The sequence below is a fragment of the Garra rufa genome, chromosome 2 (genome assembly GCF_049309525.1).
Source record: "Garra rufa chromosome 2, GarRuf1.0, whole genome shotgun sequence".
Classification (NCBI taxonomy): Eukaryota; Metazoa; Chordata; class Actinopteri; order Cypriniformes; family Cyprinidae; genus Garra; species Garra rufa.
This window is the reverse complement of record NC_133362.1, coordinates 57151875-57223963: the sequence shown is the minus strand read 5'-3', so window position 1 is coordinate 57223963 and position 72089 is coordinate 57151875. Positions and strand designations below refer to the sequence as shown.

Here is a 72089-nt window from a genome sequence, read left to right as displayed (position 1 = left end):
AGAATAAAACAGGAGGGACCAGAACCTTTGAGAATAAAACAGGAGGGACCAGAACCTTTGAGAATAAAACAAGAGGAACCAGAACCTTTGAGAATAAAACAAGAGGAACCAGAACCTTTGAGAATAAAACAGGAGGAACAAGGAGGTTGGTGTTTAATCTTCATTCATCTTTAATGACTGTTTGTGGTACATTATTTCAAAGTTTTATTAATACTGAGTTTCAAGCTGCTTTAAATTTAGTTAATTGTAATAGAAACAATCTTTAAAGCTGAACAGTCTGTTAAAAGTATAGATGGGGCACCAAAAGCACTTCCAAATCTAGGAAGAACCATTTAAATTCTGCACAGAATTATTGGTAACATTTTCTATGAAGCCCCTATTTATAATACATTATAAAGTATTTCTAAGGCATTGTAATGAATGCATTATTTTAAAAAAGAACATATATGTTGTATCATCTCATGAATAATCATAACAATTACAATATACTATAGTACTTGAGTATTTGGGGTTCTAACATTTAAGATTATGATTATTTATTAGACACTATGGGCGGCATATTTTAATGGACTATATCTGTCACAGGGAGGAGTCAGACTGAGACGTGCGGATCCAATTGCAGCATTTATTGAGAAAGGTCGACAGGCAGGAGTAATCACCAGAAAACAGGAACAACGTAGGTAATCCGGGAAACAGTTCAATAGACAGGCAATGGTCGCAATGGCAGGAAGCAGGAATCGTCAACGGGGTACACAGTCCAGAGTCATACACAGAGAATCCAACACAGAGATAAACGCTTAGAATTACAACCATAGGGAATGATAAGACTTCGCAAGGTGGCTGTGTGTGTGAGTGGCTTAAAGTCCAACTTTCAAGTTGAAGATCACTGTGAATGAACGTGTAGATAAATAGTGTAGGAACCAGTTTTTCTTGAAAATATAATTCAAAATACGCTATTTAGGCTTCTGGAGTCGTTTTTGAGAGAGAATTTTACTTCCGCATCTAAAAAACTGGCGAAAGCGGTAGTGACGTCACGGCCGGTAGAGCGGTCAATGTAAACCATAGGAAAACAATGGGTCGCAATGACTGTTCGGACGCAGAGAACATTTAAAATGTTTATTTACACTCGTTTGACGAACCACAGACACAAATATGAGCCGGTTATGTGGCCAAGAGAGCAGGGACATGGCAGGATTAAAAAGAACAACGGTCAGAGACAAATTAAGTTGTAATGTGAGGAGAACAGGGCAGGTGTCTGAGAGAGATCAGTGTTAGCTGACGATATCTAATCGGGCAAAATTATAGCATTGGTCACCTAGAAGTATTGATTCTACTTACCAGTAACACAAACGAATAATCATGGATGAAGCGTGTCATGCTCGTTAATATCCAACGTTACGTGATATAGCGGGTTCTTATTACCGCGCACGCGAGAGATAAACACCTTTTTGTTTTATTAAATGCTTCTATGGGAAATGCCCCCAAACTTAATGTGCTGTCTCTGACTCTGCACTTTGAGGCTTGCTGTCTGAAATCAAAATAGATAGCTTATATGCATTCCAGGCAAAGGCATGAGTAAGTTTATGGTAGAGATAATTTATTACTTTGATCAAAATACTTGTACGTACAAATAAACAGTAAAATGTAATCTCAATTACAGGTTGACTATATTTAGGTCACAAATACCTATAAAGTAAAACTTTTTAATGCCATTGGTATAAGACAATTAATATTGACAGCATACAGTCAAGTTGTCTGCTGGTATTCATCAGGAAGCCCTTACCTGCATGTGTTGTGTCAGCTATTAGACAGTTTACAGAGGAAGGATTACTTTATAAAGGTTTTGAATGGCCCCATTTTGGTGACAATCAATTAAAAAAAATAATCACAATCACAAATTGTCTTAATGTATAAATGTTTTTATGAGGTCAACAACACATATCAAGCAGATCTGCATTTATGGCTCATTCAATTCAGTTTAATTTATGCAGCAATAAATCGTAAATATTATTTCATAGTACTGTTAATACCCAACTTAAAACACACAACATTGCAACTGTTAATATATATACATGTAGATGTACCAAACATATACAACTGAAAGAAAAATATTTTCAGTGTGGTTATCAGTATCACACTAATGTGTTATTTTAGAGGTGGTTAATAACAGCTGGCTCCACTGCTTTAGATCTTCACACAGCCTCATGTCTTGCAATGTCTCCCAAAACCCTAAAAACACACATGACAAAAAAAAAAAAATCACAAATTAGCTGTGCAAACAATGTGACTAAGCTGTAGACTTGATGATTATAATATTAACAAACGGAGGATAACTGACCAGTAATGCCTTCTCATATGGTACCATTTTTACATGGTTCTTAAACTTACATTGCTAATGCCTAACGTTACAAGCTAGCTACAGTGCTTTACCTCGACTTATACACATCTCGTTGTGTCTCATTATTTAAATAAATATATTCACGGATTTGGTCGTTTTGCGAAGTTATGAGAAGAAAAAACAAGACTTACGGTGCACATTTCACGTATTCGTCTGCATCTCTGACGGCTTCGGACGAACCAGGCTGACCGCGGAGCCGATGAAGCTGCTGTGTGCACTGAAGAAACTGCACCAGTTTTGACCCTCACTTGGTTCTTGCTTCGGCATCCCATATTGAACTGTATCATATCGCCGGGATGATAATCCTCCGGTGTAAAGTGAACGCGTTTTTCGAAGCAGATGCATTAGTATAGGCTCGTCTCTTCAAACGCACCCAGATCCGGAAGACAGCGCCGTTCTTTTTATTGTAAGTAAACCCGTGGACATGATGTCCTGACAGGCTGGAGTTTGCACAGCCTCCATAAACACAATAATTTACCATGACAATGATCAATTGAAATTCAAAATAACGACTGAAAACACACTAACTCACGACTGCTCCTACTGAATAGCAACAGAGCTAGGCGAACGACTACCTGTCGTGACGTCATATGACGCGGTCTGGAAAAAAAGCTGTTTTTGAGAGCGGTCCAGGAAATCGTCACTTTGTCTTCTAAATTTGTGCCCTTATGTCTTGTAAAATATTTTCAAATCCTGCATTAACGATTTGTATTGTATTTTCATACACGAATATATGTTTATCTCGAAATTTTTTTTAACTTGCAACATGGACTTTAAATGCATGTGGGTAAATGATAAACAGGTGTATGCAGCAATCAGATCAGTGGGAAACGAGGAGCAGCTGTGTGCAGTGATTGGTGCAGTGGCTTATGGGGATTGCAGTCCAGAATGTGTGTGCAAGAGTTCATGATGACAGGATAGACCAGATACGTGACAGAGCCCCTCCCCAAGGAGCGGCTTCCAGACGCTCTAACCACCTAATACAACCTGGAGGGTGGTGGAGCGGAGGCGGAACAGGGGGAGGGATGGAGGACCAGGTCCATGTAGGGGTACTGGAACCACGAACTGAGGCGGAGCCGACGGAGGGAGAAGCCATGGTGGGGGAAGGGTTGGCTCCTGCATGGGGCCGACCGACGGAGGTGGAGCCGGTGGAGCCCGAGGCGGAATCGGAGAGTCGATGGTCCTAGGTGACACCGAGGATCCGGAGGGCCAAGGCGGAACCCAAGGCTCTGGCGACCCCGGCGGAGATGGAGGTCCGAAGGTACGCAGCGGAGCCGGAGTGACAGAGGATCGAGGCTGTGCCCACGGGAGGGAGGAGGTCCACAGAGCCGGCAGGACGGAGTGACGAGGCGCAGCCGGAGGAGTAGAGTCCAGAGGCGAAGGTGGGGCGATGACTGACCGGGGCGGAGCCGGAGAGACGATGGAGCCCGGAGGAGCTGGTGGGCCGATGGCCGACAACGGAGACGAGGGAGCACAGAGCCAGGGTGGAGCCGCAGGGTCGGAGGACCGAGGTGGAGTCCAGGACTCTGAGACTGGAGGTGATGGTGAGGGATCCCTCAGTCTGGACACCGATGGAGACTGGCAGTCCCACGGCAAGTCCTCTGCACCGAAGGTGGGATGTGGGTGAGCAGAGGGACTGTCAGGAGACAGAGGTGGCGGGACTGGAGCAGCAGGGAGGGTGGGTGGGAACAGTCCATGCATGAGCTCCGTGACCAGAACCGGGCAGACAGGAATCTCAGGACGACTGGATGGAACCAGCGGAGTCTCTGGAAGGCTGGGCGGAACCAGCGGAGTCTCTGGAAGGCAGGGCTGAACCAGTCAGGGATTAAATTGGGCCGGGGCCGTCCGGGGCTGAGCCCCGGCACATAGATTGCAGGACTCGACACTTCATTAACGCTGCACAAGTACCCTAACCAAATTACAATATCAATAACATAAAATACCCAAAATAATCACCAAAACGCAAACCAAAATCACGACACTCTACCACATAAACAGCTAATTCAATTGCACGTGAATAAATGCAAATATTCCCTATAAACACAGAGTGAAGACACTATATGTTTCCATCCAAAAAATGCGAATTTAACTTATGCGCAAAACTGGAATATCACATAAAACATGTGCGCATAAAGCAACACAGGCAATACCGGTATCACCGAGGGGAAAGGATGGAGGTAAGTTAGTTCGTAAGAGTTTCCCCACATTCCCACGCTTTTCTTCGTTTTTGAATAGCTTGTAAATGCATGAGCATTTTACTTTTACTTTCGAATTCGGCGTCAGTTGATTGAATGGACGACAACAAAACAGTACGAGTAACTCACTTAGTCTATATTAAACACAGAATTATTAATTTATTAACAAAAATAAAATAACTGTTAAATAACTTACACAAAGTGTATTTATATATATTTAAAAAACAGGCCTAAATCAGCAAACACATTGGAATAAATAAGAATCGAATGTTCTTCCAATGAGCTTCCAAAATCACCTTTTAGATAAACGGCAACAGTCAACAGGCCTTTTTAAAATCCAAAATATAGCCTACTCGACTCCAGCCGCAGATCTGTGATGCGACTGTTGAGCAGCCGTGTTCAGTTCAGTGTTTCTCTAACTGAACTACATTATGTTTATTACTATAAAATTATCAAAACGCCGTGGTGGGCAAGTGACGAAACTGGTGAAGGAAACATTTCAGAATGACCAATACAACATTTCTGATGCTGTGCTACAAGATGGGTTTGCTGGTTAGTCGAGTTATCCTGTTCTATCAGTGCAGAGTCACATGATTTTTTTTTAATACGACAGGAGGGATTTATTCGGTAAAAGTGTTTCCATCCTAGTTTATGCGCATTTATTATTTATTATGATAAAAAGTTTATCATACTCAGTTGTGCGCATAAGTTTTTTTATGCGCATTTTTAGAATTTATGCGCATTTTCGCGTTTCCATCCAGAGATTTTGTATGCAATGTTCCAAAATGCGCATAAAAATATATGGATGGAAATGTGATGCGGTCGTGGCGTCGGCTTCCTTTTAAATATGTTTAATGATTGCGCCAGATGCGCCCACGCCCATTCAAACAGTAAGTTCAAAACGGCTCTACAGAAAAAAGAGAAAAAAAAAACGTCCGATTCCATGAGAGGTTGCGGAGAATCATTCAGCGTTCATTTCTATTTCAGCAGCAAAAATAATTTCAAAGACCGCTAACCCAAAGCGCATTTCAAAGCAACTAGACGATTCATTGCTGAATAATTTGTTCTGTAATTTGTCTTGAACAAATCAGTTGAGTCAAAGTTTCATTATCCAATGCACAAACATCTGATAAATCAGTCGAACTGAATCGAACAATAATGAATCGTTGAACAACTTACTCATTAGACACTTGCCGTCACCTACTGGTGTTTTAATTTGGTTTAAAAGTATAATCCCCCATAATTTCTTGTGTAGGCTATATAAAAAAAAAAACGTAACAATCTTAGCAACACTCTCAAAACAATCCTAACATTATTTAATTCAGTTGTTCATATTATGTAATAGAATTTACAGATCAAATGTAAGAATTTTAAATGAAACATGAAGTATTAATGAAGTTAGGGGGGGAATATAAATGTTAAAAAAAATCCCTTGAATGAAATATAAAAAATATGCAGATTTATGTCACAGCTGATAGTAAACTGATGAGAATATTGCTTCAGAATAAATTATATATATATCCTATAGCCTGCCACCATAGAGCCCCCCCACATAACAAATCCCAATTTAACCCCTGGAACCAGTGGAGTGTCTGGAAGGCTGGGCGGAACCAGCGGAGTCTCTGGAAGGCAGGGCTGAACCAGCGGAGTGTCTGGAAGGCTGGGCGGAACCAGCGGAGTGTCTGGAAGGCTGGGCGGAACCAGCGGAGTCTCTGGAAGGCTGGGCGGAACCAGCGGAGTCTCTGGAAGGCTGGGCGGAACCAGCGGAGTCTCTGGAAGGCAGGGCTGAACCAGCGGAGTGTCTGGAAGGCTGGGCGGAACCAGCGGAGTCTCTGGAAGGCAGGGCTGAACCAGCGGAGTGTCTGAAAGGCAGGGCTGAACCAGCGGAGTGTCTGGAAGGCTGGGCGGAACCAGCGGAGTCTCTGGAAGGCAGGGCTGAACCAGCGGAGTGTCTGGAAGGCTGGGCGGAACCAGCGGAGTGTCTGGAAGGCTGGGCGGAACCAGCGGAGTGTCTGGAAGGCTGGGCGGAACCAGCGGAGTCTCTGGAAGGCTGGGCGGAACCAGCGGAGTGTCTGGAAGGCTGTCTTGAGGAGCGGGCTCTGGACGACGCTCTTGTGAAGCGGGCTCTGGACGACGCTCTTGTGAAGCGGGCTCTGGAGAACTGGACGACCCCAGCGGAGATTCAGGAGGGCTGGGCGTCTCCAGCGAAGACTCTGGAAGAGCAGGCTCTGAGCGAGCGGTCACTGGAGGGCGCTCTGGCGGCGCAGTCACTGGAGGGCGCTCTGGCAGCGGAGACTCTGATTTGACGGTAGCCATCTTAGGTGCAGACTCAGGTTTGGTGGCCATCTTGTGCTGTGGCTCTACCTCACCCACCGTAAACGGAGAGCCACACAACAAAAGAGCCAGATCCATGTAGTGATGCAGAGTCCAGCCAAGTTCAAAATTTGGCATGTTGGAAGCCAATGGCTCTGAGAGTCCTCCACGAAAAAAAATCATGAGGCACGTCTCATCCATCGAAGACAGATTTGCCAAATCAATGAAAGCCATGACATAATCCTCAATTGTCTGCTCACCCTGCTTGAGAAGCATGATCTGTACCGTGGGATTCATGCTGGAACCGAATGACACCATAAAGCCACTGGATCCTTACTTGGCGAAGTCTTCTGTCACAGGGAGGAGTCAGACTGAGACGTGCGGATCCAATTGCAGAATTTATTGAGAAAGGTCGACAGGCAGGAGTAATCACCAGAAAACAGGAACAACGTAGGTAATCCGGGAAACAGTTCAATAGACAGGCAATGGTCGCAATGGCAGGAAGCAGGAATCGTCAACGGGGTACACAGTCCAGAGTCATACACAGAGAATCCAACACAGAGATAAACGCTTAGAATTACAACCATAGGGAATGATAAGACTTCGCAAGGTGGCTGTGTGTGTGAGTGGCTTAAATGCATGTGGGTAAATGATAAACAGGTGTATTCAGCAATCAGATCAGTGGGAAACGAGGAGCAGCTGTGTGCAGTGATTGGTGCAGTGGCTTATGGGGATTGCAGTCCAGAATGTGTGTGCAAGAGTTCATGATGACAGGATAGACCAGATACGTGACAATATCCTATTACAATTTTTTTTTTTTTCCATTATATTATGTTTTATTATGATGGTCCCCCTGGTCTATTGACTAGAAGCAACTTTCCAACTACATGTCAACTAACACTCCTTTATTAGTATTATTAGTCTATTATTAGTAGACTTAGGTTAAGGTTAGGCTAGGTAGAAGATTCACATACTTGCAAAGTTACATATCAGTTTGTCTTTTGGGGAACCATCAAAATACAGTGTTAGAATATATTTAGTATATATATATATATATATATATATATAATTACTGCTAGCTGTCATGCAGTTGCAGAGTTACTTATCAAAAGGTGTCTAAAGGGTACCATCAAAATAATCAAACTGATAATACAAATGTGTCATGTTACACATTCATCTGATACATCAACTTTTGGCTCTTTCAGAAATATTATTATTGTTATTATTATTATTACTTGTAACTGGTCTTTGTATGCTTTCAGTAAAGTGACATGCGTTACATGGTAAGATATGAGACTTATGTTATAACTATGAGGAGATAATCACACGCTTAAAAGCTATAACCGCAAATAAAAAAATATAATACATTAACACTGTTTTTATGAACTCATGAGATGATACAACATACTAACAGTTTTTTTTATAATGCATTATGAATTATTATAGTGCCTTAAGAATATCCTAATAAATGCATTATAAATTTTCACGCAATCGTGCTGCTCGTATGAGGAGGTTATCAATTACCAACTGAAGTGCAGCAGTGATTTGCAGCTTTGATTACGGACTACAAAAACGTTGATTACCTCGTAAAAGCGTGACATCACGGGTCCTGTTCCGTGCTCCAGCACAGTTAGCGCTCACACTGCATGCGAACTGCGCCCGAGTCCAACTGAACCGTGCTCTGGCCCACCTCTTCCAAGCGGGCCAGGGCCGGCTAATCAAGCCGCGCCCAGACACGGTTCGGAGCACTCACATTAGTCAAACGAACCGCGTTTTGGTGGTCAATCGCACTCGGGCACGGTTCAAACTGCCTAGTGTGAGTACACTCTTAGTTTCAGGGTTTGTACATTTTGGGAGAGAAATTCAAGAACTTTTTAACGAAAGTCAAATTTTGCATGCCTCCCAACTCAGGTTTAGTGCTTTGCTGTCAAATGTGTCTTACCAAGAAATAAACATAATATTTTTTAGTAACTGCGCTTATACATTTAAAAAGTAGTAATCTTATGATTGACTTTTTATTCACTTTTTAGCATCATATGATGATGTGTTTGCAGTTTGAGGTTTAAAAATTATGTGTAATTAACATGTTATTTTCCACATACTGTACATTATTGTTGCTCCTCTCTGCCCTTCCTTTCTGAAACGCATTGATTTTTACAAAACTTATCATTGATGGAAACCGAGGTGTTCTCTGATTTGCCAGCTATCCGTGCTTTGGTATTGGCTGAATACCTCAAGCGTGTGTTGGAAATGTTACACCCCTAACCAAGTTGTTAGAGATGTTCCGATACCCTTTTTTCCTTTCCTTCCTTTCCTGGGCTCGGGGTATCGGCCGATACCGAGTACTAATCCGATACCTGGGTGTGTAATTGTATATACAGCTGTAGATAATACTAATAAATTATTTTATGGTGTGCTTCAGACAAACAAACATACAGTGATATATACAGTGAACTAGAGTATTTTTATTATATGACATACATTTGACAATAATTTTTTTTATATGGTTAGCATTACTAATCTGGTTTTCTGACGTACATCAGCCCTGTTTAAGCTGATAAACGGTCAGCGCTGAGCAGCTCAAACGTATCGCGTTAAGTTTCACTTTCGTTTCGCGTGCAGTTTTATGTTTCTTATCTGAAACAGAAATGGCAGTGCTTATGAGTTGAACAACGTGATGGTCACGCCAGTGTGACCGCTCACGAAAATTAGTAACACTGGCAGAAAAAATGGTCACAGTCTGGAGCCCTTTAATATTACCGCAAGTGTCCCGCGTGCTTCAGTACAAGGAGTAAACAAATCCATGCGGCTGTAGCATTTATTAACACAGAGCCAGGCATAATTCATATTTAAACAGTCGGTTTTCGGCTTAATATTAGTCTATATCATGATTTGATTTAAGTGTAATGAACTACCTTTGATTAATGCATCCAACTTCGACAAATTCCGTGACGTTCCGCGTTAAACTGTAAATTCAATTTTGACTGGATTCCGCGATTCCGTCCGTGTTTTCCGCATCGCGGAAATCATAAAGCCCTACATATGAGACATGCCGCTGTTTTGCTGGCTGGTTGGTCCAGTCTGAGATACTGCCAAACAGCGGACAAACTGCTAGCACGTTTGTATTTCTTCTTCGCTGCTCTAAACAGTGGTTGCTTGTGGCAACACAGCACTATTCCCTGTGTTTGCATTCTGAGCCGCGAAGAAGAACTGGCTTCCGATTTGCTAGCGGGAATAACTTATATCTTAAGAAAATGGTATCGGATCGGTACGTGGGTTCAAGTTCTCGCCGATTCCGATGCTAGATTTTTTTGTGGTATCAGCAGCAATTCCGATACTAGTATCGGAATTGGAACAACCCTACAAGTTCTGATGCCATTTCTTGGCGCGTCGAGACAGTTTAGGGAGGTGTGGCTGTGTCTTAACTTTTATAATAAATATCTCTTTGGTTTTGAGACTTTAAGCTTTACAGCTTCACAAATCTTATCTAGGCACAAACAGCTTTTAACACTCCAAAGGAAACCGCATCATATGACCCCTTTAAATGATCTTTATTTTTGATATCCCACACACCAGCTCTACCAAATCTGCTTCTGGCGCCACCATCTGTAGGACTTATTGGCACTGCTCTCAAATGTTAGTTTGTTCATGTTTTTCAGCTTATAACAAGTTACTGAAAATTAACTCTTTTTTATTTTATTTCAGAGTTGATTCAAGAAAAAGAGGAGAATGAAAAATCAAGTCAAGTTGAGGAGAAAAATCATTTCAAAACTGGAGACAAACCTTTGAGTTGTTCTCAAGCCAAACAGAAAGATTTAAAGAAAAGAAGAGCAGAGAAATGTTCCACCTGCACTCAGTGTGGAAAGAGTTTCACAAGAAAAAAAGATCTCGAGCGTCACATGAGAATTCATACTGGAGAAAAACCATTCACTTGTGATCAGTGTGGGAAGAGCTTTTCACGCTCATCAAGCTTTAAGGAGCACATGAACATCCACACTAAAGAGAAGCAGCACACATGTGATCAGTGTGGTAAAGTGTATTTAGCAGCTTCAGGTCTGAGGAAACACTTGAAAATTCATACAAAGGTGAAGCCACATTCATGCCATTTGTGTGGTAAGAGATTTTGCCGTCTACAACGTTTGCAAGTATATGAGAATGCATGTGTTCCAAGTGTGAAAAGATTTCTACTTCTGTAACTTATTTAAAACTGCATAAGAGGATTCACACTTATGAGTGTTCACAGTGTAACAAGATATTCAGTACATCAGTAGACCTGAAAATACATGAGAGGATCCACACTGGAGAGAAATCGTATAAATGTTCACACTGCAACAAGAGTTTTAGTCAGTCAGCACATTTGAAAACACATGAGATGATCCACACTGGATAGAAACTTTATAAAGGTTCACACTGCAACGAGATTTCGTCAGTCAGTACATTTGAAAATGCATGGGATGATCCACACTGGAGAGAAACCTTATGTGTTCACACTGCAACAAGAGATTTAGTCAGTCATCAGATCTGAAAATACATGAGAGGATCCACACTGAAAAAAAACATTATCATTGCACTGCATGTGGGAAGCATTTTAGTCGATCATCTGCTATACACAGTCATGCAAAAACAATCAGTTGGTTTTTTTGTGTAATAAATGTGTGTAATGTGTAATAAATTATTGCTCTGTTGAATGAGGAAAGACAACGTAAAAGACACCCAATATTGGATACATCCAATAGTTACGAAAAGAAAAGAACACGGGGAGTTCTACGGACTCATACAAGAGTTGAAAATGTACCATGAGCGTTTTCTGAGGTATTTTAGAATGTCCATCAGTGAGTTCGAAAATTTACTTCAACAATTGGCCCCCTTGCTAACAAAATGCCAAATTGACATACCTATATATGCCTTTTTGCCAATTTTGTGCTGGGAAAGGAACTCAGAGATGGATCGCTGAATGTTCCACCACCAAGAGTACTTCGAGGTGCTCCTGAGCTGGGAAAAGTTAACCATGTTGTTGTGCCAGATGAAGCTTTTCCGCTGAAGTCATTCCTCCTCCTGCCATACCCTGGATGCCACCTCCCCACAGACAATTATCGTTTGTCTCTGGCACGGCGCATCTCTGAAAATGCATTTGGCATCCTCAGCCAACGCTTCTGGGTTTTCCAAAGAACTTTAAAGGTTCAACCAACTGTTGTTGACAAAGTCGTAAAAGCTGCTTGTGCATTGTGCAATTATTTACGCCTGTGTAGCCTGTGTAGTGAATTTTACAGGAGACTCATCTCATTTTAACTTGGCCCACCCAGGGATGCCAATTATGTAGTGAGTTCTGCTTTCGCCCACTAGGAAGGCGAAATAGTGTAGTGATGGGTACTCGCGTCACAGATGACGTTATGATTCTTGGATCACGTGTCACTTAATGTGCGGTTATGAGTACATCACATAAGAAAGACTGGTGGGATATCTAACTTGTAGAACCTCTCACTGTATTATCAACACAAGGAAGACACAAGTGTAATAAAATATAATTTATTAACAAAAGGTAGACAAGAGTAATCAACAACTACTAAATGAATACAATAAATGCAAAGGGAATAAAGTGCATAAGATGCATAAAATGTGATTTAGTTGGGTGTTGCTGTGTCAGAGCTATGTTATCTTATGGAAAGATAAACTGTTGCTACTCTGAGACAAATAAGGTGAAGAACCTTACTATGCATTAAACAAATAAATGAGCTATTATTTATTATCAACTGCAGTCAGCTATATAATATCTAATGTAAATTAGAAAGATCATATACTGATAATACACAATAATGCCAAGGTCTCTGGAAGAGGTTTGGAAGTGATATTTACGTTCTCTGTGGTTGAGTGAGCAGTCCGGTAGCGGTGAATTCTTCCACTGGTTGTGCTGGGAGCAGTCAGTGGGAAAAGGAGCAGGAATCCGTTTCGACAGCCTTGAATGTGAAGCGCTGTAGGATGCTGATCTCCTGGAGCACCAAAGGGTCCTAAGATCTGGAACACGCAGATGTGGCCCTGGTGTAGGTGCTGAAGGCCCTTAGCTTGGAACACGCAAGCAAAGTTACCTGATGTGAAGGTCTGCTCGCTGGAGCTTAACCTTGTTGGGAATGTCTGTTTGTCTTCTACCTCTCTGGGCTAGAGACTCAGAACTTGGTCACCTGCTTTGTCTCCCTCGGATGGAGACTCAGGACATGCTGGATCTGTTGTTGTCTCCCTGAACGAAGACTCTGAACGTGGAAAATATCTCTTTCCTCACAGGCAGAACGTGGTCGTATCTGCTGCTGCCTCAAAGCTGGAGACTCGAAGCGTGGAGCGTCTGTTTCTGTCCCTCTAGACAGTAGGCTCAGAAAGTTGTAGTATCTGCTATTTTCTCACCTTTGCAGGCCTCAGACTCAGAACGGAGGTATCTGTTAGCGTCTCAACGGATGGGAGAAGATGTGTTTCTCTGCCGAAGACTCAGAACTTTGTGTAGCTGTCTAGTCTTTCCCCTATGGGACTCAGACTCAGTACTTTGTTAGTGCTCTGTTAGTGTCTCACCCTGACGGGGCTCAGACTCAGAACTTTGTTGCTCTGTTAGTGTCTCTTCTTTCGCAGGCTGCAGACTCAGAACTTGGTGTAGCCGTTATTGTCTCACGCTTGCAGGTCAGACTCAGTACTTAGTGTAACTGTTATGTCTTTCCCCGATGGGACTCAGACTCAGTACGGAGGTGTAGCCGTTATTGTCTCACCCTTGCAGGTCAGACTCAGCACGAGGTGTGTCTTTTGGAGGGGTACCTTTATACCTTTCCGATGAGGAGGAGATTAGAATTTGGCATTTCCATGCTGTGATTGGCTGGTTCCATCAAAGCTGGGGAACATGGGATAGCCCACCCTTCTTTCCTCTTGTGGAATTTATTTGCATAGTCCAAACACAGAGTTAGAAAAGTGTCAATAATGTTTTACTGGTGCATTTCTCACTTTCCAAAACACAATCAGAAAACATTTGGTCATGTAATGAACACATTAAGTCCAAATATGACGGGAAAAGATTGAACTGGCATGCATGCATTCATTTGTCCTTTAACAGCCGAGTTTGTGTAGGATGTTGCACTACACATCGCTGTCCGTGAGAATACTTATTTCTATGAACAAGTATAAGATGTGCGTGTTATGGTTCGCATCATTTCAAGGTTTGAAAACATAGTTCTGAATAGATTTGGATGGATCTTTGTGAGGATGCCCATGATTGTGAGCAAACATTGTAGGGGGCAGCGGGCATCTGTGGAGGCACAAAATATCCGAGAACTGTACAAAGAGTACTTCAACTCACCAGCAGGAGTTGAAGTTGCTTGGCTGTTCGACCATGTGAACCATGGTCTGGACAACAGATAACATCAAAATGTAAATTTGTGCGATATTCATTATTCCCATTTATTTATTATTATTCACGAGTTCCCACTTACATATAATTAGCTGGAGTATGTAAGCATGTTTGGCGTGCTGTCCGGGAAAGGGCTCCGAGCTCGGGAATGGCCCGAACCCGGAGTGAGGAGATGGGGTGGTGGAGGGATGCTGATAATCCGTCAAATGGGTAGAGGTGAGTCGGCTGTATTTATGCATGATGTAGATTGGCTTGAGTGAGTTCCAGCTGTGTTAATTAGGCTAAGTATCTGACGTGCTCCTCCCGAACTTTGCTTTAAGAAACATCATTTCACGAGTTCCCACTTACATATAATTAGCTGGAGTATGTAAGCATGTTTGGCGTGCTGTCCGGGGAAGGGCTCCGAGCTCGGGAATGGCCCGAACCTAGAGTACCCCCCAATAAGCAATGGAGTGTAGGACAGCCGCCAGAAAGAGGACCCCCCCAAGCGCTGAGATCTGGCGGGGGCCGTTGTTTGGGAGAAGATGTTTGGTTAGCTGGCCGGGGGAGCCTTTCGAACTCTGATGGGAGAGGTTTTTGTATCAGGTCGAAAGGCTCTACCGGCTGCTTGTATGGATTACGGGATTTAGGGCGTCCGGTCGGGAGAGCTCAACCGATACTCAACGGGAGCACACGGTGTTGGAACGGGTGAGCCCTACCGGCCGAAGGAGGAGCAGCGTGGTTGGGGCCCGATTAGGAGAACCCGGGTTGCCTTGGCCGGAGCAGCTTACGATGTTGGCATGAGGGCTCTGCTGGTCGATCGGCCCCTATTGGTGCTGACCGAGAGGACCCATGAAGCCTCCAACGGGAGATCAAGACTCAGAACGTCAGACGAGTGGGTCTTCTCGGTTTGGCAAGTAAAAAGGTTTTGGGACGCCTGGTGCGGGCGACTCTCGCGACATACGATGGGAGACCAAGGCAAACGGCATCGCATGGATAAGTCTCGCTTGCAGGCGCCAAGTAAGTAACCCGACCGGGAGAACTCTCGCCGGCGTCCGATGGGAGACCAAGGCTCGTGGCATCGAACGGGTAAGCCTCGCCGGCCGGGGAGGCAGAAAGGAAAACCTGACTGGGAGGGCTCTCGCCGGCATACGAGGGGAGATCAGGACTCAGAACCTCGAATGGGTAAGCCTCGCCAGGTGGGGGGAAAAGATGTGAAGTTGGCCTGAAGGGGCTCAGATAGTGTCCGGCGGGAGGCGGAGACTTGTGGAGTCGGACAGTTGAGTCTCGCCGACCGTCGGACGGAACGGAAAAAATTGCATGGTCGGTTTGGCTCTCGCAGCGTCCGATAGGAGACCAAGGCTCTTGATCGGACGGGTAGGCCTTGCCGACTGTAGGGAAGAAAAGTGCAGTTGACCGGGCGGGGGCCCCTGCGGCGTCCGACGGGAGACCAATGCTCTTGATCGGACGGGTAGGCCTTGCCGACTGTAGGGTGGAAAAGTAAGGATGACTGGCCGGGGGGCCCCTGCAGCATCCGACGGGAGACCAATGCTCACGGCATCGAACGGGTAGGCCCCACCAACTGTGGTGTCGAAGAGGTAAGATTGTCTGGCCAGGGGGCCCCTGCGTATCGAACGGGTGGGCCCCGCCGAACCTACGACAGAATGGTAAAGTTGTGTGGTCGGGAGGTTCCTGGGGTGTCTGACAGGAGACCAAGGCTCACGGTATCAGACTGGAATGCCTCGCCGACCGTAGGAGGGAAAAGGTTAGGGATGGGAAAATCCAAAATGTTTTTTTTTTTTTTTGTAGTTGAAGGAAAACATTTACGAGCGGAAAGGCTCTCGCAGGGTCTGACGTGAGTTTAATAGTCGCGGCTTCAGACAGGTACATTTCGCCGGTAGTTGAGAGTCGAAAGAGAAACATATTTGCACCACCGGGATGCTCTAGCAGCATCTGACAGGGAGTTCGATACTCAATTTGAGTTGTCTGAAAAGGGGTAAATGCTTTGAGGATTACTTTATGTAAAATGTTTGCCAAATCCAAAAAGCCTCTTCTGATAACGTCAGAAAATCTTGGTGCTGCTTGCATCTGAAAGTTAGGTGCATGGCATAGGCTTCTTGTGGTAACGTACCCTAAATAAGTGCCATGGTTCTGGATGGATGGCATAGCTTTAAAAGCTGAGGTGATGTCGACTTTTGCCAGTGTGAAGACCCATGATTTAACAAATTGGTTGCACGATCAATGTCCTACTATTGTGAGAGAATTCGTCAAGAGGATTTTTTTTTTTTTTTTTTTTAGGCGACAATGCTTGGAAACAGGGAGTTATGCGGAGCTGACAGATAGACTAGAGGGCATTCCGTACCCAAGAATTATGCTAGTAGCCACTTCGATTGGCTAATGTGAAACCCTCATTTAATTCATGCCACCTACGGGGGGAAATGTTGGAAGGTTATTTTGTGAAATGACTGAATGTAATGATATATTCGGAAGAGTGCCAGCTTTGATGTCCGCATCCAAGGATTTGCAATTCCAACATGTCTGTTGAAAAGAAATGGCCAAATATTAAAGATTAAGTGGTAATTTCAACTGAATGTGATTTAGTCAAACGAAAATGAAATTGCATGGTGACATGTAAAAACAATCGTCAGCTCATTGGTGCTCTACGGTCTGCTACAGGAGTTGGAGGCCACTGAAAAGAAAAAAAGGGGTTATTAGTAGTTGCAGGAAAAAGGCTGAGATTTGTGGGCCTGTGTTGCAAGCAGAGGCAGCCTCACGCTGGCTTGATCTGTGGGCCACGGGGTGGGAGTCTGGAAGAACCCGTGTAGCCTGCACTGCTAGCAGAGGCAGCTTCACAGTAGTGTTTGCTACAGGAGCTGGAGGCCGCTTCATTCCATAGACTTACATTCATATGTGAATGGATAAGACTGGAAGCACGATCTTGCACGAGAAATTGCTGCATTCTTAAGTTCAAGCTTTGTGAACTTAGAATAAAAACACATTTAAAACCGCGGTGCTGTGGGAAGGTGGGGCGGGTAGATTGTATGTTGCAGTATGGTAGTGTTACCAATTGGACAAATTGTTATCAGATTTTGCAACTTCTCAGATTACCTTAGCGACGTCTTTTCCAAAGCACATAGCAACATATTTAGTAGGGCTGGGTAAAAAATATTGATTCTCCGATTTTAATCGATCTTCAGTTGAATGCAACTATATCCATTCGGGAAATCCCTGAATCTATTCTTAATGCACGTGCTTCACGTAAGAGGATATGAATATTCACCTCTCGTCCTGAAGGTGTCACTAGTGTTCCTGCTGAGAGAGTTTTCTCAACCGCTGGTGATCTAATCACAGCGCAAAGGAGCTGCCTTAGATCAGATCAGAACATGTTGATCAGCTGCTTCTTTTGCAGAAAAATGATTAGGCTGTAGTTAAGAACTGTTAGTTTTATGGACAGTTAGAATGTTTTGTATAAGCAGACAAAGGCTTTATGATGGGCCTGTTTTGAGTGTTTTGAATTTAGAAAAAAGTTTTATTTCTTAAACATGTTTGAAGTTCTTAATAGATTTCACTGTTGCACATTTACAGTCTTTTTATTTTTTACAGTAATGTGCATTTTGCAGTTTGTTTACATGGTGTACAATGGATGCACATATTTATGACTTCTTGTTACAGTGTTCATTTAAAATTTGAAGTTGTTGAAGTTTAAAGTTGTTTAAAATAACAACTGTGTGCACCCTATTATTAATGTAGATGTGTATTTCAGTAATAAACTTAAGTAGGAGAGTTTCAGTTACCAACATTTATATCAAAATATGGATCACATGTCTGCAAAACTAACATTTTAAATGAAATATTGATATCAAAACGAATCGAAACCATAAAAATAAGAATCGAATCGCCAAATTGGTGACAATACCCAGCCCTAATATTTAGTGAAATATCCTATAAATGTAAAAATTTTAGCAACTTCAGGCATGCTTTGAAAATAAGATGCTAAAAAGACATTTTCCTCTTAACCATGCAAAGTAATAAGTGTTGAAAAGCTAGCCTAGTGGCACATCCGCTAGAGACTTGGAGAGAGGTGCTTGCAATATGCACATCACGAGTGCTTAGTTGCACTTGCTCTGTTTATTTATTTTTATTTTAATATTTATTTATTTATAGTCATTTAGGCAAACACTTATTTCTCGAAAATCGATCTTTTGTCAGATTATGAGTGAAATGTGTAATTTAAAATTAAAAATAAAAATAATATTAATTCAGAAACTGAGTAATTTGTTGTGTTTTACGGAGTTTCTTCAATCCTAGGTACAAAAATTACATTGACATCATTTTATGTCACAACATCGTTTAAAAGCCTTTAGCAAAAAATGACCTACCTTTGCAACTGTTTCTAAAATTTATTTGCAACATGACCTGTGTCTCTAGCGGAGACGTCTTCAGGCTATAGTGTCTGCTACGAGAGCTGCATTCGATGCTGTGGCCGGGAGAGCCACGTTAAATGGTTGAGCCAAAGCGGGCAGTGAGTGGCTCTGGTGCGATGAGATCTGGGGCGCGGCCCAGGCTCGTTGAAGGCCTGCCGGTGAGGCCCAGTGCATGAGCCGGGTCTAATGCGGGGCGATGGTGGTATCGAACAAGGGGAGTACGGGGCTTTGCGAGTTTGCTGGAAATATTGACTGCCCTGCTGGAGTGGATTTAGGAGTGAGGTTTGCTGATTGAAGGGAAACGAATAACTAAGATCGTACGGATTCACTTTGTTTATCCTCCGCGAGGACGGTGCGTCGGAATTGATCAGGGTTTGCCTCGGGCATTAAAAACGATCCACTTTCCGATCGGAGGAATTGTTGGCCCGGCCGGATGACAAGAGGATGCCGGGGAAGAAGTTTGGAAGTGACGCCGGTGGGGGCGAGATTACGTTTTAAGGGCTTTGGTGAGAGCGTGTGTGGCTGGTCAAGCAGAGACCGCGATGAAGCCTGTAAATCCTGGGAAAGATCTGTGATGTCATGGCAAAAGGTGCAAACCGAATGCTGATAATCCGTCAAATGGGTAGAGGTGAGTCGGCTGTATTTATGCATGATGTAGATTGGCTTGAGTGAGTTCCAGCTGTGTTAATTAGGCTAAGTATCTGACGTGCTCCTCCCGAACTTTGCTTTAAGAAACATCATTTATTTATCTACTTGTGTGTGTGTGTGTGTGTATGTATATATATCCCTTGTGCATTGTTTCAATTTACAACCTTTCGTTATGTTTGTGGCTGAAAACAGCCACTACTTTAAACTGCTGTAAAAATGTATCAGATAAATATTTTTTTCAAATTTTTTTGCATAAATCTATTAATCAACCTCAGTCCTGCTCAAAAATACTAAATGTTTAAAAAAATTTAAATTTAATTGCCAAATTCCTAAATGATGTCACTGATTTGGGAAAACCCCCCCACAAAATAACTAATTTTCAATATAAAAAGTAATTGTGGCCTGGATTTTTTTTTAACCTTTTTAACAGTCTTGGACATGTGAAAGATTAGTATGAACATTGGCTTTCATGCATTGTTAGTTTTGGCGCAGCATCAGATTTTCATTTTTTCTCCCTCATTTATTGTTTGTGGCTGTTTTTGCCCCATTGACTTCCATTATAACCACATTTTTTGATTGCAAAGCCATGACACCATATAATGCTGAATTCTTGATTGTTTGTGGTTTTCCCTACAACAGGGCGGCGAATAAGGGACGGGTGGTAATGATAATTAGAAGGGAGGTAGCCGACTCGTCACAATATATTTATACAACAGTTCTTTCTGGTTCTCAAATCTGATTGGTTGAGAACCGTGAGATATTCTACTGGAATCGCTGCAGGAACGCCCTCTCACAATTTTGTATCACTCCGATTGTTCTAGCCGGGTCTATGTTTTTTTTTTTTTATTATTATTCATTGAGTTAACCGTAGAGTATGTTATAACTAATGCAAACAAACATGGCAAACGACACATTCTTTATGAATATTTCATTTGATATTAACTACGAAAGCTCAGACAATGAATATGCAGGGGAATCTTCACTAACAGGCGAAACAGCAAGAAGTCCAGCTATTACAGAAAAAAACGATATAAAAATAACACGGTGCGACAAACAGTGTGGGCTGTTAACTGTTTTAAATCATGGTCATCTGAAAAACAGCTCAATATCGACCTCAAACACATCGCAAAATCACAAATGAGCTCAGTTTTGCGCGATTTCTATGGCTCTATTAGGACCAGTAAAGGAGAACTGTACGTTATCAGCAGCAGTTATTTGAGTCTTCGATCAGCGCTGAATTGCCACATTAACGAACCTCCTCTTAGCCGTGCGTGGAATTTAATGCAAGATCCTGAGTTTACCTCCGCCAACAACGTTTTTAAAGGAGTTGTCAAACAGATCCGACGATCCGGTACAGACAGAACATCACAAAAGAGGTATGCTTCCGTCTCCAGGGGTGAGTTGCAGCCATCAGCCAGAAGGGCACCCATTTTCACGTCTCGATTTTTCCCTGGCACAGACCCCTTTTGTGGTCTGTCCCCGGGGGTCGAGCGTCTCAGTGCAAGGTGCTTCCATTTGCCCTCTCTCCCCGTATCCTCATCAGGGTCATGGGAGTTCCCCTGTCCCCTCTTCGGCAGACAGGCATTCGCATTCTCAGCCGTCTCGGCGACTGGCTCTTTGTAGCTCACTCGCGAGTTCTGTTGTGTGAATAGAGGGAACTGGTGCTTCGGCACCTCTGCCATCTGGTCCTTCAGGCCGACCGAGAGAAGAGCAAACTCTCCCTAGCGCAGAGAATCTCTTTTCTCGGTTTGGAGCTAGACTCGGTCAACAGGACAGCTCGCCTTACTACCAAGAGCGTGCAGTCAGTGCTGTAGTGCCTGGGATTATTCAGGCACAACACAGCGGTCCCTCTCAAAATATAGAGGCTCCTGGGGCACATGACAGCTCTAGACGCATTGCCGCTGAGCTCCCTTCATGTGAGACCGCTTCAGCCCGATCGAGTCCTGAGGTGGGCATGGCATCCCAGCTCACTCCGGACTGGCGTTTTCCCACCGTGTTGCCGCTTAGTCAGCCCGTGGCTCACCACGGGTTGAGATACCATGTGCAATGGGCGCAGGTTACAACTCACCCGCCATCTGCTCCCACAAAGTCAAACGTGAGCTATGTGCCATTCACATGATACCAGGGAAACTCAACCGTGCAGCCAGTTGGCCTGCTAGCTCTGCCCCTGGAGGAGGCAGACCCAGCTTCTGCGCTGTTGTGTCCAGACCGTGCTTTCACATATACGTAGACCGCACTCGACACTTCAGACGCACCGAGCAGCTCTTTGTCTGCTTTGGAGGTCAGCAGAAAGGGAATGCTGTCTTCAAACAGAGGTTGGCTCATTGGGTGGTAGATGCCATCTATATATTTGTGGATCATGGACAGCCATGCCCCTTAGGTGTTCGTGCCCACTCCACACGGAGTGTTGCCTCATCCTACGCGTTGGCTCATGGCGCCTCACTAGCAGATATCTGTAGAGCTGTGGGCTAGGCGACACCTAATACCTTCGCTAGGTTTTACAGCGTCCGCGTAGAGGCCGTTTCCTCCCGTGTCTTAACAAAAAAAAAAAAACTTCATACTTTATATTTCTCAGTATGTTTCCCTCGTATATCCCTAAAAAGTTTTATGGATATATTGAATTTACTTTTTCCACATGACTAGATTTCATGTGCTCCGCCCTCCCAACCCATGCTTCAGTACAACTGGCATCCCTGTGGGGTTCCCCACTATTAGCCCCCAGGGCGTTGGGAAGGTTACGTTTACACTCCCATCTGCTGACACGTACGCCTGTCGGCACGTGGGTTTGTGCATAACGCGGTGTCACGGTCATGGCCTGTTCCATAGGGTTTGTTCCCAATGTAACTTCGAAGTTATTCGACTGAAGGGGAACGTCTAGGTTACGTAAGTAACCCTCGTTCCCTGAAGGAGGGAACGGAGACGTTACATTGCCCTGCCACGACCCTGGCGTCGCGCTGACGTCGGCTCGATCCGGCTCCTTAGCGAAAACCTGAATGACTGGCTGCATGCTGCCCTCTTATATACCCGTATGTATGGGGAGTGGCTTGGCATGCAAATGCCAATTTTCATTGGCCTTTTGAATAAGGCTCAGAGATGATTGGCCTCTCAAGTGAGTTCCCAATGTAACGTCTCCGTTCCCTCCTTCAGGGAACGAGGGTTATCTTATGTAACCTAGACATTTTGCCTCAAATAGAGAATTAACTGTTTGTAAGTAATAAGTCTTTGTTTTCTTAAAGAAAGTAATGGAGCAGTGTGTAAGAACAAAAATAAGGAAAATAGTAGCAAAAGTGGCTGAACATTTCCGTGTTGTTTCAGAGCAGATTAACCAACAAGCACTGGATTTTGACAATGGTGAACAACTGGAGGATGTTTTTGAGGATTCAGTCGAGGATGTTTTACAGAACACAGAAATGAATGTTTTGGATTTTAAAAGCTTCAATGATTTTGAAAATGATTACACTGACACTGACTTGGACCGTTCAGATTCAGGGGATGAGATTGAGAATGCTTCTGAGATTCAACTAGATGACGCAAATGGACTTGCAGAGTGGGCTGCAGAATACAACATATCCCAAAATGCATTGTCTGCACTTTTGAAAATTCTAAAACAAAAAGGCCTAAATGTGCCACTGGATGCTAGAACTTTGATGTGCACAGAACGCAAGTGTAATGTGAAAAATGTAGCAAGGGGGATTATATAATCATTTTGGAATCAGGAATTCAGTTGTGGCAGAATTGGCATCCTTAGATTTTGATCTGACAGATCTGGCAGACTCACTTACGCTTAGAATTAATATTGATGGTCTGCCCTTATTCCGCAGCACCACTCTGAGTTTGTGGTCTATTTTGGCTAGGATAAAGGAGATCCCAAATTCGAATTGTCTTCATGATTGGAATGTACTCTGGTACAAACCATCTAACCTACAAGAATATTTGAATGAATTTATTCAGGATTTTAAAGCTGTTATACATGAGGGTACTCACCATAATGCTGTACATTTCAGAGTTACTGTTCCAGATGCATTTATTTGTGATGCCCCAGCACGTGCTTTCCTCAAATGTGTGAAGGGTCACAATGGCTAATTTGCATGTGAGTGCCGCACTGAAAAAGGTGTATATCTTAACCCTCTGGGCCTCTTCGGTCATTTTTGACCGAAAAATTTTATGTTTTGAATTTTTAAAAATCGTAGCTTCATCAGAATGAGATGACACTTGGTGACTTTTGTTGCATTAGCTATGTGAGTACAAAAAAAAATCAGTGACATGATTCGGATATGTTAAAGGGTCCAAAAAAAAATAGTCACACTTGGCTCCTTCGCGGTCAAAAATGACCGACATAGGAAATGAATGGGAAATACGACAAAATGTGATAATTCAGATAATCTTTTGGTAATACAATCTACAAATGAGCAACTGTGCTGAAAAGAAGTGTTCAGCAAGCAAGGACTGACACTCTAAAATAAGAAAAGTACAGAACTGACACACACATGCACACACACGCGCACACACACACACACACACACACACACACACAGACACACACACAGACACACAGAAATAAGCAGAAAAATGCAAAACCTGATATTTATCCAATCAAAAAAAATCTAAACCTTGCCAAAATTTATCTTTTAGAATGTCTGAATATATTTCTAAATGCAAAGCCTAATAAAATGAAGAAACAATAAAAAGAAAAAAAACAATAGGAATCCCAAAGCCCCTGTATATATGTATATAGGGAGATACAGGAGTTTACATGGCATTACACAAGTTTTTATTTTTTATGCCACTAGATGGTGCAATTTTCACTTTAAAAAAATGGATTTTAAATGCTTTTACTCTATTTTAATGTGAAATGTTGTATTTATTGAAAAATAATAAATACATAATTAATTCAAAAATATAATATAAAATATAAATCTACTGGGAAAAAATTGCTCATTAAAACTGTATAAATATTGCATAGATTCATAAAAAATGCTCAAAATTCTAAATAATAATTACAAAATATTATTGAACAAAAATATATTTAATTGATTTTCCTGAAGAAAAAAAAAAGTTACTTTTTAAGGCTTCGGTCACTTTTGACCGCGAGGGAGCCAAGTGTGACCCCTTAATGAGGAGGCCCAGAGAAGATTGTTTTCCTGAGTTGACATCTAAGCAAAGGACAGATTAAAAACTTAGTAAGTCTGAAGTGACCTCTGACTTGCAGACAGAATCAGATTCTGGAGGAAACCTGGGAAAACGAAAGCGGAAAAAAAGGTAAGACTAAGCATATTTACACATTGTGATCAGGGCTCTACAGTGTGACTATGCCAGTCACATTTGTATTGGGTGGTTCTTGGCTTTCACGTCATGTATTAAAATGTTTCATACCATGTAGGGATGCACATTTTGGTTTAATTTCGGACAACAACTGTTTAATATTGGAACATTAACCCCTTAACTGTCACCCATCCACTCTGTGGGACGCCTACGTTTACTTCACCATTTAGCAATAAAATCCTAATACATTGTTGTCCATGTGCAGTAGTACAGCAATAATCAAATATTTAGATTTTGTTATGTGGACTGTCTGACTTTGCCTTACCTTGCAGTGTCTGGTAACACACTTACACTTCTGGAGCCAGCAGACTCTGCTCCGGTGAGTACTCTTTATTAAAATCATAGGCTTGGCATGTCCTGACAAAGATATTAATACAAGTTCTGTTGAATATGGCAGAGGGAAGACCCACCTGCAGCAGTGGAGTTCACTTCTGACGATGATGAGACGCTGGAATTCTTGAGGTATCATTTTGATTTTATGGAAATTTTTAGTCCATAATGCATAAGAAGTCAGCGATGTGGTGCTAATAGAAAATATCATATTTGTAACAGTGCAGCCTGGTAACATAGTGAGTATTGCCTAAAGTAAATCTATACACAAGTATAGACAATACACAAATCCTGCTGTGATAATTGATGTGTTTTACAGAATTCACAAACTGTCAAACCTCTCTACATCACGCATCTTAAGAGACAGATTGAGCTGGCAGAACTCGAGATCACAAGTGAACAAGAGAAAGCTGCAGGACATGGACCCTGAGATGGAAATGAAACGCAAGACACTGAGGAAATTGGACTTGGAAATCCAGAAACTAGAAAGAGAACTAAGTGATTTGAGTTGACACTGTAACCATGAATGTAACACAATGTGTAATCATTGTTATTTTATCTCTCCAAATAAAAATCCAAAAACATTGTGGTCTCTTATGTTTTTCATGAATGTCCGATACACTATATAGTCATTGATCAAGTGAAGTGGAACTAGAATTTGGTAGCACACACTGTGTGGTTATCTCCCCAATGTGAAGCACATCTACTTGGTCCTGCTGCTGACCAGACAGACGCCGCTGTGAAATATCCATCTGAAGATCCTGAACATCTTCCAGAGTGCCATGAATTGAACTAGCAGCCAAATCTCCCTTCACTGAGATTCCTGGGCCTGTTGGTGATGCTGCTGCTCTTGATTAAATAAAACCTAAAGACTTTACTGAGCTGTTCATTTTTTTTGTACTAATACAGATCATTGTTGATCAGACCAACCTGTATGCAGATCAGAGTATTCAGGCTATGGACAGTACTTTACAACATGCTAGAATTCATGCATGGAAGCCAGTCACTTCCTGGGGCTGTTTTTTCTAACTGGTTGATACCAAAAGCCTGAACTCTAAATGTACTCGTTTACAGATTAAATGCTACCCCCTACTTCAGCAAGGTCATGTCTTACATCGGGTTTGATATCATATATAGATTTCTTCACTTCAATGATAATACAACAAAGCCAGCCAATGACACTGACAGACTGAACAAAGTCTGCACAAACATTTGCATTGATGGGGGGGGGGGATGCTTCTGTGGTGTGGGCGCCTAGCTTTCAAGGTGTACAATCCTCAAAAACCAATCAAATATAGAATAAAATCCTACATCTTGTGTGATTCTGAAACGGGGTACTGTTTAAAAAACATGAAGTCCTATTGTGAAGAAAGTGCTGCGCTAAAAGACATTCTTTTTTATAGCCTAGCAGGTCATGGTAAAAGATTATTTATGGTTCATTTTTACAACTCTACTACTGTGTAAACATCTACTTGATTTGAAAAACCCATTTCTGTGGTTGGAGTATGGCAAAGAGGCCACCAAGAAAAGAAATGCAAAGCAAAACCAGCATGCATTGTGGAATACAATAATGCAATGAATGGAGATAACAAATTCGATCAAAACATTGGGTACTACCCTTTTGTCAGGAAGTCACACAAATGGACAAAGAAATTTGACATGTCTGTTGCAGATCAGTTTGTCAATGCTTTGTCATTTACAAAGCAAAAAACTCACAAGATAATTGTAAAACTCTCCTCTCTTTCATCCAGTGTTATAAAATCATGGACCAGCAAAGAACAGGCTGGTGGTGGTGAAGAAATAGATGACCCTCCAACTGTAAAATGAATTACCTTCTTTTTTTTATTTATTTATTTATTTTTTTACCTTTTTGGTCCGATTGCGTCTAGTTCCAAAAAGCAACACTTGACAAGAAGATGCAGTGTTTGTGCACATAAATGGTTTGCGAAGTGAGACCTCACTCTCTTATGAAAGCCCCCTTACATTCTGGTAATTGTTACAGTTTATCACTCAAAGATAAAAATACAGTGCCTAATATTTATTCACCAAGTTATAATTTTATAAAATTTTTAATGTTTATTTAATTTTGAAGATTTCTTTTATGAAAGAATATGACATCTGAGTGTATTTAGTTTGAAAAATACTTTGATAAAATTGCATTTTTATATATATTATTTTTTTGTCAAAAATGTTGTTTCTGATGAAACCTATTTGAACTCAAGTGGTGATAAAACATAACTGTTGTTTTTAATGTAAAAGCAGTTTCGGTTCTTTATTTTGATATGTGATATGTTCATATATTCACAGCAGAAAATATTCCGAGGGGGTGTCAAATTTAGGTGAAAACCATCAAAAATGTTGGTGGTTTCTGGAAACTTAAAAAAATTTAAACTTTTTTGTTTCATCATTTTTTATCAGGTCCTTGGAAATTGTTTCACTAAAGCTGTACACTAATGTATGTTACGCAACAGTGAAAAATGTACATCAAGGTGAGTTTGGTCAGTCATGCATACAATGAAAAGGCAGTATTCTTCCAAAAAATTTAATGATTCAAGACAAAATTGAATCCTATTAAAATCATGTAGAAATTATCCTACAGAATGTCTTGTCCTTTGAGATGATCCTATAATTCTAATTGGAATCCTTTAGTTTTTTTTGACAAGGGAATATTTTGGTTTTCTTTTGAAACTTTTCCCACACTGTTTGCAGGTGTAAGGCCTCTCTCCAGGGTGCAGAGATGGACACTCAAGTTAGTGACTTGGACTCGAGTCGCACTTTTATAGACTTCAGACTCGACCTGAAACGACTCCAGACTTGACTTGAGGAAAAGAACTAGTGAATATTTTAAAAGCAACTTGATTTTTTAAAAGGCGTAGCCATTACATGACTTGAGTCTCAACTGAGACTCATGACCAAAGACTCAAGACTTGACTCAGACTCTGGCAGGATCTCATGTGGACTGTTAATGTTTCCAGGATTTCTAAAACATCTTCCACTCTATTTGCAGTTTAAAGACTTCTCTCCAGTGTGAACTCTCATGTGGACTGTAAGGTTTCCAGGATGACTGAAACGGTTTCCACACTGACAGCATGTGAAAGACCTCTCTTCTGTGTGAATATTCATGTGGGCTTTAAGGTTTCCTTTTTGAGCGAAACTCTTTCCACACTGTTGGCAAATGAAAGGCTTCTCTCCAGTGTGAATTTGCACGTGACTTGTAAGGTGTCCTTTTTGAATAAACATCTTTCCACAATGATGGCAGAGGAAAGGCTTCTCATTTGTGTGAATATTAATGTGAGTTTTAAGGGCTCGTTGTTGTTTGAAACTCTTTCCACACTGAAAGCAAGTGAAATTACTCCTAGCTCCTGTCTTTGGAGCTCTTTTTTGTGTAGAAGTCTTCGCAGTTATGAAATCATGAATTCTCTCATTCTGATCTTTCTCTTCAGTTTCATTCAGTACGTCCCTCTCCATTTTCAGTGCTTTTAGGTCTAAGGTGGAAAAACAAAAAAATAAAAGTAAAACACAATTTAATGGCACAAAACAATTAATATCTTAACAGAACTGAATATACATAATATGTAATACATGTATGCTAGATCCTATACCAGGGTGTTCAAACCTGATCCTGAGTTTTAGCTGGCCATTATACCACTTAGACATTCCACCAATTAATTACAAAAAAATCTAGATAATGTAATGACAGAGTTGAGGAAATCTAAGTATTGACTGATCTCAGACAAGGAAAAAAGAAAATGGGATACATTCCCCACTCAACCGTCAGATGATAATTGAATCACTAATAATTTTTGAAGTTTTATTAAAGGGGAAAATGATGTTAGCCAGTCATAAAAGTGGGCTGTTACACTGACCTCTTAAATGGAAAACACCATAAAACTGATTGTTTGAGTCAGAGAATAAGAAACAGGGTGGAAAACGGCCATAAATCAGTCAATTTTGAATGTATTTTGTCAAAAACTTTAGTAATATAACAATTACACCTCAGGTAACATAATATAAAAACAAATAAACACATCAGGACATGTCCTTTAAAAGAAAACAGGCAATATTTTTGCACCAATTGAAAGTGAAAAAGTGAAAGTAACACATCTGGAGCAACGGTCAACTCTGTCAACTAATGCTGTTGAAAGCTGAAGGTTCAAGTTGCCAAATGTCAGCTTCGTCTTGGAGAGAATCTGCAAAGAGCATTGGGACAAAATCCCCCCTGAGATGTGTGCAAACCTGGTGGCCAACTACAAGAAACGTCTGACCTCTGTGACTGCCAACAAGGGTTTTGCCACCAATACTAAGTCATGTTTTTCAAAGGGGTCAAATAATTATTTCACTGCTTTAAAGGCAAATCAATTTACTTTTTTTGTGTGTTTTTCTGGATTTTTTGTTATTCTGCTTCTCACTGTTCAAATAAAACCACTATTAAAATTATAGACTTATCATTTCTTTGTCAGTGGGCAAGCATACACAAATAACTATTTTACCCACTGTACTAATTTTAACATTTAGGCCATTTAGAAAGCATCGTTTGTTAAATCTTGGCTATTAAAGTCCTGTGAGAGACGGAGAGAGATCAGGGCAAAATAGAGACTAAAAAGGAAAATGGAAGTGAAGCTGCAGTTCAGGAGAGGACTTTTAATTAACTTGCATGTTGCATAGTCTAACAATTTAAACCTTTTTTATGTGATGGCCATATAAAAATAGGGTTGTCCATGTTTCAGAGATTGTTGTGGGTGTATGAGATGGCCTGGATGAGTGTGAGATTTCCCAGCCTGAAATTTTATCCCAGACCACCCCTGGGCTCCAGCTTCAGAGAGCGGAGGACTCAACTCTAAGAGACTTGAAGGAAACTCTGATGCTCACCTTAAGAATATTGTACTCATAGGCAACTCTTGAGAATGACAGGAGCCCTGCTGTGTTCAACCATAAAAGCCACCTAAACAGGGAGGCAAAGATAGACTAACACTTTTTGGCTGCCTCATGAAACACCAGTGAACTCTCAGTCAACTCTCAGAAATCAAAAGAATAACTTAGGAGGCTCACCTTGGAAGTGGCATGTTCATATGCAACCCTCTAAATTGAGTTAGGATAGCACTGCCAACTAAACCAGCGGTTCCCAATTCCAGTCCTCGCGACCCACCGCTCTGCACATTTTGTGTGTTTCACGCATCGCTTCCGACGTTTGTTCTATTCCAACGTTACTGCCCTTCGAAGTGGACATCACAGGATATTCCGCCATTATTCATTAGTTCGAAGCGAGCGTATGTGCTCCATTTGAAGGTCATTAAAGCGTGCGAGACGTAAATTTAAAATGCATTTATTTACAGATGCACTTATGTCACACTTCTCTAGTAAGTTTCATCTGTGCGTGAAGACGCTACATGCGGTGACATAGCGCAAATATGTGAATGAATGTTTCGAAGTATAGTAAACAGATTTCCCCCGCTTAGGGAGCAGGGAGCAATGAACACTTTGCAGGGACCATGTCAATCGGATCGCAGTTCCTGCACGGACCTCACTTCTAATGAGCTGGTTATCTGACTTTTGGAAAATGCTTGAAAACGCTAGTGTGGATGGAGAACATTTTAAAACAACAGTTGTATGCGGATTCATTTAGGTGTAGCCTGGCTGTTTTATTTGCTTACCAAATACTTTAAATGAACACATGTAGACACAATGCAGTGTCCAAACCCACATAGCAATTGACATCTGGCCCAGCTCTGGGCCAAGCAAAGCAGTTACACTCGGCCCAAATGCCACAAAGAATTACGGCCCTTGTGTGGCCCAAATCTGCAATACAGCCATGAGCCACACATGAGCCATAACTGGCCCAAATCTCAGCCAAATGGTAACTTATAACCAGCTCTGAACAGGGCCAGAACGTGTTTTAATAGTGCTACCCAATCTCAGCCTTCAGTCAACCAGATAGAGACCACCCTGATATCAAGCAACCATTGAATCAATGTCAGAAATGGTTGATTTGTCAATGTTAATGACATTGAATTAATATCACCCGCTATTAATGCTAAAAAGAATGTTAAAATATCAACAAATCACCATTATTGTGATCAGTAATAGCTTTAGTTGGGCTCTTGACTCTTACTTTTTGTTAAGTTAACTGTCTTTTGGATCTACAATAGTGTTTCAGTATAAACACTGAGGCCCAAAAAAAAGAAAGAAAAAAAAATGCAGTTGGAGCAGATTACTATTTGTGATGGTGTCAATTAAGTTAAAGAAACTAAAGCTGATAAATAATACTGAATAAAATTGATGGTCTTTCATTACTGATGTAAGTGTTCTTTATCACAAATGCAAAAATTCTGTGGTAATGTTAAGTAAGATTTAGACATCAACACTTGTCATGCAAACCACATCAATGGTGACAATCATCAAGCTAATTCAGATAAACAGATCAACTGCAATGCATGCTGGGAATCATGAATGAGTTTTGTACTATGTTAATACCCAGCATGCATTTCTGCATAAAAATTTGTTTTGCCGAATGTCACCATTGTTGAGTTGCATACGCTGATTCTTGATGTGTTTTTTCCCGGTTAATTTATAGAAGTACGATATCTGGACCCCTGCTAAAATTTGTCTAAAAAAAAAACAACGACGTATAAATTCAAACACACTTGTGAACAAATATTTAAGCAAGCTCACCAAGATTGCAATTACTATCATCATCTGCTCCCAGCAGATTTTAGCTTTCATTGTCTTAACCAATGTATTTTAGCACATTGTTACAAAAGACAATGAAAATCTAACATTAGAGTCAAGAGTCTAACTACAGCAAATACTGATCATAACAATGGTGGTTTGATAAATTTTCAACATAAATAGCGGATACAAAAGATTCATAAATCAACCATTTCTGACATTGATTCAATGGTTAATTGCTATCACTGTGGTCTCTATGTGGTTGACTAAAGGCTGAGATTGGGTAGCACTATTAAAACATGTTCTGGCCCAGTTTAGAGCTGGTTATAAGTTACTATTTGGCTGAGATTTGGGCCAGTTATGGCTCACGTGTGCCTCATGTCTGTAGTCCAGATTTGGGCCGCACACGGGCCGTAATTCTTTGCGGCATTCGGGCCGAGTGTAACTGCTTGCTTGGCCCAGAGCTGGGCCAGACGTCAATTGCTATGTGGGAATATGACTACTCACGTTTCAAGGTTTGCTTTTGCGCAAAATAAGTAATTTTCTTACTTTTGCATAATTAGCCCAAGTGCTTTTAATATTAAAAGCAAATATTGGGTTTAATGTTTCAGAATAAAAAAATATATATATTAGGGGTGGGCATAGATTAATTTTTTTAATCTAGATTAAATCTTGGAATTAATCTAGATTAATCTAGATTAAAATGGCTAATTTGAATTCTGCTAAAGGCATTTTCAGAATATGTGTGCTACCCAAATAATGACTAAAGTAAGTCTTCGAGAACGGGTTTCTCAAGCCAGGTGGCGCATTAGACCAGGCGCTCATCTCCTGTTTCCAAATGCATCACAAACTGCTTGACAATTGCATTTACAACATAATCACCTATACAAACTTGTGTAACCAAGTACTTCTGCGCAAAAGGCTGCACGACGTGCGCGTTGCCGTTAAATACACAGACACGCACGGGCATGGATTTCTCCGTGCTTCGATTAAACTGCGTTGCTTTTAGAAGCGTCAATTCAGTTGTTGCATATAGTTTAATGTCTTTATTTCGGGATTATCAAAGTAAATTATCACTCAAATTTGAGATTTTACTGGGGCACAGCAGATTTTCATTGGGACACGTGCCCCAGTAAAAAGGGTCTAGCAACGCACGCACCTGCCCTGAAGCGGCTTCATAACTGCATGTTTGCACGTCTCATTTGATGTGGTAATTTCACAGAAGTTGAAGACTCATTCCCGCCTCCTACAGTGCAATTCGACTAGGTATACGTCATCCGCGCTAAAATATCAAGGTGAAAGTCATCATAGTTTACGTAGTTTAGACCCAGCTCCCAACCCAACTTTGAGAATAGATTAACGGCGATATTTTTTTTTTCGCCCGATAAGAGTCTCACGTTAACACCCTCCACTAAAAAATATATATATATACACACACACACACACACACACACATATATAACAAATGCACACTGTGAAAGCAAGATATTCAGTGTTAGTATTTGTCATGTGATCTCAACACTTCTGTTGAATGTCTCCACATTTCTACACTCCTGTGACATTATACATAAATTTCATTCATTTCAGATCTGAGAATAAAAACCAACCTGTTTGTTCCTCAGTATCTTCATGTTTGACTCTGAATGTTTCTTCAATGTCTTCACTCTCCTCTTTAATAAGCACCATCTTTGTTTGTTCCTCAGTATCTTCATGTTTGAATGTTTCTTCAATCTTCATGTCTTCACTCTCCTCTTTAATAAACGCCATCTTTATAATAGTGTGTCACGTGGATCTCTGTTGATTCTCCAGGAGTTTTTCTGTCTTTTAACACTTTGTCCTGTTTAAGATTAGAATAATTAATAGAAAGAAAAATGCATGCAAACTAAATCTCTGTGTGCGTCTCAATCAGCTCCTAGTTAGTCAGTGCACTAGTAAGACAGAGGTTATAGACTTGATATACAGTTTATACAAATTACACAGGACATTCATATTCAGGCAGGCTATTTTTTATTTACATTCAGTATTCAATTATTTGTTCATATCTAATATTTTACACTTTCATGAAATCATTCTCGGTTGTGATTCACTCGTTTGTGTTTGTTGTTGTCGTTTGTGGTCCGCGTGCCGCTGAATCGAATCACTGAATCATTTCACAAATGATTTGATTCAAATGTTTCGGATTCTCAGTTTCTCTCATCACTTCTTATCATCACACGATTGATTCATGATATAGAGAGAGAAATGAGACGCACTTCTCTGTTACTAAAGGCTACGCTTTGTTTAACTAAGTATCTAAATCACTAAACAAAGCATTGCAACGTTACATTAAACAATACTGCATTTATTTTACATAGCTTGAAAAAAACGCTTTAATTGATTAACAGTTTGCATTATTTAAAAACACAAAACTACAAACCTTTTTCAGATGAATCACAACAGACGAGGAGCTCAGCGCATCTTCATGACGTCACATCACCAGACCAAAATAAAAGTCCCATTGGTGCACTTCTCTCTAGAATCACAAATATATCATAGAAATGTTGAATACAAAATCGAATTTCGTATCCATATGATGATGCTTTTCCAAAGTTATTAACATTTTAAATCTAGGAATACTTTTGTTTATTTATTTAGGCTTTTTTTCTTCATTTAATGTACATTTCAAACACTATACTTTCTGTTTTTATACTTTGCCATTAAATTCACATAAAACTAGTTAATGCTGCTGTGTAACTGTTACAAAGAGGGTGTGATGGCAAATCTGATCTAACACTCTTTTGACGATTGTAATCAATCTCTTGCTTTTTTGTTTGTTTTGGTATTTATTCCTCTTTTGGAAAATTGAAACACTGCCAGGGATTTTATTTTTCTTTTGCTATTGGGGCAAATAAGGACACAAAAACATATTTGTGGCCGTTTCCATTTACCACTAAAGAAGTTTACAAAACTATGACTATTTAATTTTTTAGAGAACCCCATAAATGTAAAAAAAAGGATCTATATACATATTAAGGCACAGTACAGTTGACCAAAAAAATGAATTAACCTGGCTTGACTAAACAAGGAATTAATCCGTGCATATCAGAATAGATTCTAGATATTGCTGTTATTTCTCTGTATGTCTGCCCTGCAGTAGTATATTTGCACTGTCTGTACTTTCTTCTGCACTAGGAACTGTCACTAAAACAAATTCCTTACTTGGCAATGAAGCTCTTTCTGATCTTCGAGAAAAAAAAAAAAAAGATTCTACCCATAATAGTTTGAGCTGCATACTAAATGTGTTAATGATTTGTTATGGCCTTATTTTTAGTTTTGTATATTGAAGATCTATTTTCTTTTCTAAGCTGACACTTACTATTACTATTTAAGATAATAATTATAATTATTAGTTGCTAATTTCTGAATGATCAGCAGAAGATTGCCTTACACTGGCATTTTGAATGAATGCTGACATCTCTGTTTTTCAGATTGTCTCTGTTTCTGTTGTTTTTTGGTTGGGTTTTTGTATTTAGAAAAGCACTCTTTTAATTTTAAGTATCGGTTTAAATAGTCCCAGACCGTTTTTTTTTTAACTGGTCTTGCTTCCTGATCAGATTCATCTAACATGCATCTTCTTGATCACTCAGTTCATTTGGATTCTTCTCATCTTCTATCAACAGTTCCTTTTCTGATGTGTCAAGCTGCAATTCTTGTTGAATAATTAATAGATGTATAGAAACATCCACAATAAAGGTAAAAACTTTTAAAATTTAGTTTATTTAACAAATTGATGACTTTTAAAAAAAAAGACTGTAAGTAAAAAGCAATAAGAGTAATTTTAATAGACAAAAGTGTAATAAAATTGTAACATACATTTATTAAATTTTCTTTTACACTTCAGTTTAAATCAGTTTTTCAACATTGTTGTCATGATATTTCTCCATTCAAAAAGGGCCCTGCAGACATTTATTGCCATTTCATTGAGGATCTGAATTTGTCAGTCCACATTTATCATTTTTAATTGCACAATTGACATAAATTTTATTATTCATGTGTGTGTCCCTGTATATATCTATGCACTTTTTGGGTTGTAGACACAGAATCGTGTGAACAGGACTTTTATTTTGATCTGGTGTTTTGACATCATAAGGTGTCATTAAAGCAGATATATTTACAAGTTCCACTAAGTAAAGCAGAAGCTAAATTGTTCATTAGGAAATATGCACATTGGGAAATGGCAGGTACACTGGGATGGTATTGAAACAGGAAGACAATATTCAGCAACAAGTTGGTGCTGGGAGGAGAGAGCAGGAACAGAAATGAAGAGAATATTATAACCCGTCTGAGAATAGGTCACACAGGATTGAATAGCACATTGTTTAAAATGGGCAAGCACCCAACAGGGGAATGTAATCACTGTAGTCAGCAAGACACAGTTGAACATGTAATACTTCACTGCAGGAAATACAACAATGAAAGACGTCATTTTATTAAGTCACCATTTAAAGCTTAGCATAAAGATTTTTCTATAATAGGTATAGCTATATGAAAGCTATATATGAAACTATTATTACGTTTATTAAAGAAATGAAATTAAGTAAAATAATTTAGTCTGTTTTTTTTTTTCTTGAATTCCCATACATCTTATGTTCAACCTACTGTATGGCATTAAGCACAAATGCACAAACGTGCGTGAAAAACATACATGAAATTTATAAACTAATGGTTGAAGGTGAGACTATATTTAACATTTATATTTTAAAAACTTCATTTTTATATTATTACATATGTGTAGATTGTGTTTAGCAATGGTTGAAAATAGTGAGGGCAGATATGCTTCTCCGAATATTAAGGCATGTGGGATGCAGGTTTACCTTACCTTTCACATTTTGACCTAATAGCATATTGAACATTTTTGTGTTTGTACTGTTCTAGGAATTACAAAACACCCCCCCCCACCCCCCCACACACACACACACACAAACACACAAATAAATACAAAAAAATACCATAGATTGGGAAGACATTTATTTTCACAAACCATATTTACATTGTAACAATAGAAAGCCAACAAATGCTATTCTTTTTAATATGAATCCTTCAAGTGTTGGCTTGGCATATATCAAAGTGCCTGTGTGTGTTTCAGAAAGAGAGTGAATGAGAGAGAGAGAGAGTGTGTGTGTGTGTGTGTGTGTGTGTGTGTGTGTGTGTGTGTGTGTGTGTGTGTGTGTGTGTGTGTTTGTCTGTGTGTGTGTGTGTGTGTGTGTGTGTGTGTGTGTGTGTGTGTGTGTGTGTGTGTGTGTGTGTTAGGTCATTCTCGGGTGTATGTGGAGAGACATACAGTACGCCTAGAGAGGGTGTGAACTGATGACTTATTATCAGTTCTAGTTTATATTGTTAGTTCACATTAAGTCTCACTTCTTGTCAAAACAAGTAACAATTGTCCTGTGGCCAGAAGCATCTTATCTCTGTAGCACTCGATGGGGGTGGTCAATTTCAATGTTCTGGTGGACATGCATGAGAGCTAGACTAGATAGCCTCTCATCACCCATGGTAGAGCGAAGCCATGTTTTGAGTCGACGTAATGCAGAAAAAGACCTTTCACAGAGCTAAGTACTACAGGTAAGTAATCACAGTGTCTGGTAACGTAGACTAACCATGTTCCGTACACAAACAATGTTCCGTACGGATTACCTTTTACTGACGATCGCTGAATAAATACTTCCGGGTCATACATAAACTATATATCTGTGTCATCTTCATTTCTCCCTCTTTCACCCCCGATCATGACAGAGACACTCCCACCGTTTGTTCCAGAGAGATTTCAGTAAGTTTGTTAGGTCCGCCCACTGCGCTTGAAAATGGATGGTGGGCAAGCTAAACGTGAAACTGGCACTTAGGAGGGAAGACAACTAGAGCAGCAAAAATGTGCATTTCCATTAAATGTATGGATCTCACAGTATTACAGTCTTTATAAAATTAATATTTAGTTATCACAAATTGTTAAATAAATTACCTTTTGTTGGATAAATGCTTTGAAATGGGAATACTTAAATGTCAAATGTGGGCGATGACCACTTGGCGTCACTCTCCGTCTGAGACAGTCAGCAGACGTGGTTTGCCCATCATCCTGCCCGCAGTTTTGATTTTTAAGGTCATAAAGGGTCAATTAAGTTAGCATTCATGTTAATTTAAAAATAAAAAAGTTGGCATTAATTTAATGTAACATGAATTTAATGTTTTAACCTTTTAAATTGTCATTCTTTAACAAATTAAACGAGATAAAACTGGATTGTAACGAAACATTATTTTATTGCCAACTTTCAGTTATTTAATTTATCATAAAGTCAAACACAATGATAGGTTATTTAGAAAAGTTATTTAATAAGAGTTCATATAAGACATACAATTTCATAATATTCATAATATATCAATTTGAAAAACAATTTCACACAATTGACACAAATAATGTTCATTTAAAGGAAAGTCAGCAAAGCAAAAGAAAGATGTCAGGAAAGAAAAAAAACAATATTCCAAGGAGAAATCAAATGAGGCAGTTGAGGAAGTGAAGGCAGGGGCAAGTTTAAGGGCAACTGCAAAAAAATACAGCATTCCCCACACTACTCGCCAGGACTATAAAAAAATAAATATGTCCACAACCCTCATCCTAACTCAGCCCTGACACCTGCAGAGGAAGAGGCTCTAGTTTCTTTTATTTTCTGGATGGCGGACCATGGCTTTCCGGTGACAAGATCCCTTGTCAAAGTGTTGGCTGTGGGGATTATAAAAGGGAGTGGCAGAATGGAGAGCACCACTGTCAATTTGGAGAAGGGCCCAAGCGATGTGTGGTGGTCCATGTTCAAGGCCCGCCATCCAGAATTAACCTCACGGACAGCAGATTCCCTTGACAGAGCCAGGGTCCATGGGGCGACACCAGAGGACATTGAAGCCTTCTTCAGGCTGTTTGAGGACCTTTACGTAATGCACGGTTTAGATGAAAAGCCACATCTCATCTACAACTGTGATGAGACTGGCTTTGGAGACAAGCCTCGGTCCAGGGAAAAGGTCCTGTGCCAGACTGGAAGGAAGCATGTTTACCAGCAGCAGCAGACAACCAGGGAGCACATCACAGTCCAGGTGGTAAGAGTGCTTCCATCTGCAGATGGAAATGATGCCACACCATCCAGCGCTCCTGCCATATCATCTGCCACACCAACCAGCTCTGCCACCACAACATCCATTTCTCATTCACCCACACCATCCAGCGCTCACGCCACTCTCACATTCACGTCCAGCACTCAACCTGATGACAGATTAAGCACAACTCAAACACCTTGCCCCACCTGTAACCGGGTGGCTCCCAAGTCCTCAAGCTTATTTAAGTAGCAAATAACTTGACTTTTAAACAAATAAAAGGGTACTCACCTTCCTTATTAATTTAAATGTTGTTTTCTTCAGTAAAAACAAATAAATGGCACACTGTTGATCTGTTGAATGTCCATTTTTTCAAGATACGCCCTCTGTACGGAACACCATTGTAAGCCTGTACGAAACATCGTTAATGCTTATCATCTTCCGTACACGTGCGGAGGAGGTGCTTTTCCCCACTTTTCTCAAAAACTATTGGTCCAAAAGACATCAGTCAACGTGTTACTGTGTAATAGTATTCTCCCAGAGAATGTTCACACAAACATGCTTGTCAGGCTTTCAACAACAGAGGAGTGGTCATTGGCGTGCGATAAAAGACGAAACGTGTACATAGTCTACGTTACATATCTTAGTATCCTACCAGTGTGTGTTACTGTGTTTTGTTCGTATAAGCTAATACTGTTAGCTGCGGCTAGGCGGTAACGTTATATTTATGTCTTGCCGAATATACGTAGTGAAAGAAATCTGCACCTCACTTGAATAGTCAAATACAGACAGTTTACTTAAGATGTAATTGTCCTAAATACAGTCGCTATAATGTTTTGAGTCCAAGGCCCGTATTCACAAAACATCTTAAGGCTAAAAGTAGCTCCTAACTTGATGATTTAGGCGAAAATCTTAAAAATAATGGGCGTGTCAGTCCTAAATTTAGGACTCCTAAATTTTTGCTCTAAGAGTATTTCACAAAGCATTTTAGCGCTAAAACTAGCTCCTAAATCTGTGCAACGTAAAGACTGATTTATACGCGTCGCTTGGGTTTGTGAAATCACCCATTTCGTGTGGCGGTGTGCAATTTGTTCATGAAAACAATGATATAAGGGACAATTTGGAGTTGGGATAACCTCAAAAACTAAAAAAGATGTGTGGAAAAATATATGTGTGCAAATAAATGCAGCTTTCCCACTTTTGTCCAGAAGCAAAGATGACTGTGAAAAGTGCTGGTATTCTTTGCAAAGTCAGGCAAATTAAGGCAGAGATTTAAGTGATAAACAACAGCTACAGCTAAACGGACATTACTTTCAAGTTGCCGATAATGTTTTCATGTAACCTTGTCATGCTATTGCAGATTGAAATCCTTTGCCTCATTAAAATATTTATTGCATTCATAAGGAGCTGCCATTCGAGTATTGTCAGAACCTTGATCTGTGGCGTAATTGGGTTGTTTCTATTTGTTGCAATTCTGCAATAGTCATAATACCTTAAGACCACATCTTCTGAAAAGCTCATTATCATCCAATGCTTCTAAAATGTTCCGAGGCAGACAGCCAGCAACAGCCATTATAGGATAGTTTTAGGACTTGATCTTAGTGATTTAGGAGTCCTCTCCACTGCTCCTAACATTTAGCAGATTTAGGAGCTAGTTTTAGTGCTAAAACGCTTTGTGAAATACTCTTAGAGCAAAAATTAGGAGTCCTAAATTTAGGATTGTTTTAAACATTACTTTTAAGATTTTCTCTTAAATCGCTAAGTTATGAGATAGGCTACTTTTATCCTTAAGATCTTTTAGGAACAGAGGCCTAGAATTTGGTGATGTACGTGCGCAGGCAGCACAGGCTTGCGGTGCAGAAGAACGCGTCGAGTATAAATCAGTCTAAATCAGGCTTAAATCACAAGATCAAATCCTAACCTTCCTAATATTGCTGTTGCTGGTGATCTGCCTCGGAACTTAAACTATTTAGAAACACTCTTCCTGTATATGCATGCATATTCCTACACAACTTTTTTGGAGGTTATCCCAGCTCCAAATTTTCATACGATGGGCAAGAAGTAACCGCTGTTCCTGCGTCCAGTTTGGTTTTGTTTTACGTTTCCGTATCTCGCTATCAGCCATGATGATTCTATCATGAATAGAAAAATAAAAAAACTTTTACGTCAACACCAATAGCCCAGTGGTTAGTGCGTCAATATATAGCGTAACTCTGCTCAAAGCGCCCCAAGTTCGATTCCAGTTTCGAAATGTTTTGCTGCTCCCGCCCCCTTCCCTTCACCCAATGACTTTGTGTCAGTTCTCCAATATTGTGTGTCATTAAAAGCATAAAAAACTCTTTAAAAAAGTGTGTTTATATATAGCGACAGACCCAAGAGGTTTTAGCCTTTAGCCTCCTTATTAGTGCATCCGCCTCACGTGCTGGAGACCCGGGTTCGAGACCTGCTTGGAGCGGGTGTGGTAGGACTTGGGTGTGAGGGGTTACATTTACATGCATATCAGCTAATTGTTTGTTATAAAAGGCTGTCAATCATTTTAACACTTGTTTAGTACGTGACACTTGCCCTTTTATATATTTTAAATTCTTTATTTGAATATGGCCACATTTTCACATTTTGTGAAAAAGGCCCAGCAGAGGCTGTACTTCCTCCGCCAGCTGAGGAAACTCAACCTGCCACAGGAACTGCTGAAACAGTTTTACTCTGCCATCATTGAATCCATCCTCTGCACTTCAATTACCATCTGGTTCAGCTCAGCTACCAATTCTGATCTCAGAAGACTACGTCGGATAGTCCGGACTGCTGAGCGAATCATTGGTACAACCCTCCCTACCCTTCAAGATCTGTACTTATCCAGAGTACGAAAAAGGGCTGCCAAAATTACTCTGGACCCCTCACATCCAGCACACTCACTTTTTGAACTGTTACCATCCGGTCGGCGCTACAGAGCACTGAGCACTAGAACGACCAGACACTGAAACAGTTTCTTTCCTCAGGCAATCCATCTCATGAACACTTGATCGTGGAACATACAACACTATACACTCTTTATTCATTTTTCCGTTATTTATTTAAAGCACATACTTACTCCATTCAAATGTCTTTGCTATTTTTGCACATTGTCTGTCTTGTATACCTCTATATTGTTCTTTTTATAATATGTATCGTCTTGTCACTGTCTTTCTGTAGCACTGTGGAGCTCTGTCACAAAAACAAATTCCTAGTATGTGCAAACATACCTGGCAATAAAGCTCATTCTGATTCTGATTTACAACAATATTTCTATGAATAAATGTCTGACAGAGACCCCTCCCCTATCAGCCAATCACTGTATGCATGGTTAGTGAGCATGTTGACATCATCCATAGTAACGAGGTCAACCCCGCCCTTACTCTTAGCTTAAGACTCATCTCTACTGCTCAGTAAAAGTTTGTCTCAGCAGCTTTGTTAATAGGTTTTAAGAGAAAACTCTTAGCTAAAAACTTTAACTGCTATTTAGGAGAACTCTTAGTGGTAAGATGAAATGTTTTGTAATTATGGGCCCTGGTCTATATTTCTGGCATATCGTTCCCCTTCTGGAAGGCGCATCATTGCACTAATGGAACAACAGAAGGATAAGAATGGACATCTGGGAGGAGGATGACGAACAGAGTCCAAGGTGGAGATGACGGAGGGAGGAGCCTGTCTCTGTATGTCCTCGTGTCTCCTTCCCTTTCTCAGGGAACAAGGGTTGTAGTTGTAACCCGAAACTGTGATGTTAAAAATGCTAACAATGTCCTTTATTGTGCTTCAACCAAAAAACTGCACTTTCTGTGAGATCTCTTTTCAAATCATGATACACAAATGTGAAGTTCTTACATTGTAGACAGAGCAAACGCATTGTCCATAATCCAAATTATTCCTTGCGCTTTTATGCATAACCGAGTCAACTAGCTATATTGTTATATTGGATTGAGATTAAAGTGTACAATGGGCAAAACATAATGAGAAACATAACTAGAATGTTCCATTTTATACATTTAGTTTGAAACTCTTTCTACACTAAGGGGATGTTAGGCTTCTCTCTATTATGAATTTTCATGTGCCTGTCAAGGCTTCCTTTTTGACTGAAACAGTGTCCACACTGTTTGCATGTGTGAGGCCTCTCTCCAGTATGAACTAACATGTGCTTGTTAAGGGCTCCTTTTTCATTGAAACTCTTTCCACACTGTTTGCATGTGAAAGGCTTCTCTCCAGTATGAACTAACATGTGAATGTTAAGATTTCCTTTTTGATTAAAACTCTTTCCACACCACTGGCAGGTGAAAGGGCTCTCCATGGTGTGAATTTTCTGGTGGACTTCAAGGTTTCCACTTTGATTGAAACTCTTTCCACACTGTTTGCATGTGTAAGGCTTCTCTCCAGTGTGAATTCTCATGTGTGTGTCAAGGTGTACTTTTCGTGTGAAACTCTTTCCACATTGTTGGCAGGTAAAAGGGTTCTCCGTAGTGTGAATTTTCTGGTGCACTTTAAGGTTTCCACTTCGAGCGAAACTCTTGCCGCACTGTTTGCATGAGTAAGGCTTCTCTCTAGTGTGAATTATCATGTGTCTGTTAAGGCTTCCTTTTAGAGGGAAACTCTTTCCACACTGTTTGCATGTGTAAGGCTTCTCTCTAGTGTGAATTATCATGTGTCTGTTAAGGCTTCCTTTTAGAGGGAAACTCTTTCCACACTGTTTGCATGAGTAAGGCTTCTCTCTAGTGTGAATTATCATGTGTCTGTTAAGGCTTCCTTTTAGAGGGAAACTCTTTCCACACTGTTTGCATGAGTAAGGCTTCTCTCTAGTGTGAATTATCATGTGTCTGTTAAGGCTTCCTTTTAGAGGGAAACTCTTTCCACACTGTTTGCATGAGTAAGGCTTCTCTCTAGTGTGAATTATCATGTGTCTGTTAAGGCTTCCTTTTAGAGGGAAACTCTTTCCACACTGTTTGCATGAGTAAGGCTTCTCTCTAGTGTGAATTATCATGTGTCTGTTAAGGCTTCCTTTTAGAGGGAAATTCTTTCCACACTGTTGGCAGGTAAAAGGGTTCTCTGTAGTGTGAATTTTCTGGTGGACTTCAAGGTTTGTAGTTTGAGCTCTTTTTTGTTTAGAAGTCTTTTCAGACTGTAAAGAACAAAAAGATTTTTCTCCAGATACGAAATCATAAATATTCTCAAAATGATCTTTCTCTTCGGTTTCATTCAGATCTTCTCTCTCCTCTTTCAGCTCTGTTAGGTCTAAGGTGGAAAAAAAAGGAATAAAAGTTAACCCAAGTCTAATGGCACAAAACAATTAACATCAAAACATGTAGATTTGTAATGCATGTATGCTAGATCCTAGGTACTAGGGATGCACCGAAATGAAAATTCTTGGCTGAAACCGAAACACCGAAAGAATTATGCCAATTATTAGCACCATTGCATTTATGGCTATGACTGTGTACCAATTTGACTAAAATCAAGGCATTGTAATTAAATAAATTAATATTAAAGTTTCAAAGAATAAATCAGTTATATGAATTTAAACAATTATTATCAATCAAGTATTATATAATAATAACATATACATATATTTTACTGCCTTTGTTAAAATTGTTTACATTTTATAACACATTATCCATCAGTTCACATTTACAAGTCTACGTTTTTCTCTTCCAGCAGGAGGTGCTGTCAGAATGGTAAACAAAGCAGCGCAGCAAATGCCTTTGAAACGTGCAGCGCTCATATTTATTCAATAAATAGCCTTTTGAAGTTTCATTAAAATTAAGAGCTTTAAGTCTTTCAAAAAAGGTTAGGATATATATATATATATATATATATATATATATATATATATATATATATACAGACTGATATAAATGTTTCTGTACCATTTTTGTCTCCTAGGCAATAAAATGCAACAAATTTAGAGAGAGACAAGGAAAAAAAGATGACAAATTCATTACACAATTCTTTCCGAGGTTTTATTAAAGGGGCAATTATGTTAGCCAATCAAGAAACGGGCCTGTTAGGTCAATGTCAAAGTTTATTTTTCTGATTTAAATTACTTTTAAAAACAACAAGTGTTTACTAAAGTGATGTACAAGCATTCTAAATTTAAAACAATAAACACATACAGTGGTGTGGAAAAGTGTTGGCCCCCTTCCTGATTTTTTTTTTTTTTTTTTTGCACGTGTCACACTTTAATGTTTCGGATCATCAAACAAATGTAAATATTAATCAAAGATAACCCAAGTAAACACAACATACAGTTTTTAAATGACGTTTTTATATTATGTAGGGAGATCCAAACACATATGGGCCTGTGTGAAAAAGTGTTTGCCCCCTAAACTTAATAACTGGTTGGGCCACCCTTAGCAGCAACAACTGCAATCAAGTGTGTGCGATAACCTGCAATGTGCGGTTACAGCGGTGTGCAGGAATTTTGGCCCACTCATCTTGGCAGAGTTGTAGTAATTCAGCCACATTTGAGGGTTTGAGCATGAACCACCTTTTTAAGGTCATGCCACAGCATCTCAATAAGATTCAGTTCAGGACTTTGACTAGGCCACTCCAAAGTGTTCATTAGCCCCTTTTCCACTGTTGGGCCAGTGCGAGCCAGTGCTAAGAGCGTGCCGGGCGGGGCCAATGGCCTCGAGTGGCAAGCACTAAGGCCAAAAGTAAGCTGCGTTTCCACTATCGAGCCAGTAGCCTCGCTGTGCAAACCTAAAGTCCGCCCTTTACACACCTCATTGGATCAAACGTCACGAAACCCCTCCCCTTTCAGCGCGGAGATTGAAAGTAAGTCAGGTAGGCCACCATACTGTGATTATCGAACGAACAAAATGGAGCGAGCCGAAGCGGCTGTTTGTTTGCTCCTTTCGGTGTTTTCTTGGTGGAAGATGAGGCAGCGATGCGAAGATGGAAGCTTATGTTAGCTGCAAGGCGAAAAAAAGAACAATACAGCGACGTGGAAGCCGGATACAGCGAATGCAGAAACGCCTTGTAATGTTGGCGATGTCTGTTCTGATGCAAGAAATGCTCTGCAACAGTTGTGAATGCAGCAGCAATATTTGTAATATATTACATTAATAAATCACGTGAAAAGAAGCTTTGTTTTTATGACCTACACAGATCTTTCGTCTAACTTTGTATCACATAAAACAAAATGTTGCATTAATATCTACACACTACTGCAAAAAATAACGACACAGTTGTACTTCTAGTATAATCTTTTATGCCTTTATTTAGGTACAGATACAGTGTATGTTAACATGTTATCAAGGTGTGTTGGTGAGTTTTTGGGGGGTTTCTTTGGACGATGTCCCCCTATTATACATCAAATCTCATTTTTATAGGATCTTACTTGCATTTATCCAAATTTAAATAAGAGTATACTCATCAGACATGCATTTAAATAATGTTTTCATCACATAGTCTGTAACAACAGTTAATGGTGCAACTATTAATAGGACCTGATTTACACAGGACACAAAAGGTGCCCCATCAGATAACCATTTAAGTAATGCCCATCAAAACGGCATATATTTCCATATCAATATCTTCCTAATGTAAGTGTCTTTTCTGCATGGGCACCGCTCTGTCCATTGTGCGTTTTTATGGCTTTGTACTGCGCACGCAAATTCTTGATATTAAGCTTTGCGAGTTTAGCAGCGATGTATTTTATCACGTCTTCGTTTTTGCAGACGCCGTCAAACTGGCATTGTACATTGTCCTCGGCCCAAATACTCAGAAAAGCCCTGGTATCTTCTACATACTTGTACTGACGATTCTCCATTTTAAGTTTTTGAGTTCTTTGCACGACGTAATACAGCGAAATGCGCATCTTACCGCAGACACACTTTTACCTGACTGCACGCTTAAAGAAACTTCGCATGAACTCCGCCTTTCACTTTGACCATGCCTCAAGCCCCGTCGGGCCGAAAAACCCGGGCCATTGGCCCTGAGGAAGCACCGACGAGGCACGATCAGGCCCCGGAAGTGACAGTGGAAACGCGACTGGCCCTGGCACGCACTAGCACGCCCGCTTTTGGCCCGACAGTGGAAACGCGGCTATTTTGTTTTTCTTCAGCCATTCAGAGGTGGATTTGCTGTTGTGTTTTGGATCATTGTCCTGCTGCAGAACCCAAGTTCGATTCAGCTTGAGGTCTTGGACCTCTGCCATGCAGGCCATTTTTGTCCAGTCTCTTTCATGAAGTTTTGCAGGCTCTTTAGATGTTGTTGTAGCTTTTGAGGACCTTTTGGTCTACTTCACTCAGGCAGGTCCAATTATGATTTCTTGATTGCCAACAGGTGTGGCAGTAATCAGACCTGAGTAAGGCTAGAGAAACTGAACTCAGGTGTTAGGGGTGGGCAATATCTCGATATTTTTTTAAAAACTCGATATGAATTTTGACATAATGTTTGATATAATGTTTATATTTAATTTTCACCTCTAAGATTGTTTTCCTTCTCTGTGTTGTTCTCGCCCCCGTCTCTTTGCTTTTGTTCCCCCTCCCCTCGCCTGTCTTCTCATTCAACATGAGTCTCCGCAACCTCCCCCAAGGCTACAGAACTCCTCGCAAAAAAAGGACAACCGGTTCCATTACATGGAGATACTTTGGTTTTAAGGCGTCGGACGTCTACTGCCATGAATGCCAAAAGTTGGTCCCAACCTAAGTCAAACCCGCACGTGTACGCACATTCAAAAGCAAATTTAATACCCCACGTTTAGAGAGCGACTCCCCAATACGCGCAAATTAGGCTACATTAAATGCTTGAAAAAGCATCTCTATTTGCACTTTGAATATTGAAAGAGTTGTACTTTGATCATGCCAGATTTATGGACCATGACGATCCATTAACCCCTTATCTGTTACTCCCATTTTTGAACATAGACGTGAAAATGAAAAATTTAAACTTAAATCTTTATAATTCTTAAACATTTTGTAATATGATTTTGATGTACATTGTCCATGTTAATGCTATGTCTGATTTTAAAATGGTTTTCAAATTATGAATTTTGAGATTTTAAGTTTTCATCTGATATAGCCTATCATTTCTTATTATTTCTAAAGTGTAATAGAGAAAAAAGGTAACAAGGGTGTCTGTGAAAAATGTCAGATCTTCTGTTATGAAGTATATTTTTAAGGTGCACTCTACATAATTTGTAACACAACAAAATGTTTAATATCTTTTTAGGAGCCTAAAACCTTTCCTACGTAATATGTGACCCTGGACCACAAAACCAGTCTTAAGTCGCTGGGGTATATTTGTAGCAATAGCCAAAAATACATTGCATGGGTCAAAATTTTAGATTTTTCTTTTATGCCAAAAATCAATAGGAAATTAAGTAAAGATCATGTTCCATGAAGATTTTTTGTAAAATTCCTACTGTAAATATATAAAAATTTAATTTTTGATTTGTAAAATGCATTGTTAAGAACCTAATTTGGACAACTTTAAAGGTGATTTTCTCAGTATTTTTATTTTTTTGCACCCTCAGATTCCTGATTTTCAAATAGATGTATCTCGGCCAAATATTGTTCTGTCCTAACAAACTATGCATCAATAGAAAGCTTATTTATTAAGCTTTCATATGATGTATAAATCTCAGTTTTGTAAAATTTTACCTTATGACTGGTTTTGTGGTCCAGGGTAACATATGGTTTGATTTGATTAGATTAGGCTTTATTTGTAAAATGGTGAAGTAAACTGTGTAGCTCTAATATGTATACAGGGATATTTAAAAGAAAATTCGCAGAAGCACTTTGTTCTGAACTGCCTACCTCTGAGTTTCAATAAAAAAGACTTTGGAATTTGGCATATTTGTTTTTGTAGTAGTTTTTGGGGGGTTATTTATCCTGTAAAGATATTGAGATATATATCGTATATCGAGATACAGCAAAATATATCGAGATATTTTTTTTTCTCCATATCGCCCAGCCCTATCAGGTGTGATAAAACACTGCTTTGTTTTAACACTTTTTCACACAGGGACATTTGGGATTGGATTTTATTTTCCCTTCATTAAAAGAAACCTTCGTTTAAAAACTGCATCTTATGTTATATTTCATTAATATTTAAATTTGTTTGATGATCTGAAATATTAAAAATCAGGAAGGGGGCCAACACTTTTTCACACCACTGTAAAACAGACAAGAGTCCAACACAATCATAAAAACTTAACTCTCATACTGTGTTGAAAGCCAACAAGTAAAGATGAATTAAATCTAATATAATGTGTGTGTATTACAATAATATAATAAATTCCTGTTATTATTATTTTAACTAATACCAAGCTACCATGACCTGCACACTTCATGGATTCAATGAAGATTCAGCAAAGGACAAATGGATTTCCAGCATTAAAAATCACTGGTTATTCCCGTACAGCTATGATAAGCTGTTTCTACAACTTGGCAGTGCTTTCAATGTTATTAAGGGAAAGGATGAAGCTGATTGGTTGGTTCGCGTCACATGACCCGCGGTTCATTATAAGCGCGCATAGTGCGCGTGTACATTTGAAATAACGAACTTATGCGCGCCGCGCAAAAGACACTATATATGTGAACAGCCCCTTTAGCTGTTGCGATACGGCGAGGAAACTGTCGTGTCCGGTGTAGACACGATGTAAGGGTAATTAGTCGAAATCATATTTATAACGCTTATTTATATTTTAAATTTCTGATGGGACAAGTCGGAGCTCTGCGCACGCGCATCATTCAAACCATAACGGTCAACATCCACTGTAAGCTGAGGAAAAGGTAAGCAAAATTTGCTTGATAGCCTAGTTTTTACACATTTTTTTTTTTTTTTTTATTGCCAACAAATATACTATTTACAGGTGATACATCAAAGGCCAACAAAACATACATGACTGTAAACATGATTTGTGTGTGCATGTGAGTGTGCGTGTAAGTGGTAATTATAACTGTGTCGAGGTTGGAACACAAGGGAACATGTAGAAAAGTACCACAGACATAATAAAAAAAATAATAAAAATGATGATAGTAGTATTAACAAAAATTAGAGGATGGAGGGTGTGAATGGTACTCAGTGGTCAGGGTGAGGAAGATGATAAATGGCAGTAATAATAATATTAATAATAATAGTAATGATAATAATAATAATAATAACATTTTAAATGAACTACTTTAATCAAGAATGAGGGGAGGTTTGAGGATCAAGAAGAGGGCAATTCTATTAATATAGTAATTTAGTAATATATAGGATATATAAATAGAATATCTATAAAATAAAATAAAAATAAGGTATTCCTTATTATTATATATATAAATATATATATATATATATATATATATATATATATACATATACACATATATATATATATATATATATATATATATATATATATATTAGGGCCGGGACTTTAACGCGTTAATTTAGATTAATTAATTACACAAAAATAACGCGTTAAATTTTTTTAACGCATTTTAATCGCAATACGTTTTGCACCGCGGAACGTTTCTCACTGGGTGAGATTCGGCGGACCGATTATACTGGAGCACAAACTAGCGTTCAGACAAGCCAAAGACGTCCGTCCTAAATAGTATTGTATGTCCCAAATCGTAGTATGTTTAAAAAGTATTCCAAAGATTCCCGGATGGTCTACTACTTAACGATCAATGCACACTCTTAACTGCTTATATTGCCCGCAACACACTGCGCCGTGAACGAGGATTCGATTAGAACTACAAACACGCATAAAAAGTGTTAAAAAACTACAAACATGGAGGATATGCGCGACCAACGGACAGGTAGAGAAAGGGGTTTGAGTGATAAATAATCAGTGTGTAACCTGATAAAAAACTATTTTTTAAATGTTATCGGCGTTATATTCCATGTGCAGCAACATTTATAATGATAGGTTTGGTCATTAAAGTTTAAATGCATAATTAAGCAAACACAAGAGCAGAGTTCTCGGAATGAAAGACTCGTTAAAGAACGTGCCTCTTGCTACACTTTCAATGGCAATATTGTACTGGTCTGTTGGACTTGGTTGAACAAAAATAAACAATATTTTGTTGCTTAAGCTTATGTATTCAGTCATTATTCAATGGTATACTAAAAATCCATGTAAAAATCTTAATTCTCACTGTTCTCAGGTCAAATATTTACATGCGATTAATTTCGATTAATTAATTACAAAGCCTCTAATTAATTCGATTAAAATTTTTAATCGAGTCCCGGCCCTAATATATATATATATATATACATACACATATACATTACAAAAAAAAAACAAAAACACTATTGAGTTATTACACAGCTGCCCAGTTAATCCCCTGCTCACGTCACCCGGACGGCCATCTAGTAGAGGTGCCGTGGAGGCACAGGGCCCTAACTCCCACTCCCCTGTTTTCTCCTTTTCTGCCTCTGGGCCCCAGTTGGCTGTGACATCTGTGACCCTGTTCTATGTGGCTCGGATTGGCTGCAGGTGGGTGCACTGGGAGGCCGGGGTCCTTTTACCTTCAGATTACCCTGAGTTTATTGCCACTGATTAGCACTACATGTCTGGCTTTTTAATGCTTTATACATTAGTTGACATATACATACATATACATCATGAAGAGGAAGGAAAGGGAAAAAAAAGAAAAAAAAAAAAATTTACACATAGGGTAAGTGTGACTGCACAGGGATGGTCCCACGCTGCACGTCACACTTTTCTTTTAATGCATCTCACATTAGTTGAACATTCATCTATCACAAATAAAAAGGGTTAAATATTAAAAAATAAAAGTACAAACAAATAGGGTAAGCTGGACATAGTTTTTACACATTTAATGTTGAATTCAGTTTTTATAGCTGTAATGTGTTGTATTCTTGAACATTTAATACTTTTCTGCTTCATATGTTTGTAACATAGCTTTTCTACTTTTCTGCTTCATATGTTTGCGCAGCCTTCGATGAAACCGGCAAAAACTGAGGTAAATCAATTTTAAACTTAAGTTCATACAAATGTTAGTTGTTATAGTTTAAGTTAATTGTTTAGCTGTTTAAAATAGCAACTTAAAGGAGAAGTTCACTTCCAGAACAAACATTTACAGATAATTTAACTCAGTGAGTAAAGTATTAACAACAGTGTTGTGAATAATCTGTTTCTGCTCTTCAGGGCTCTCAAGTTTTGGAAAAAGTTTGGAGTGAGATTTTATCTGTTAGGGGAGGAGCCTCTGAAATATTTGCAGCAGCAGCCCCTCGGCCCCAAGCAATTGACCTTATGCACGGAGCGTTCTTTAGAACTTCCGCATAACGATAAGCAGCTCGTAAACTTCTGCTGAAGCTCATTTTCTATGTGCTATATATTAGGTGGACACTATTGAGACTCATCTACTGCCTCGTTCTTATCAGAAACTGAGAAAAAATATAATTGCAACATTATAAACAATGTTAGCGGCGTGAACATTCAGTTTCATATTATTTAACAACATAATTTAAATAGCTAAATAATTTAAATGCGGAGCCTGGCAATCCCGTACTCTCCGTATCTGCATAGTTGTACATTTAAATGCTGACAGCTAAACACCATCATAATGTGTTTATGCTAACGTTAGCTAGCTAGAGATATTTCTCTTCAAGGACATCTTAATCATATTTTTGATAATCACTAACTTGCCTTCATAATCATGAACACATTTTTAAAATCTTGCAATATTTTAAAGCCTTTATTATTTTCTAACTCTACAGCTGTGAAATAAAATGTACTTCAAGGACTCACTTTTCATTCATAAAACGGCATCGAAAAAAAATGACTTTTCACGGAAAACGTCTGTTTTTGGCTAAAATAATGTGGAATTACCGCTTATAACCAATAGATGGCAGCAGATGATTATTATTACTGCCTTTCAAACTCCCTCTATTTTCAAGACGTCTTGCTTTTCGATTTATTATAAAATTACTAGTATAATAAATTGTATTACTTTTACCGCCCTTAAGTATATAGTATAGCAAGTGCAGAAAGTCATTAAGCTCACACACAAACAGCCTAAGGGTGAATTATTTACTAATATAGTTCACTACACATATGTTAAATATTTGTGGGATATTAATTAAATAATGCACTCGATATGAATCGATAGGAATTTGAAATACTTTATAAAATTGAATCTTTTAAAAATGTAATCTTTTTAGTAATCTTTTTATCTTTTAAGTTTTATCTTGAACTGTAAAATTAAATAGCCGATATTTAACCAGCACATACTTGTTACTGCTGTAGTTTTGTTACTCTGTATTTAATCTGAATCATTTAAGCTCTTTTTTTGACATCAGATGTCAGATGTTTGTCCGGTTATTACTGTCAATCATAGCAATGACTCGCGCATATTTAGCCGATTTACTCACAAATTTTTTTAAACTGGCATTTGTCATTCTTGAAACGGTATATATGGACGTTTGGTCCTCTTAGATAAACAACACTTTTCTTCGATAGTGAATGTATTATGTAGAGAAAACGAGCAAAGTACGCTCATATTACGGTACAGTACAGTTGACCGGAAATGACTGAGCTGGCTTGACTAAACAAGGAAGTATTACGTGCATAAGGTCAATTCTCTCCAGTTTTTGGTAAAAGTTCAACTATCTATTGTTCATAATTAACCAGCACAAAATTAAAAATATAACAACTGGTAGATCTGATAAGTCAAATTCATAAAAATAAAATGTTTTAAATATTTCAAAAATGCATATGTACCAAAAGTAAAAAAAGATATTTGGCCCCAAACGAGCAAACTAAACATAAGTGCTCAATGCACATACAGAAAACATCCAGGAGGATTGCAGAACTTGCTCATAGCATGTATGTCAATCTGTGTGTGTGTTTGTGAAAGAGAGAGGGTACATATTTCAGCTTACTAAAGTCATTTTGTATTTCAAGTGTTTATTGCACACTTTGATGCCTTGAGGACAGTGGTAGGGGCTTGAACTTAGCTAGAGAAATTAGTTATGTGTAATTGAATTATGTAATTTAATTTAAAACGACATTTAACTAATCTGTTAGTTACTCTGAAATAACAGATATAGTTAAATTACAGTTACCTTTAAAATGTTTACAATTACAAAGTGGGTTACATGTAAATATTTTGATTGATTTATTTCCCAAATGGCATTGACTGCTTTAAAATAAGAGACACCAATGTTTCAGGAGTTAAACAGAGGTGCTAAAGATTTTGTGGTGGCTGTGCTTTAAAATTAAATTATTATAATCTTAATTCAAGTGATGAAGGATTTTGTAAAATTGACAGTAATTAGTGTTGAGTGCTACTGTAAGGTAAACCTGCCTGCTTAAAACGTTTTTAAAAGGATTAACAGTTGAAATTATTCCTTAGAAATTTAGTAATCAAATGTAATGTTACATTACCTAAAGAAACTGAAATAGTTACACTACTTTTAAATTACATTTTAAATAGGGAAATTTAATCTGTAGCCTATTACAGCCTATTTCCAAAATAACCTTCCCAACAATGTTGATACATTTGTGTTTTGAAATATATAAAACAAACTTCTTTTTTTTTTGATGAATTTGTCTGTCTTAATGCTTTAGATTTACCAATTATCTTGTCTTTTCCTTAATTTCAGGCCCACAATTAGTTAAAGCTGTTGAAGAACTAATAATTTTGCACAAATTTGGCTATAATCGCCAACATCAGTTCTCACTATCTTTGATCACAGGCAAGGGATTTTGTCCAAGTATCGTAAAATGAAATAAATAAATAAATAAATAAATAAATATGAAAAATCCTGCTGCATTTATTTAGTTTCTAGTAAATACAAATGACAACGTCTGATCCGAGACCGCAATGCGACCACCTCCGCAACTGTACTAAACGCTTCCACTGCGAGAGAAAGCGGGAGCCCTGCAACGATTCCTCCGCTGGCCTTGTCCCGTGTGTGCGCATCTACGTTGCCCAGTGACGATCGTGATTGTAGCGGGATCACGTAATATACCGGAAAACGGCAAATTCTAATTTTTTGGCTGGTAGGAGCCATTTAACTCTCAAGACAGCTATGAGCTTGGTAGAGTACTTCTCTCTGCAAAGCCTGCACCTCGTCCATTAACACCATATAGCGGGACAAGTTATCCTTTACTTTTCAGCGTGAGAAACACAAGGTGTGGCGTGAGAGCGTGTGAACTGGTTGAAATGCGTGTGTCTCACGGTGAATGCGTGAGACTTAAGAGCCCTGCTGCTCTTATTTGCCAACCAAAATAGTTCAAAAAAGACCAAAGTAGTTTTTTTGTTCTCTGCACAGCACAGAGGTGTTTTGTTATTGAATTGAATGAGCGATTTGAAAGAATTCATATTGTTTAGTTTTTTAATGAATCAAAATTGTTAACCTTATAAATAGTCCACTTTGTGTTTGTTTTTGCTATTTTGATTTAGCTATTTTTAGATTAAACACGTTGTGTATATGTCTGAGTAGAATATTTAAAATCACGTTTGTTCTGGTAACATCACAGTCAACCTTATACACTTTTTTAATAGGAATTACACACCCGGCCATTCCACTGTCCATCCTGTGTGATTGGCTTTTTGAGAACCTTCAGGTGAGTCTCCTTGTGAATAACAAAAAAAAATAAAAAAACATCTTAAATTGATCAATGCCATTTTGGACACTGGATTTTTTTTGTGATTTGTATCTCTCTTTTTTCCGTTTTTTTATTTAGGACAAGTCTGATGAGTTTGAAGATGTTGCTGTGGCCCTCCTTACAGACAATGACACCAATCCAGTTCATTGCCAATCTCATGTCATCAAATATGACTCAAGTTGTTAGGTCTAATTAGCAGTGCCTTTTGGTGTACTTTCAGGTTTTATCAACTTCATGCCATGGGAAATGTGAGTGATCACTTTTTTTTAAATTTAAGAACAAATTTGCTGTAGCACATTACCAGTTATTAAAGGAAAAGGTTTACTCAGAATGAAAAATTCTGTCATTAATTACTTACCCTCATGTTGTTCCAAACCTGCAAGACCTTTGTTCATCATCAGAACACAAATTTAGATAATTTTGGAGAAATTCGAGAGCTTTCTGACCCTGCATAGACATCAATGCAAATGTTCCCAGGCCCAGGAAGCTAGTAAGGACATCAGACTGACATGGAAGAGAAGACATTTTTGAATATGGTCGTCATTTTAGTTTTCTTTGAGCAAAAATACAGATGACTCACTGATGTCACATTAACTATTTTAATAATGTCCTTACTACATTTCTGGCCCTGGGAACATTTCAGTTGCATTGCTGTCTATGCAGGGTCAGAAAGCTCTCGAAGCATCCCAAAAATATCTTAATTTATCTTATATGTTTGTGTTTTGATGATGAATGAAGGCCTTTCTTGTTTGGAACTACATGAGGGTATAATGGCATAATTTTCATTTTTGGATGAACCATCCCTTAAAGATTTATATACTCTAGATTGTAGTTATTTATTTGAAATCTTCATAATATGGATAGTGTGTAAGGATTGCTAAATAAAACTTAATGGAATTTTTCTATCCAATTGAATTGAACAAACAATATTAAATATTTTTGAGTGTATATTGTGCATGAATAAAATATTGACAGTTGTGAGTCATTTCACTATCACAACATTGTAACACAAGCAGGTTTATAATATACATGTTTTACATGAGAATACACATGTGAATACACATGTTTTTCACATATGATCACAAGGGTTTCACATAGGAATCACATGGGAATTCACACAGAATGCACATGAAAGTGTTCCAAAAGCACACGTTTGCACATGGGAATCACATGTGAAAATTCACATTTGCAGAATCACATGTGATTTTCACATGTGTCACATGTGATTTTCACATGTGTCACATGTGCAAGCACACGCTTTCACATGTGAAATAACACGTGCAGAATATGTGGCCACATGTGACCACATGTGTTTTTGCACATATGAAATTCATGTGGTTTTTCTGTAAGAGAACTAGCTTTAATTACCGAATTAACCCTTTTTTCCAGTTTTCACTCCATAATAACACCCACATTTTTTACATGTACTGCTGTAATATCTAAAAGCAAGAGGAAAGCATAATTACCAAAGTCAGTAGCTAATAACAGGTCATTAAAAACTTTTACAAGTGCCGTTTCAGTGCTATAATGGGATTTAAAACATGACTGGAGCACTTCCTGAACGCCATGTAAATCTAAAAAAGACAGCAGTTGTATTAATACAACACTTTGGGAAGAAATGGCAGTTTTGATATTGGTCCAAATTTGCCTTTTTAATCAATGGGTCCACTATTGCATGTTTAAAATTATGTGGTACAACACCTGAGATGAGACTGCTATTTATAACTCTCTAAATATTGGGTCCAATGGTTTCAAAAACACTTTAAAAAGTGTGATCACTTACATTTCAAGGTTTGTGCAAATAATTTTCTTAGATACTTTTGCATAATTAGCCAAAGTGCTATCAATGGTTTTAATATTAAAGCAGATATTGGGTTTAATATTACTGAAAAATGTGTTTTAAGTAGGGCTGGGCGATTTGGCCTAAAATCAAAATCTCGATTAATTGAACATTTTGACCCGATTACGATTAATGAACGATTATTTTATTCATTAATAAAATTATATTTAATTATATTTAAAAAAAATTTTTTTTTTTGTCCACATAGTTCACTGACAAGTTTTGTTCAGTAAATATGCGCCCATATTACAAGTGAGAGATTTTTGAATGAAGGGTGCACACACTATCTACTATCTATGATTATTTATTGAACATCAGTGTCGAACAACTGAAATTAAAGCACACATTGCTTAAAACTAAAAGTCACATTTTTCTTAAATTAGTGAAAATAAATAACTTGCACTTTTGGAAACAAAATAAATTATTTATAAAATAATAATAAATATTAAAAGTAGAAAATAAGCAGTATCTCTTCTAAAGAAAATTACTCTTGTATATCCTGTAAATACTTTTTACTGTATAAATACTGCTTAAGCTCTCCATCGACATGTCGGAGGAATAACGTAACGGAGCGGGGTCACCTGACTCCACACGCAGTAATGTTTTTAAAGGGAAAGTAATTGAAATAATTGACCTGGAAAAATTTGATCGATTATAGGTTCTGAATGTCGATTTCGATTAATTTTCGATTAATCGTCCAGCCCTAGTTTTAAGGCTTATTTCCATATTATTGTTACAACATAATTGCATGATCTCATAATAACAAATGCTCAGTGTGAACACAGGATATAGAAGGCAGGGTTAGTATTTGTCATGTGATCTGAACGTCCAATGTCTTAACATTTCTATACTCCTGTGACATTATTCATAAACATCATAAATTTCTGAAATGTATTCATCTTTGAGAATAAAAACCAACCTGTTTGTTCCTCAGTATCTTCATGTTTGACTCTGAATGCTTCTTCAGTCTTCAATCTCCTCTTTAATAAACGCCATATTTGTTCGTTCTTTAGTTTCTTCATGTTTGACTCTGAATGTTTCTTCGATCTTCATGTCTTCACTCTCCTCTTTAATAAACACCATCTTTGTAATAGTGTGTCACATGGATCTCTGATGTTTCTCCAGGAGTTTGTCTGTGTGTTTGAACACTTTGTCCTTCCTGTTAAAGATGAGAATAATTAAAGATAAAATAAATGCAAACTAAACACACTCTGGGTGCGTCTTAATTAGTTCAGTTGTCAGAGTGAGAGCTACAGTAAGAGATTTGATAATAACTATACACAAGTTAAACATATCGTTCATATTTAGGTAGGCTAGTTTTAACTTACATTTGGTATTTAATTATTAGTACATCATATCTAATATATTACAGTCTCATGAAATCATTCTCGGCTGTGATTCCCCCGTTTGTGTTTGATGTTGTCGTTTGTAGTCCGCGTGCCGCTGAATCAAATCACTGAATCATTTCACAAATGATTTGATTCAAATGACTTGGATTCTCAGTTTCTGTCATCACTTCTTATCATCACAAGATTGATTCATGATATAGAGAGAGAAATGAGACGCACCTTCTCTGTTACTAAAGGCTAACGCTTTAACTAACACTAAATAAAGCATTATTACAATGTTATATTTAAGAATGATGCATTTATTTTACGTAACTTGTAAAAAAACGCCTTAATTCATTTATTTAAAAACTTTAAAACCACAAACCTTTCTTCAGGTGAATCACAACAGATGAGGAGGGCGGCTCATCTTAATGACGTCACACCACCAGAGCAAAATAGACGGTTTCAACGGCAACAACATAAACAAACGTTACTGTGCATGCGCGCTTTTGTGGCCCAAACTTAACTTCCGGTATACATCCAAATAGAATCAATAACAACAGCTAAGTCCTTCTAGAGTAGATTATTTTTTTAATAACAAGCGAAATATGTTGGCTGCGTAAACTAGACTGATTTATTAAAAATGCAAACTCATTATTTGCCAGCAGGAGGTGCTTTAAGCACGAGAAACGAGGTTTCCCCGGTAATGGCTATAGACAAAGCAGCTCTTAATTTAAAAACGCTGCCTTATGCAGGATGAAATGAAAATGACATTTTCTAAAGACAGTCTTTCTTCAGAAATACAGTGATATAAAAACACCCACGCCTCGGTTTGATTTTTAAACGTGCATTACGTTTATTCAACGAAGTCTATTAATAGATTAATTAATTAGTCTATTAATTCCAATTGGAAATCAGTCGGTTTTTATATCGTGGCAGGTCGCCACAAATAAATAAATGTTTGGGAAACACATACCACAGCACAATAACCTGAGACCAACTTCATTACTCATTATTAGCTGCATTTGTAGCCCGCGACACGAACCAGACAGATAAACAAACACAGACCGGAAGTTAACTTAGGTCCAGGCGCGTGCGCACGATGAAACCGTCTATAAAAGTCCGATTCATACACTTATCTCTCAATGAAGTCTGACTCGATGGCTGCGTTCGAAACCGCATACTTCCATACTATATAGTAGGCAAAAAGCAGTAGGCGAGCAAAAAAGTATGTTTGAATGTTCAGTATTCATAAAAGAGTAGGCGAGAATCAGTAGGCGAGTGCACTAATTCTCACAAGATTCGGACGAACGTCTACTTAAAGTGCGTTCGAATATGCCTACTTACCTACTATATAGTAGGAAAAAAGAGTACGTGAAGAAAGAAGTACGTTCGAAACCTCAGTATTCATAAAAGAGTAGGCGAGAAATCCCCGGATGTCCTACTGCTTCATCCCAGATTCTGAAGTGTTCATCTGATGCACACTTTTCAATCCCAGGAGGCCACAGGAGGCCAAAACGTCATCATCGAGCGTGATTGGGAACCGCAACGAGAGTGTTTACAAATGTGAGTATTACAAACCAAAACACGGTTCCCTGTCTTAAAATCGTATTTGTTGAGCTACTGTATCGTAAACTGCTGATTTGCATAAGGTGTCAATACGTGTAACGTTAAAGTATATTTGTGATTTCGCTGTAAAACACGTTTTATTACGTATAGCGACCGTAGCATCTTAAAGATGATTACTAAATGTTTAACAACTGACAGGAACATGTTCTGAGAGAATTAAATGAGCACAGCACAACACCAAACAGACATCTAAATGAGTGATGGACGTTATGTGAGTTTATGTAGAATTCTCTGTTGTCAACACTGCTTTAGATGAATGTAATGTAAATAAACATATAGTTAGTAAACAAGTAAACATGAGTTATCTATTTCATTTGTTTAATAGTACTGTTGATAAATTCAGGAGCATTTGTATTGGATAAAAAGCCAATTAACACAACAGCTACCTCATAAACGTAGTATTGAGCACACGAATCAGAGGGAACTGAATCTTGTGTGGATGTTACAGGGACAGATGAGACAAGTATGCTTGTCTGGTGAAGAGCAGTGTTGCCAGATTGGAAATGTCCAAGTATCGTACCAGAAGCTCAAAATTATCGTATTTGGGAGAAAATTATTGTATTTTAGTCAAACGTTCAAAATAAAGATATTTATCTAGATGTTACAGCTATTTCTCCTTTTTAGCACTCATTTTCTATACCTTATTGCAATGCTAAACTAATTATCTTACCCGAGTCAAACGTTCAAAATACAGCTATTAATCTAGATGTTACAGCTATTTATCCTTTTCAGCACTCATTTTCTATACCTTATTGCAATGCTAAACTAATTATCTTACCCGAGTCAAACGTTCAAAATACAGCTATTAATCTAGATGTTACAGCTATTTATCCTTTTCAGCACTCATTTTCTATACTTTATTGTTAAACTAACAACCTCAGTTTTGAAACAACTGACCTAAGTACGACAGGAACGTTACCTTGTGCTCGTGAGAGAGAGCCATTCTCCACGATGATTGGTTGAGAAGACGTAAGATTGGATGAAAGGCATGCGTAACGCACGTTCACCTCTCCTCACAATCATGAAGGTAGACGTAGTATCCACACAGCTAGATCTTTGAGAATAGAAGCTCTATAATTATAACGACCATGGTGTCACAAAATTCTGAAATTATCGTACATTGTGGTATTATTGATCGTACATCGTACAGAGGTCAAAATTATGGTACAAATACGATAATTATCGTACGTCTGGCAACACTGGTGAAGAGTGACTGATGAAGCAGTTCTGCCATCAAAGGCTTTGAGTGAGTACACTACAGACATCTATTTAAACCTTAAGTTGCAGTTTATTGATAATAAAAAAAACTTTAAGCACTTTTCTGATTCTAGATTTCTGTGCCTTTGTTGCAGATCTTTTGCGGTGGAGCAGGACCTGAAAGGAAAGGTGACAGCAGCATTTGTGGGGAAAAAAGTTAAATCTGTAACTTAATATAAAGTTTGGTAATTTTGTTACTTCTAATACAGAGATCTAATGAAATTGTGCTGTTAAAATGACAACTTTTGTATTGTATTTGTGCATCTTTGTATGATCTGAAATGTCTGCGGCAGACTGGTGTGTGCATCGAGAAAAGAGAAATCCACAGCAGCATCCTGGAAATGGTCAAGTGCCATCGATGAGACCCTCCATCACTCCACCTGCTCTTTGTCTCATCTGGACCAGATGTTGCTGTGGTCTCTTCATCCTCAGAGACCAAAGAGCCGGCGAGAGCATCTAGAGAAAGACTAAAATACCAATATGTCTGAATAAAGCTTTGTTCCATGTGTCTTTATTTATGTTCATGGTTATTTTATTATTTTACTCATATATCCATGTTGTTATCAGTAAATAAAATATGTTTCAATAACATATGCATTAATTAATTACTTGATTTTTATAAAAAACATGCTTGTTTTACTAAAAAATATAATTAATTATAGGTCAGCATTTATCATTATTATTGATCAGTGCATTCTGAGGTAATCTTAATTTCTAAGCAGTAATACTTACATTTTTTGAGTGTAAAATCCTCAAAAAACACCTCCAAACACAAGATCTTCAAGCAGCTGATCCACGTCTCCTTTGTGCAGATATTGCAAACATGGAGGAAGATGTACTAGGTAGGGTTCTTGTGTTACTGATGCTATGAGGTGTTTGAGCACCTGTTGTGCTTATTTTCATTTTATTACTAATACTACCTAACTTACAATTACAAGCTCAGGGTAAGATGGTATTTTTCTTTAACAATGAACAATCAATCATAATGAGAAAAACTAAAAACATAACTATTAGGCTTGCTTACATCATAGTATGCAATTATATACACAGGGAAATATGATTAAATATCTCTGAATAATCAAAATATTCACATCATCGTTTATCAAAAATTGGATTTGTTTTTGTTATTGATAAGCCTCAGGGATGAAAAGAGAAATTTAACAAGAATTTAAGCTAGCTTTGCGTATGGATAAACAATTTTGAATACAAAATAAAAGAAATAACTTATTCAAAAAATAAAGAATTTGGGTTTTCCTGACAAAAATTATTTCTTTAAGAATTAAAAAATACAAAAACCTAAATGAACCCAAAACGTATCTGTTATACTACAATCACAATAAAAGAACAGCTGTTTCTTCAACATGACCACAAAATGAACAAATTTCATCAATGTCAAAATATTTATAGAAAGATGAATTAAACCTGTCGCTATATGTTAAGTTGTTGCACTTGTTATAACGTCGTTGGTCACATGATAACGTCAACATGGCGGAAGACGTGCAGATCACATCCATACTCAACGAGATTTGGCTGTAGAGTACATACTCTTTTAGCGCTCGTTAAGTAAGTACTTATTGAAATTAAGTACCTACTCATTGAGTATGCGGTTTCGAACGCAGCCATAGACTCAATCTCCAAAGCTACTGTCAGTGTCACTTTTACCGTTTCATTTGAGAAAACTAGCATCATATCATACTTTACACACAGAAACTTCACGGCAACCTGTCAAAATAAAAGTACGGTTTAACATGAAACAGAACAATATTCCTATTTAAATAATTGACAAAAAACAATATATATTATAAAAAATAAATATAACAACAAGATTAACCACTTAATTGTAGAAAAAAAATACTACGATTATTATTTAAATGTTAAATTATTATTATTTATTGATTTTAACAGCAAACCTCTTGTTTGTTTGCCAAAAATTAAAAAGATTTATTTTTCATTTGATTAAAAATAAATAAATGTTTATGCTTTCATTTGATTATGAGAAAATTAAAACATAAGAATAAAGCCCAATTGTTCAAAATGTTAAAATAGAGAGTTTTGGATTTATTTTTTCACTGAAATAAATGTTTTATGTTAAATAAACGTTATTACACAAAGTAGGGTAAAGTACCCAGAAAAAAAAGTATGGAAACCTAGGGGAAACACTGTATCCTATTGCTACACTTAATTGCAATCTTGCACTGGTCTGTTGGACTTGGTTGAACAAAAATAAACAATATTTTGTTGCTTAAGTTTATGTATTCAGTCATTATTCAATGGTATACTAAAAATCCATATGAAAAAACTTACTTCTCACTGGTCAAATATTTATATGCGATTAAAATGCGATTAATTTCGATTAATTAATTACAAAGCCTCTGATTAATTAGATAAATTTTTTTAATCGAGTCCCGGCCCTAATATATATATATATATATATATATATATATATATATATATATATATATATATATATATATATATCTGGCATGCATGTGAACTTGTTGTTGGGGACTCCCAAAACAAAAATTATAAACATTTTAAATAGCATAATAGGGGCACTTTAACATCTCTCAACAAACTTGTTTATATTTGCAGGTTTATTCAGCGAGCACATCATGATGGATTTTATGGTCAGATCTGTGTGCACTGTCAGAACATTTAAAATGTTTTTACATAAAAGGTCTTTTTTTTAAATGTTGTAAATTTTACTGATGTTGTTACAGATTGTTGCTAATAAAAATATAAAATTTTACATTGTTATCCCTGCTCAAACTCTGTACCAAACTGTCAAATGTCCATCTGAAAATCAAATTATGTAATTTGATGTAATATTAGTAATTGCATTTTGTGAAATACAATAGTAATATTGTGATAAACAATTTCTGTCCTCTCCTCCTTGACACACGACTAGTTAATATTTATTGTTATTTATGTTCGGGTATGATAACATGTTAGTAAAGTGCTTTTACAGACAACAAATATGTGAGCAAATGTGTAATCTCTCACATTTAACATTTTTATGCATGAAGCAAAAATGTTTTTTAGGGACTGTTTCATAATAAAATCATGTGTTAGGATCTTCTCAGCTGCACTTGACGGCAGCATTAGTATTTGTCTGCTCATGTGACCTCAACATATCTGTCAAATAAAACCACCTTAATATGAATGACACTCTTCAAAAAAATATTCATTTCTGTAGAGAATGACATTTTAATAAGGATCAAATGACGGAGTTTAGTTTAGAGAACAAAAAAACAAACCTGTTTGTTCCTCAAGATCTTCTTGTTTCAGATTTAATATTTCTTCAATCTTAATGTCTTCATTCTCCTCTTTGATTAACGCCATCTTTATAAAAGTGTCTTGTGGATCTCAGTTGCTTCACCAGAAGTTTGTCTATGTGTTTGGACAATCTGTTTAAGATAAAAATAATTAACAGAAAGAAAAATAAATCCTAACTAACTAACTCCCTGTGTGTCTCAATCAGGTCCCTAGGTCAGTAGTCAGTGGACTTGCAAAAGAGAGTTAAAACGCTGCTACTAATACTACTAACACTACAAACTAATAAAATAATGAATACACTACACAGAAACTTACTATTTGTCATTTATATTTGGTATTAAATAATTTTTTGATTATATTGAAATGAGATGTGCCTTTTCTGTTATTCGCACTTTGCTTACATAAATAATGTTAGTTACTGTTAGAGTATTACAATGCTACATTCAGTAATAGTTAATACACTTTACATATCTTTTAAATCAAATCTATAATATAGATTTAACGGTTTATATCTAATAATTATATATTTCAAATCACAAACCTTCGTTGATCTGAACCACAGATGCAGGAGCACGCGCAGCCTCATGACGTCACCACCAGACCAAAATAAAAGTCCCATTCGATGCATGTAAATTTACATACGTACATACAGATATACACATTAAAAGAACAACAATAATACAGATAGTGAAATGCGTTTAAAAACATGCTGACTAATGAGATTGTGTCTAAAAGGCTAAATATTGTTTGCAAAAAAGTATTTTTCCCTTTTTCTTCCATAAACTGCTTTATTTATTTACCAGTGTCACAGCAAAAAATATTATTTAAACAAGACGTGTCAGCGAAATCACAACTTTATTAGGGACAGATTATAAAAATGTAACTTAATGCAGTATTGAAAATGTGTGTGACGTTCAGAAATTTGGGATCAGTAAGATATTTATTTTTTAAAGACATTTCTTCATCAAGGCTGCATTTATTTGATCAAAAATACAGAAAAGAATGTAATATAGTGAAATATTACTATAATAAAGTTTTTCTATTTTAATACACATTAAAATATAATTTATTGCTGGGATCAAATCTGAATTTTCAGCATCATTACTCCAGCCTTTAATGTCACATGATACTTCAGAAATCATTCTAATAAACTGATTTACAGAAAAACCCTGAATTATAGATAAGCTGATAGCCCACCATACTGCCTTTGAAGAAGTATTCTTTAAAAGCACTGTCAAACTTACTGTAGTGAACAAAGAGTGCTGGAACTTAGGCTGTTTGCATCACACTGGTTCCCTCGACAAAACCCAATAGGATTTTTCCACAGACTTTAGGATTTTCGCGAAACATAAAGCCCTGTTCACACTAGCAGCGACTTCTGTCTTTTTCTGGTTTTAGAGTTCAATTGCCACAGTGGGCTCCCCAACACCTTGGGACATGTTTCCACTTGTGCTTCGGTACTCTATAAATGGCTTAAGGAAGCCCATACCTCCAAGGTTTTACTGGACCCGCAGCTGAGCCACTTTTTCTTTCTTTTATTTTGTTTAACTCTCTTCTATATATATCACAAAGGTTTTTCCATTTTTTTTTTTTTTTTTGCATTCTTCAACTAAAAAAAGGGAAAAATAATATTAACACACACACAAACACACAGACACAAGATAAATATTTCTGTTATTACCATTTATTGACAAATTATGAACAAATGTAATGAGACTACATAGTATGTATTGTTTATATACATTTATATATATAAATATATATATATATATATATATATATATAAATATATATGCAATGTATATAATGCATGTGTGTGTGTATTTATGCACTCTAAAATGTATACTGTAGGAGTTCCGGTTTGGGCGACAACAAAATGGCAGCGTGAGAACGAGCTGCTCCCGACTAAGTGACGAAAAGGGCCTAAACGAATAATATTACTCGAATTTATTTACTCTGATCGACTTGGAAAAGTCTTGGAAAAGCTAAAGGTAAGAAAACAGTACAGAACATTGAAGGCGCCTCCGAAGCTAATGACGCCGACTCATTAGCTAATCATAGCGAGGAAGATGTGGACATGGAAGTGGATTTGAAGACGATATTAAGAGAAATAAAAGACTTTCGTAAAGACAACAAGAAAGAGTTTCAAGAGCTCAAAGAGGACAACAACAGAGCAAACCAAAGACTTGACGAAACGGAAGAACAGATAACAACAATGGAGGATCGAATGCAGGTTACAGAGGAGGTGATGAAGGAGATGATAAAACTTCACGGCCAACTGGAAGCAAAGCTAATTGACCAGGAAGGAAGTGACAGGCGCAACATAAGAATCTACTCTGTACCCAAAGGATCTGAGAAAAACCACGCATCAATGACGGCTTTTATTGAACAGTTGCTAAGAGAAAATCTGAAACTTCCTACGGACATGAATCTGCAGATTAAGAGAGCCCACAGAGCTCTTACTACTCTTCCACTTTCTGGATCAGCACCACCACGGTCAATCATTGTGAGATTTCTGAACTATAGAACAAAAGAAGAAATCATTAAAACTGCGTGGCAAAACAAAGGGTTTGTTTGGAGGGGCAAGCAAATAAACTTCGATCATGATTATGCGTCAGGAGTGTTGAAAACACGAAGAGAATACGCGGAGGTAAAGAAGATCTTAAAAGAAAAGGGGATACGGTTCCAAACCCCCTTCCCTGCCAGAATGAGGGTCTTCTACGAAGACGGTCTGTGCATGTACAATTCTGCTACAGAAGCGACGCGAGATATGGCTGAGAGGGGATTACCTGTTGCCGTAGTTAAGCAGCCGGAGACGTTGATGGAGAAAATCCAGAAGATGACGTGGTCTACGAGCGATCGAAGAGGAAGAAGCAGAAGAGAACGTAGGAGACGAGCAGTTGAGTTGAGAAACTCCAACAATTTAGACGTGAATCCGCGGAGGATGGTTAATCCATTGGTTCGAAAGTTACACTTATTTGAGTGACTATTCCGCCGAGACTCGTAACTGTTTTTTTTTTTTTTTTTTCCTTCTTCGTTAGGAGAACCAAGACCCGCGCCTTTGATTTTAAAAACTTGAATGTACAATGGGGACTTTTGTTTTTGTTGTGACATTAAAACGTCTGTTAAATCGAGATAATAGGATCGGGAGCACCGCGAAACTCACTAGCCAGAAGAGATGAGTGACTATCACAGTAAGGTGAACTTGGAGGGCCCTCTTGTGGAGAGAGAGACACCCTCCTTAAAACGGATTTTCCCAAACACAGTTAGGGTTATTTTTAGAACCTCACTTATGGAAGTCTTAAAGGTTTGGATTCAGATTCTTAAAATGTTCATGGTACAATATGTTCTTTGTTCTACTTTGCATTGTTTTGTGGCTGATGTTCATTGCAGCCAAGAGGATGTAGCACAAAAAATGGATATTGTAAGAGAAGTGCAGGAATTAAGTGTAATTTTGAGATGGAGACCAATATACAGAGACTGAGAGTTATCTCTTTGAATGTTAATGGTGTATTAAACCCTCAAAAGCAGACAAAAATACTTTCTAGACTAAGAAAAGAAAAGACTCAAGTAGCCCTTATACAAGAGACACATTTAAACGAAACTGAGCATTTGAAACTTAAACAAAGGGGATTTAAATATTTATTTTCAGCATCTTATAAATCTGGTCACAGACGGGGGGTTGCGATTCTCATATCAAATCAAGTAACTTACGAGCATTTGTCTGAAAAGAAAGATAAAGAAGGTAGATTTATCCTCATTAAAGGGAGAATAAATGGGGCTTTAGTAACTATACTCAACATATATGCCCCTCCGGGTAGTCAATGGTCATTCTTCAGGCAAATATTTAATATGATATCGACAGAATCTGAGGGCATACTTATATGTGGAGGAGATATGAATATTCGCTTGACGAAACTAGACTATTCAGGGAAAAATCCTACACTTCAAAACCGGGTGAGCAAGAAAGTCAATATCATGTTAAGAGAAAATGGTATCATAGATATTTGGAGAAATCTTTATCCAACTGGAAGAGATTATACACATTTCTCAGCTCCCCACTCAACGTACAGTCGAATTGATTACTTCTTTGCTTTTCTTAAAGACAGGCACAGAATCCACTCATGTGACATTGGAACAATTGATATATCAGATCATGCACCAATAGTAATGACAATAAACATTGATGTCAGTATAAGATCAACCCTATGGAAGCTGAATTCAAGTATACTAAATAATCCTTTTGTGAAAGAAAATCTTAAATCTGAGATTGAATCATACTTTAAAGAAAATGATAATAGAGAAGTATCACCAACAATTGTTTGGGATGCCTTTAAAGCAGTCTTAAGGGGGAAAATTATTGCTTATACTGCCTCACTAAAGAAAATGCGACAAGGAAAAATAGAACTTTTGCAAACACAGCTGAAAGAGGCACAACAGGTTCATAGTAGAACAAACGATCCTAGTGAAAAACAGAGAATTCAAAGATTACAGAAAAAGTTAGATGCCATATTAACAGAGGAAATTCAACGTAAGCTAGTATTCCTGAAACAGAATTATTATGAATCTGGAAACAAGTCAATGAGACTCTTAGCATATAAACTGCGAAAACAACAAGCAGATTCAACAGTTTATAAAATAAGAAACCCTCAAACCAAGGTCGTACATTATAAATTGAAAGGAATACAGCAGAGCTTTGAAATCTATTATAGAACTTTATACTCACAACCAACAATGCAAAATGAACAGCATATAGAAAATTTCCTTAACTCTCTAAACTTGCCAGAAGTTACTGAAGAGCAGAATGCTAGTTTAATAAAAGAAATTACAGAAATGGAAATAAATAAATCGATAACAAGACTAAAAGCTAACAAAAGCCCGGGGACAGATGGATACACATCTGAATGGTACAAAAGTTTCCGAGAACAAATAGTCCCAAGACTTCAATCTGCATGTAACTGGGCTCTCCAAAAGGGGGAGATTCCCCCTTCCTGGAGGGGAGCAACAATAACAGTTATTCCTAAAGACGCAAAAGACAAATTAGAGTGTAAAAATTATCGTCCAATTTCAGTTTTAAACATTGACTATAAAATATACACATCGATTTTGGCTAAAAGACTGGAGATTATATTACCTAACCTTATTCAGTTAGACCAAACAGGGTTCATTCGTCAAAGACAGACACAAGATAGCATTAGGCGTACATTACACATCCTATGGCACATAAAGCATCACAAGATAAATTCTATGTTTCTGGGATTAGATGCAGAAAAGGCGTTTGATACAGTTAGATGGCTGTATCTCTATAAGGTATTAGAAAAGTTTGGTTTTCACACCACTATTACTAAAGCCTTCCAGGCACTATACAATAAACCAACAGCAAGAATTAAAGTAAATGGAAATCTTTCACAAGCGTTTACCTTAGAAAGATCATGTAGGCAAGGATGTCCATGTTCCCCTCTTTTGTTTGCTTTATTTTTAGAACCATTAAGACAATATATAAAACAAAATAGAAATATTAAGGGAATAGACATAAATGGAGAATAACAAAAATTATCACTTTTCGCAGATGATATATTAGTTTATTTAGGACAACCAAACCAATCATTAGAAGTCTTGATGGAAACATTAATAGCGTTTGGAGATTTATCAGGCTATAAATTAAATGTACAAAAAACCCAGGTACTAACTTTTAATTACCAACCATCTAGTTATTTGAAGGGAAAATTTAAGTTTAAATGGGGAGAGGAGTGTTTGAAATATTTAGGGGCTCAAATACCCAAAGATATCACACGACTATTTGAAGTAAATTACAAACCACTGTATTCCACAATTAAATCAGACTTGGCTAGATGGAATCTTCTACCATATCTAGGATTATATAGTAGAATTGAATCAGTTAAGATGAATATACTCCCACGTTTTCTATATCTTTTCCAAACACTTCCGATAGAGATAAGTAAACAAAACTTTATTGAATGGGATAGATTGATATCACGATTTATATGGCAAGGGAAAAAAACAAGAATACAATTTAAGACACTACAACTACAGAAAGAAAAGGGTGGCTTTGGCTTGCCATGTTTAGAGGAGTATTATCGTGCAGCTCAATTACGAACTTTATTATGTCTATGTAATCCATATTTTAAAGCCAGATGGAAAGAAATAGAAAATGAAAACCTTAAAAGACCTCCAATTTAAGCTATAATGGCAGATGAACACTTGATTAAAATGTATACACAGGAACTCAATCCGTGGACAACTAACTTATTAAAGATTTGGCAAGACACAATAAATAAAAAAAATTTGAAAGATTTTGTATCAATCTTGAGATGGCCCGCATATGACTCAACTTTTGCTCCAAATACTATAGACCAGGGGTTCCCAACCTTTTTTACTCCGGGGCCCCCCTCCTTCTCCGGACAATTTTGCAAGGCCCCCCTATGCCTGACATGTCCTCTTATACTGTACTTCCGCAGTAAAGAAAAAATATTTATTTTGAAACCTTTTTTATTAACCAAAACATTTGTTTTGCCTTATTATTCTTCTACTGCATGTTATAAAAAAACTCAAAATTCAAACAAACTTTAAATTAAAACTTAAAATATACCTTATAATCTTTAAAGAAAACCTCTGCTCAATTCTAACTTTTAAAATTATTTTACTTCAGACATTCTTTACAACTTCAGAGTACTTTTTCTTAAATAAGTGAACCTGCCGTATAACAGGGAGATACCAAAAGACCACTAAACCTATCCCTTTGAACTTGACTGACTGAATATCTACTGTTTGTATCCATTAAAAACTAATACACAAATTCAAAATACAGCAATTGCATTCTAATTCTGTTGAAACACGATGTGAAGGTTTGGGATCAGTGAACTCTGTCAGTGCACGCCTGACTCCTCTTCTATGGGCGAGCATCCATTATAAAACACTCACAGGACAATAATTTGGACAACTAGGCAAATGTTTGAAATTTCACGCAAAAATAAGATAGGGATCAGAGCCCTGAGAGCGCGCATAGTTTGTGAATCAATAGCGGACTTGCGTGTCTCATGTACGACTTTGACATACACGAGTGTTATACTTTAGGCACGCGCAAGTTCGTTATTATGACACTAATCATTTTTACCTTTACATTAGAGCGACGGTTTGCTTCATGCATGCAGCTGAGAGATGAAACAGTAGTTTGCGTTCAGCGTTTGGAAGTTTTGAGCCGCCATTTAGTCTGTATTTAACAGTGCGATGAGGCTTGCTGCGCCAAGTCTGAAGCAATCAATCACAGAACACGAGAGAGGCTGTGCTTTTATTATTTTCATTTAGCATATTAATAATGAAATTAAACAATTATAGGATAATATTTAAATTATTTTTAAGATATCTCGCA

At 38.2% G+C, this 72089-nt stretch overlaps 1 protein-coding gene across 1 annotated transcript; it reads right to left on the bottom strand.

Annotated features, from left to right (window-relative positions):
- Nucleotides 1–41837: 41837 nt before the first annotated feature.
- Nucleotides 41838–64826, bottom strand: LOC141326545 (uncharacterized). Its single transcript, XM_073835279.1, has 3 exons — nucleotides 64681–64826; nucleotides 58129–58368; nucleotides 41838–44022 (listed from the first exon to the last, which is right to left on the bottom strand). Exons 2-3 carry the CDS (start codon nucleotides 58229–58231, stop codon nucleotides 42803–42805), a joined length of 1323 nt encoding a protein of 440 aa, XP_073691380.1. The 5' UTR covers nucleotides 58232–58368; nucleotides 64681–64826; the 3' UTR covers nucleotides 41838–42802.
- Nucleotides 64827–72089: the final 7263 nt, after the last annotated feature.

Coding starts and splice junctions, on each gene's coding strand:
- LOC141326545 (XM_073835279.1), bottom strand. CDS start 58,231: ATGAAGAAACTAAAGAACGAACAAATATGGCGTTTATTAAAGAGGAGA. Junction 44,023..58,128: donor AGATACTGAGGAACAAACAG/GTTGGTTTTTAT, acceptor TTTCCACCTTAG/ACCTAACAGAGCTGAAAGAG.